General features: G+C 37.6%; 1 protein-coding gene across 1 annotated transcript; it reads left to right on the top strand.

Moving 5' to 3' along the window:
* The first annotated feature begins 12,164 nt into the window (after nucleotides 1–12,164).
* Nucleotides 12,165–49,423, top strand: LOC110798359 (protein GLUTELIN PRECURSOR ACCUMULATION 3). Its single transcript, XM_022003543.2, has 16 exons — nucleotides 12,165–12,435; nucleotides 12,562–12,659; nucleotides 16,154–16,292; nucleotides 16,369–16,397; nucleotides 16,559–16,655; nucleotides 16,730–16,785; nucleotides 16,895–17,002; nucleotides 18,728–18,781; nucleotides 19,970–20,061; nucleotides 28,685–28,769; nucleotides 33,402–33,554; nucleotides 34,613–34,713; nucleotides 40,350–40,529; nucleotides 40,694–40,806; nucleotides 42,728–42,827; nucleotides 49,061–49,423. Exons 1-16 carry the CDS (start codon nucleotides 12,374–12,376, stop codon nucleotides 49,118–49,120), a joined length of 1,527 nt encoding a protein of 508 aa, XP_021859235.1. The 5' UTR covers nucleotides 12,165–12,373; the 3' UTR covers nucleotides 49,121–49,423.
* The last annotated feature ends 22,666 nt before the right edge of the window (nucleotides 49,424–72,089 follow it).

Genomic DNA, 72,089 nt, shown 5'->3' on the forward strand with positions numbered 1-72,089 from the left:
AGCTGGATTCAGTATCTACTGAAATTGAATGAGCTAAAGTTACATGAATAGAATTCAATTGGGAATTATTCTACAAAAGAATTTATCATGTATGATATAATATGAGGATCGCCAAAAAAAAAACGTATCGTATGACTTTAGCCATGACGAACATATACCAATCTCTATTGATCTAAGTAAAGATCAACTAGATTGAGATCAAGAATACTTATGGTACTTGAAAAGGTACATAGGAATAGTTCTTGATTCAAGGAAATAAAGATATGCTAAATATTGATGCTACACGCATAAACACTGGCAAAGGATCAAGCAAGACCCTTTGGAGTTAACCATTGATAAGGACGAGCTATAGAGCGTCGTGTTTTGAAATGGCAACATGGGTTGGAGACCATGAGTTGTTGCGTGGGAAATTAAAAATAATGATTTCTATGTTCTAAGATATAGTTGAGAGTATTCCACATATCTGTGAACTGCTTGGATAAGTAATTCCAAACAAAGCATCACTAGCAACCTATACAGTTGAAGTAAAAGTAATTATTGCCTAAGAAGCAATAAAACAGGGTTGTTTAAAGTTCTTCACTGAACTTGGGTAGATCACCTATCTGCTGGCTTGATGATTCTTCATTGAAAAATGCGTAGAACCACTCTTGAAGCAAGAAAAACGTCTGCTAACTTGATGGTTCTTCATTGCAAAATGAATAAAACCACCATCGAAGTAAGAAAGACTAGATCACATAATAAACAAACTCGAAAAGATCTTATCATCATATCTCGAAGAACATTCGATGAAAAGGATATTAAGATTGGCAAAGCATGATAACTAAACCTATGCAACAAGTGAGAAGCAACACTCACATTGTAGCACTGAAAATCAAGCATAGCTTTGAATTCCATGAACTGTTTTAAAGATGGGTTTGAGGCCCATGGTTGTAAAACAATTGGGTTAAACATTTATCATATATGAAATGTATTTTCATATTCCATTTAATCTTGGTTTAGTATTAAATGATGAGTCCCTTCAAATTTGACGATATATTCAAGATGGACTGTCAGGACCAGTCCTGTGACTAAGAAATGTCTATCAAGTGAACTTGAATGTCAAAGGTTGAAAATGGTCCCTAATCGGAGTTTTCTATAAAATTGGACGCATAGAAAACGTTAGACGATTAGAATGCAAGATGACTAGTAGTTCTGTTTCTTGAACTATGTGGACATGGCAATGTCATAATCATTTGCATAGATACTTACTTTGGGAAGACTAGTATCGGACAAGACCTATGAAACTTTACTGTAAGAGATGAAAGTCTGTCATAAGTAAATTTCATTAAATTATTAGACACTAAATCCTCAATACCTGAGTGATTTGAGATTACTTGTTTGAGAACTGGTTGCTTTGACGTTGACCAACCGTCGCACCGTAAAAGGAGGCTATAAAGGCAACGCTCAGGTAATCACCTATCAAACGAAGTCTAATCTCAAGATCGCAAGATTGGGATTGTCCTCCCATAAATCGGGATGAGATGCTTAAAAGTTGTACAAGGCCACTCGGAGAGCTAGAAACTGTGAAATGCATGGCCGTGCTCGGATGAATCATAGGCTATGATTATCTGTTTATTTGATCAGTTGAACTCTGAAACCGAGGAACACCTCTGGACATAATAAGGATGACAACTCTTACCTTATGTTCAAGAGCAAGCATCGAGCGACAAAGGAATTAGGAAATGCACACTTGTCCCTAAGGACAAGTGGGAGACTGAAGGAAATAATGCCCTTGGTCCAAGTATGCATTCTATGTTAAGTCTAATAAATGCGGTTCAGTATTAATTAACAAGTTAATAATTCAGTGAGATCAAGTGAGCTGAATGCCTAGCTAGAGGCCGCTTCAGTTCAAGTGGAATTAATGATATTAATCCACAGCTTACTCTTGACTGAACCCGTAGGGTCACACAAATAGTACGTAAACGGATCAAGTATTTAATGGCATTAAATACTCCATCTATGAATATTCGGAAACGACGGATCTTGGTTTCAGTGGGAGCTAAGATCGTCACAGGCAAGAAATGAATACTCCGGAAACGATGATATTGCCGGAAACGGAAATATGGATCGTATCGGAAATATGAATATTATCCAAGTCGTAGATGTTGCCGGAAACGGAAACATGGTACGTATCGGAAAATATTATTGGAAATGGAAATATTACCAGAATTGGAAATATTGCCGGAAACGGAAATATTGTCAGAATCGGAAATATTACCGGAATCGGAAAATAATTCCGGAAACGGAAATATTAAATATTTGTTCGAAACGGAAATTAATTCCGGAATCGGAAATATTAAATATTGTTCGTATCGGAAATAGATTCCGGAAATGGAAATTTAATCGGAAGCGTATCGTACGAATTAGCATCGGACGAGGCCTGCCGGACGAAGGCCCAGCACGAAGCCAGGCCATCGCCCAGCAAGCACGCACGCCACAGCCCAGCGCGCACAAGGCCGCGCATGCGTGGGCCGTGCTGCGCGGGCTGCTGCTCGCACGCGCATGGGCAGCCCTTGTGGCTGCCGTGTGTGTGTGAGTTTCAGCTCATGCGAGATTCCTGAATCTGCAAGAGTCAGTGTATGATTAAATGTCTATTCCTATTGGATAAATTGATTAAGTAGAATTCATGTAGAATTCTAATTCCAATTAATTCGCATCCTACTAGGATTACGATTCCTTTTCCATAACTCTATAAATAAAGGCCTAGGGCTCATAATTTATACACAAGTTTTCAAGTATTCAAAAGTGAGTTTTTGAGAGAAAATCAAACACACATCTTGCTCAAAAGTGCCGAATTTTCTGAGTACCTTAAGGGCGATTCTAGTTGGTCAATCTTAAGGCGGATCCGGACGTGCTGTGGACTTTCTACGGAGGGACGACACTTGGAGTCCTAAAAGACTTGTTCTTGTTCGGTTCGGGCGCAGCTAGGGAAGGCACGCAACAAAGAGTATGCATCTAATTATGCTATATGATTATGTGTAAATAATATGTTTCCTGGGTTAATGGTTGTTTCCGCATGATTTATGTAAATGTCATATGTATCATAACCTAACATTATGCAGACTTGAAACGTAGGGATGAAGAGTTCAACATAGGTGATAAAGTGTTGCTCAAAGTGTCACCAATGAAAGGTGTCATGAGATTTGGGAAGAAAGTGAAGTTAAGCCCTAAGTACATAGGCCCATATGAGATCTTAGAAAGAATCGGAAAGGTAGCTTATAGACTAGCCTTGCATATGGACTTGCATAGAGTGCATAATGTGTTCCACATATCTCAATTAAGGAAATATATCCCGGATAAATCGCATGTGTTGCAACCGGAGACCATAGAATTAGATCAAAGTCTAACCTTTGAGGAAAGACCTGTTAAAATCCTTGATAGCAAAGTGCGTAGTACGCGTACTAAAGATGTAAAAATTGTCAAAGTGTTGTGGTCTAATCAAGAATCTGAGGAAACCACTTGGGAAGCGGAGGACGAAATGAGAAAGAAATATCCCGAGCTTTTTCCCGAGGTTAGTTGAGTTACGGGGTCGTAACTCGTGTCTTTTAAGGGGGGTAGAGTGCGGTATAATTTCGCGCTTTTTACCTTGTTTTCCCCTATTTTATACTTAATTTAATGCTTTCTATTGAATTTGCACTTATTATTGTCCTGTTTAATCATGTAAAGAGTACAACAACTTAAAACTTTTGTAAAGGAACGTATTGAAAAGTCTCAGAAAGTCTCAAGTTGAGTTGAATTTTGGATTTCCGAACCCAAGTTTCGGGACGAAACTTCTTTTAAGGAGGGTAGACTGTAATACCTCGTATTTTTATAATATTTATAAATATATTTTATTATATTTGTAAAGCATTTTACGATTTATTAGCATTTAAATAATATTTAAATGTATTTAATGTATTTTAATTAATTAGAATATTTATTATTTTAATTAATTACGAAACGAATTTAATTCTTGAGTCGGGAAATTAAATGAGTTGCAAATGATTTTTAAAAGCTTCGGGTTTTTAAATAAAAAGTCCAGTTCGTTTTATTAATCAAGCTCAATCCAAAGAGTTTAAATTAAATCCTAAGCTAGGCCAATCATTGTTTCCTAAGCCCAACTCAAATCTCCTAAGCCTAGCCCATCAAGGGATTAGGGAGCCTATAAATAGGACCCCCCCATCATTAAATGAGCCCCTAAAATTTATAAGCCCTCTTTTGTTTTCTTGCCCCTCACTCCATCTCTCCTCTCCTCTCTTTTCTCGGCACCGCACGCCTCACAGCAGTGCTCGTGCCCTCGCGTGCTCGGCCTCACGCCCGCACACTGCCTTGTGCCTTCGAGTGTGTCGCGCCCCGCGTTGCACTCCCTCTCGCCCTCGCTCGCTCCCTCTTCGCGCGCGCCTAGCGCCCACACCCCCTTCCTCTCCTTGCTGCGTTGTTGTTGTGTTGTGTGCTGCCCTCACTCGCCCAGCCTCACACCCACACTCGCTCGCCCTCTCTCTTCGTCCGCGCGCCTAGCGCCCTGCTGCCTTGTCCCGCGCGCACCAGGCGTGCCCTACTGCCTTGTCCCGCGCGCCAGCCGTGCTCGTCGCCCCTCTCTCCCGCGCGCACACACGGACGTGTGTGTGTGTGTGTGTTCGTATTCAATTTCTTTTTCGCCCAACCACATTAATTCGTGGTTGTTCCGTGCTATAGGCCGGATTGGTATAATTCTCTTCTTCCTTACCTATTCTATTTAAATTCCGTATTTTAAATTATTATATTAATATTGTTTTGAGTAATTAAAATGCTGGGAACCGGTTATGAATACCGTGGTTTGAGGATTTGTGTGTTGTGATTCATTAGGTTTGTTTTAATTATTAAAGAATGAATTTTCAGATTGGTTTATTTAATAAAGCATGGATTTTTATGACATTAAACTAGTGTTATTGGGATTTTCAAGTTAGGGTTTTAACCTAGATCTAATGAGTCAATTGATTAGCATAATTAGGTGATGATTTTAATTATGATAATCAATTATATTATCAGATTCGAATAAAGGTTTAAAGTGTTGATTTTTAGTGATTTTAAAGGCGGAAAAAGTATGTTTTTGTACTAGGGATTGATTTTGCAAATTGAGACGACTTTATTAATGAAAAACGATTGAATTCTAAAGTCTAAAGGAAGTTTTAAATTTTATAAAGTTGCTGGAAATTTAATGAACATGGAAATAATTTAAGTTTCATTATTTTGATGATAGGAGGTGATTTCTAGTTGAGTGCTCGTTATTGCAAAGTGGCCCCTACGCTTAGGTATTCAAGGTACGTACAAGTCTAGGGCGACCACACCTTTTTGTCAATGACATTACATGATTGTTGATGATGTGAATTACATTATGTGAAATCATGTTTCTTTTGGTGAACGAGCATTGTTGTGTGATGTTGGATTTATTGAATTAATTGTTGAACAAGCATGTTGAAATTATTATGAGTATGGATTTCATTGTCAATCACGTTGTTCAATGTTTATGCATGTATGGTTCAATTCACATGCAAGGGATGGATTAATTATTTGTATGCTATTGTACGGGATGTCTAGCATACTTTGAGCCATTTATTCGTACCTCGTTGTACTATTTATTTTACCACATGTGAAGGGTTAGCTCACGTAAGCCACCGCACATGTAGGGTTCAGTTGGGAATATTATGTATGAAATGAATTAGGATTTGTCGTGTAAGGGCACAACCCTCATGTTAATATGCATGTTGTGGAGTCTCACTTTGGTGAGGAGGAACATGGTAGTAATATCACAAAGGTAATGGCTGACCAAGCCAATGATGCTTAGCTGGTCTTTTCGGATGATCAGCCACAACGGGACTGAGACACGGCCCGGACTCCCACGGGGGGCAGCAGTGGGGTTGGTTGATCACAAGTCCTAAGGCATTAAAATAAGATTGTTTTGGTTGTCGTTTATTAATTGTATGTGTGCATGTTGTCGAGTCTTGAGTTCGCCTTTATTAAAATATTAATAAACGTAAAGTGCAACCGGAGCAAGCTTCAAAACTCCTGGAACGTATATACCTTGAGTATGAACAATGGGGGGAGTCTTGCCGGAAAGCTCGTACTCCTACTAATGATACAAGACGTTGTTTCATTTATATTATGCGCAGGAATTCCGTCGGTATGGCCCGACACTCGGTATGGCCCGATTTTATTATTATTATACTTGGTGTTTGGTTGGCTCCCATCACCTTTTCCCTTTGTGGATTATTCTTTTGGCCCGTTCGAAGCTTATTCTAATTAAATTGTGAGTCAAGAGTTGAGTCAAGAGTCGAGTCTTGTATCTCATGATTGTTTGATTTGTTATTATATGGCTTTTGCATGTTGATTAGTATTTAGAGAGTGATGCATGCTTTAGTTTCATTACTCTATGCTTGTAAGTACTCAGCTTTTGCTGACTACGTGCTTTGTGTGTTTCCGGTCATGGCCTTTGCCTTAATGACCCTATGATGATCCATCATTTGCACTTGCATTGTTGGGGAGTAGAATAATATAGTAGGTTGGTAGATCAAGTACGATCGAAATCATGTGGCTTGGGATGATTGAGAGAGTTGCATGTTTTCGTTCTTTGAAACTATTTTATTTAACTTTATTTTAATTATGTTTGAAATATTTGAATTGTTTATATTTTGGGTTTTGGGCCATTATGGTTCTAAATTGTAGGAGGCCTCGATATTTTATTAATTATGGTTTTTAAAAGTTAGTTGACATTTAATTCCGCTGCGTAATTCTGGTAATAGCCTTAACCGTTATCACGGTGGCGGTAATACTTTAGTAATTCCTTTATTTTAAGTTGGAAAATGGTTTTATAAAAGCAAGGAATTATTAGGGTGTTACACAAACAACATTCTTAAACAAAGGGTTTTCATTCCATTCTCCTTGATTCCCATTCTCATTCTCTTTCCCTTTCCCCTTCTCCAACCAAACGGCCCCTTACTCCTTATCTCTTGCATAATGCTGTAAAACAATCATTAGCAATATTTTACAAAATCAAGTTCATGTTTTTTGCATATATTCATTATTCAATACTAATACAACATTATATAGTACTGATACATAACATTTCAGTACCAAAACATAAGAAAATCAATCATTAACAACATTTTACAAAATCAAGTCCATGTTTTTCGCATATATTAATACCAATACAACATTATTTAGTACTAATACATAACATTTCAGTACCAACACATAAGAAAAACAACCATTAGTAACATTTTAAAAAATCAAGTCCACGTTTTTCGCATATACTCAATACCAATACAACATTATATAGTACTGATACATAACATTTCAATACCAATAATAAGCAAAGCAACCAAGCAACATTTTACAAAATTAAGTCCATGTTTTTCGCATTTATTGTAATACCTCGTATTTTTATAATATTTATAAGTATATTTTATTATATTTATAAAGCATTTTACGATTTATTATCATTTAAATAATATTTAAATGTATTTTATTTAATGTATTTTAATTAATTAGAATATTTATTATTTTAATTAATTACGAAACGAATTTAATTCTTGAGTCGGGAAATTAAATGGGTTGCAAATGATTTTTAAAGGCTTCGGGTTTTAAATGAAAAGTCCAATTCGTTTTATTAAACGAGCCCAATCAAAAGAATTTAACTCAAGTCCTAAGCTAGCCCAATCATTTAATCCCCTAAGCCCAATTCTAATTTCCTAAGCCTAGCCCATTAACAATAAGGAGCCTATAAATAGGACTCCTCATCATTAAATGACCCCCTATTTTGTCATAAACCCTTTTTTCTCTTTCTTGCCCAACACTCCTCTTTCTCTCTCCCTTTGTTCGACCGGCTCACTCGGCCCGCAAGCACGAGCCTCGTGCTGTTGCGTCGCTGCTGCTCTCCCTTGTGCCCTCGCGCGCCAACGCCCACACTCCCTCTCTCGCCCCTCGCGCGCCAGCGCCCGCACTCCCTCTCGTCGCTCGCCCGCAGCCCGCAACGTGCCCTCGTGCCTGCGCTGCTGTTGTGCCTTGTTGTTGCTCGTGTGCTCAGCGCACACCCCCGCTCTCTTGCCCCTCCTCTCGCGCGCGCGCCCCAACGTGCCGTGTGCCCTGTCCCGCGCACAAGCGCTGCTGCGTCCCTTCGCCCCTGCGCGCACACACGCGTGCGTGTGTGTGTTGTTTGTGTTCGTAATTCGATTTCTTTTTCGCCCAATCACTCTAATTCGTGGTTGTTCCGTGCTATAGGCCGGATTGGGATAATTCTCTTCTTCCTTGCCTATTCTATTTAAATTCCGTATTTTAAATTATAATATTAATATTGTTTTGAGTAATTAAAATGCTGGGAACCGGTTATGAATACCGTGGTTTGAGGATTTGCGTGTTGTGATTCATTAGGGTTGTTTTAATTATTAAAGGATGAATTTTCAGATTTGTTTATTGAATAAAGCATTGATTTTTATGATAATAAACTAGTTTTATTGGGATTTTCAAGTTAGGGTTTTAACCTAGACCTAATGAGTCAATTGATTAGCGTAATTAGGTGATGATTTTAATTATGATAATCAATTATATTTTCAGATAGTGTTGATTTTTATTGATTTTAAAGGCGGAAAAAGTATATTTTTGTACTAGGGATTGATTTTGCAAATCGAGACGATTATATTATTGAAAAACGATTGAATTCTAAAGTTTAAAGGAGGTTTTAAATTTTATAAAGTTGCTGGAAATTTAATGAACATGGAAATAATTTAAGCTTCATTATTTTGATGATAGGAGGTGATTTCTAGTTGAGTGCTCGTTATTGCAAAGTGGCCCCTATGCTTAGGTATTCAAGGTACGTACAAGTCTAGGGCGACCACACCTTTTGTCAATGACATTACATGATTGTTGATGATGTGAATTATGTTATGTGGAATCATGTTTATTTTGGTGAACGAGCATGTGATTTGTGATGTTGGATTTATTGGATTAATTGTTGAACAAGCATGTTGAAATTATTATGAGTATGGATTTCATTGTCAATCATGTTGTTCAATATTTATGCATGTATGGTTTGTTTCACATGCAAGGGATGGATTATTTATTTGTATGCTATTGTACGGGATGTCTAGCATACTTTGAGCCAATTATTCGTACCTCGTTATACTACTTATTTTACCACATGTGAAGGGTTAGCGCACGTAAGCCACCGCACATGTAGGGTTCAGTTGGGAATATTATGTATGAAATGAATTAGGATTTGTCGTGCAAGGGAACAACCCTCATGTTAATGTGCATGATGTGGAGTCTCACTTTGGTGAGGAGGAACATGGTAGTAATTTCACAAGTGTCTTGCCTTGTTGATCACAAGTCCTAAAGCATTTAAAATAAGATTGTTTTGGTTGTTGTTTATTAATTGAATGAATGTACGTTGTTGAGTCTTGAGTTCACCTCTAATAAAATATTAATAAACGTAAAGTGCAACCAGAACAAGCTTCAAAACTCTTGGAACGTATATACCTTGAGTATGAACAATGGGGGGAGTCTTGCTGGAAAGCTCGTACTCCTACTAATGATACAAGACGTTGTTTCATTTATAATATGCGCAGGAATTCCGTCGGTATGGCCCGACACTCGGTATGGCCCGAATTTATTATTTATTATTTGGTGTATGGTTGGCTCCCATCACCTTTTTCCTTTATGGAATATTCTTTTGGCCCGTTCGAAGCTTATTCTAATTAAATTGTGAGTAAAGAGTCGAGTCAAGAGTCGATTCTTGTATTCATGGTTGATTGTTTACTATTATATGGATTTTGCATGTTGATTAATACTTAGTGAATGATGCATGTTTTAGTTTCAGTTCACTCTATTCTTGTAAGTAATCAGCTTTTGCTGACTACGTGCTTTGTGTGTTTTGGTCATGGCCTTTGCCCTAATGACCCTATGATGATCTATCATTTTCACTTGCATTGATGGGGAGTAGAATAATATAGCAGGTTGGTAGATCGGAATCATGTGGCTTGGGATGATCGAGAGAGTTGCATGTTTTCGTATTTTGAACTATTTAACTTTAATTATGTTTGAAATGTTTGAATTATTTATACTTTGGGTTTTGGGCCATTATGGTTCCAAATTGTAGGAGGCCTCGATATTTCATTAATTATGTTTTTAAAAGTTAGTTGACATTAAATTCCGCTGGGTAATTCTGGTAATAGCCTTAACCGTTATCACGGTGGCGGTAATGCTTTAGTAATTCCTTTATTTTAAGTTAGAAAATGATTTTATAAAAGCAAGGAATTATTAGGGTGTTACATTTATTCAATACCAATACAACATTATATAGTACTGATACATAATATTTACGTACCAATACATAAGCATAACAACCATTAGCAATATTTTACAAAATCAAGTTCATGTTTTTCGTATTTATTCAATACCAAATACAACATTATATCATATTGATACATAACATTTAAGTACCATTACATAAGCGAAGCAACCAATAACAATATTTTGCAAAATCAAGTCCATGTTTTTCCCATTTATTCAATACCTATACAACATTATATATTATCGATATAGTACCAATACATAAGCAAAGCAGAGCAAAGCCGAGTTTGACAACTATCTATGATATGTTGGATTCTCTTCCTGATTTCTTTTCTCTAATAAATGGAAAGTAACATATCCAATCTACAAAAATCTAAACCATACATTTCAAAAAAAAAATCCAGTTACCACCATTTTCAACAACTTATTTGCAAAACAATGAAATTAACGCTACATAGTTGTTAAAAATATCATTCGAATTTCAACAATTAATAAGCATAAATACGCAAATGGTCATGTGTAAGCATAAATTATGATTCTAATTTCAATAATCAATAACAATAAATTACGAATGTTCACAATTCTCATCCCAATTTCAACAATTATAATTCCAATTTTTGTTTGCCCTAAATGTTAACACCTAACTAAATTTGTAAAAACAACAAAAAAATTAATAGGGATGAAACCTTACCTTGAAGAATTTGCTTTTCTGCAGAAATGGTGAGGAGATAAGAAGTTCGGAACTGTTGAGATGAGGAGGCATTTTTCTATCTTGTTCTTCAGAAATATTGAGGAAGGAGATGTTTCTCTCTCTTCAATTTGTTATTCCCCCTTTTCTTTCCCCCATTTCCCCTAACGGACTCCGTTACTAGCCATTTACTTTTCCTTTTTTTATTATTCATTTTATATTATTTTAATTCCATTTGTGTCCATATGGACACAAGTCATTGCAGGGGACCTAAAACTAACTCGGAATTTGTTTAAGCGAAGTAAATTTCCATAAAAAAAAACAATTGAAAAGCATTTAATTTTACTTTCCTGATAAAAATTGCCTAATGACTTGAGGATTTTGATTTGATGGTGGAGCCGTTCCGAGTTAATCTCGTTGATTGGGAAATTTTTCCAATCAAATGACATTTTTGTAAATAATTGATGATTTTATTAAGAAAATGCCATTAAATGTGGGTGACATGTCATCAAATATGGGCTATATGCCTACATGTACCGTCATAATTGTATTTTTATAATACATCAACAAATATATAATATACCGTCAACAACTCGCAATATACAATAAACTTTTACTAATAATCAATCCACAACTATAAATATACAGTCAACCTCTAACCAATAAACAATATTGCATTTTAGTAATTCATAAACAGTTATAAAATATACGGTCAACGATAAGTGGTATACAAGAAACACCGAGTACTATGTAGTCAATAACTACAAACATACCGTTAACACTTAGGCTTTATTTGGTTGGGAGGAATTGAAAGGAAAAGAAAAGAAAGAAAAGGTAAAATAAGGTTTCTTGTATTTGGTACAAATAATTATATAGGAAGTGGAAGGAAAGGAAGGGAATCGAAAGGAAAGCATCTTTATAAAATTTTCACTTTTCTTTCCTCTCAAAATTGGAGGAATTTGGAAGGAAAGAGAAAATTAAAAGCTCTCATTTATGTTTCCTTTCTCTTCCCTTCATTTCTTTCCCTTAAACCAAACACAGGAAAATAAAATCTATTTCCCTTCCCTTCTTTTCCTTTCTTTTCCCTTCCTTTTTTTTCTCTTCCTTTCATTTACTACTAATGAACCAAATAGGGCCTTAACATTATACCACCTACAGTTTTAAGCAAAGTATTTACGAAAATGTCATTTGATTGGAAAAATTTTCTAATCACTAAGATTAACTCGGAATTTCTCTTGATGGTGGAACAACAAATTGTGATTTACTTGTATTGAAATTTAGATCTTCTTGGGTATTGAAAGTAGCACCACGTTTGAAGCAAAGGAACACTGAAGAGAGAGAGAAATGCATTACTGGATTCGAGCTGCTTCTTCTGATTTTGCAGGCACTCTCCCGCATGCTCGAAGGTATTCAACTCATTACCCCAGTTCGATTTATAATTTGAGTTCGTTTTATAATTTGAGTTCCATTTTATTTTGGATTCTAATCATTTTTCTGATTTTAAAAATTTGGGTTGTTTGAATTTTGATCAGTGGGCATACCGCTGTGAATATTGGACAATCGAAAGTCGTGATTTTTGGAGGTTTGGTGGATAAACGCTTCCTCAATGACATCACCGTCTATGATGCCGGTACTCTCTCTTTCTCTTTTGTATGAGGCATGTGTTTATTAGAACTCTTCATTTCATCTCAAGTAGCCGTCTCGGATTATCGACCCTCTTTCATGGTATAGACACTTCGGCACTTCATTTTGGATCACTAGTTTAGTTTGGGCAATAAATAAAATAAAAGAAAGTCAAGAGTGACCCAGAGGATTGGTGTTGTTTTAAAACACAGTGAATTTGGGTTGTAGTTTTTGGTCAATTTAAGATAAATATGAGAATTTGAAGATTGAACCAGGGGGAGCATGTTCTTTTGTTGTTTGAAGAATGATGGTATCAAGTAGCCATCTAATGGTATTAAAAAGGCGAAGAACTGATTCTGAAAATGTATCATTATCGAAAAATTAATGGTGTTGGGCTGAGGATACTGAAAAAAAGTAGTGACCCAAAGCATTTGACCTTGTGATTTTGGGGATGTCTCGAAAAGGTAGTGAAAAAGTTCAAAGAGTTGGAGTTTAGAAGTATTATTTCTCAAGTTAGTGACATTTCTGATCTTTTGGTCGGCAGTAAGAATGGAAGCCAAATGTTGAAATGAGTTTCTTGCATAATACTTGTTGAAATAAGGTGATTTCATTTGGAGGGGAAGCTACATTTTTTGGTGCTGTTCACTACGTGGATTGCCTCAGTGTTTGCAACTTTTCTTATTTACTTGCTCCTCAATGTCTTATGTCACTATTCTGTTGTTGAGGATGAGCCATGGTAGTCCCTTCTCACTAATCAAATTTAAACGTTCCAATAAGGTTTTTAAATCCACATTCGTATAACTCCCGGTGTGAATGCACATATTCCCTCTAGTTTTGCACTTTGAGTCATAGATAAAAATGCGGTATTGGTCACGGTCGCGGGATCGGTCGCGGAGTCTCGGTAACGGAAATGATGCGTTAGTCGCGGACCGTGTCGCGGTTGTCGCGTAGGAATTTGAAATTTGAAAAGAAGCCCCATGTCAGCCCCACTGACTACCTACCCTAGTCCCCCTCCCTTAAACCGTACACGTGACATAATTAAATGATTACTTTTGTCTACCTTCTCTCTTCTCTCTTGTTTTAGCTCTGAAAATGGAGTTCTCTACTCTATTTCAGTGGAGTTTCTCCATTTCTTTCCTATTTCCTTTTCTTTTTGCCGAAAACATGGGGAATTCGGTTGAAAACCGAGTAGATGTGAGGGTAATAACGTTTAATGCGGACAAAATTCGTTCGGATCGGTTGAACCGGCCGAGATATCGCCGTTTTTAAAAACACCTTGACAACTTGGGATATCTCGTATCACCAGCCTCCAAAACCTAGTTAACTCGGGCGATACGAGTTAACTCGGGCCAGTTTTTACACCATGTGCAAAAAATGCTTCCTTTGCCTATCAAGAAAATGAACTAAAATGCTGACATACTTTGACCAGCACATGGTTTTATTTGACGTACTCCCATGTTGCAAAGCTTTAATCTTGCGTTACAAATCTTGTCCTACTATCCTAGGAACAATTGTTTTTTCATCTTTGTTTTCAAATCAGTCTAAAACCATGTTATCTTCCATTTCTCTTTTAAACTCTCATACCGTAAAGAAGCATGTCTTATGGGCTTAGGAGTTGAATTCTTGAAGTGCCTTTGATTGTCCAGATCTTTACAGTCAAAGATACGCTCAATCTTTTGCTCCCACTCTAAGCAAATTTTCGGATCCATGCCTCCTTCAAATTCAGTAAGATCGTGTAGTTTGGCCTCTTCATCATCCCTTTTCCAGATTTGTTTCCTTAGAGGAGGTGGTCGATGATGTCTAGAAACACAACCGTCGGCACCATTTTTTTGATGTCCCTTAAAGAATGCACCGACCAATTGGTTCATATGACTTGCATAGTTGCATGGGATTGAGTTGTTCAGCAACTATACTCAATTCAATACTAGTGCATCTCTGTTGGCTCTTGTCCTCTCCATTGTCTGACAATGTCCACAAACGAAGTATGGATTTAGGCCAGCAACAGGCTCCCTGCAAATTAACACACCAAGAACTAATTTGGAGCCAGAACTCGCAACATGATGCAATCAAATCCACACAGCCCCACATCATAACGGTGTAACCTAAAATTCAAAGTTTTGCTCACTCAGAACTTTGGTTGTGTTTTAGGTCAATAAATTGTGTATGATCCAACAAGAACCATGAAACGATTTCTTTAATTGTAGTCCAAGAAGCTTGATGAAGCTTGTTTGCCTCTACTTGCAACCACACCAATTCTGTTGCCTAAAAAGTAGAAGACAAATGAGTATCATTTTGCTACCTAATTCTATTAAAGGCTCATTTCTCCTCAAGACAAAGCTAAAATTGCCCTGAACATTTATCAGTTTCTGTTTGAATGTTTTTTCCCTTACCTCAAGGAGGTGGGAGGATCTTTTTCTCTTATATGATCTTTGTAAGTCACAGATCACTTGAACCCAGTGTATTTAAAATTGCACCTGCAATGCTTAGGTATAAGAGGTCATTGCTTATAAGACTGCATGTGCTTCAGGTATAAGCGAAACACCTAGTTTAGTTTCTGTCTTATTTCTATAAAATAAATCATGAACCATATTGTTCATGTAACACATGTCTATGTTACTTGGACTCTTCATTTTACCTCAAGTACCAGTGATTGGATCAGACATGGGTATGCAAATCGGACACTCCATTTTGGACTGATAGCCGAGTCAGACTCCTGGTCATATACCACCCGTGTCTGACATGGTTAGCCGAGTCCGAGTAACATAGGCACATGGTATGGTCAATATGGTGTTATATGGCATTGTTATTGTATTCTTTATGCACAATGATCACATAACAACTACTCCCGTCAGGAAATAATAGTTTCTTTTACTATTTTGGGATGTTTTAAAAAAGCCATCTCATTGTCGAAAAATCTAAAAAACTAATTGTTTATAGTTGGACTTTTCAATTTTCCCTTGCTTAAATTGAATGATGGAAAGAGTGTGGAAACGGTTCAGCTATTAAATGTTCTTTTTGTAAAATCATGTACTCCCTCCGTCCCACATTATTCTTTACACTTACCTTTGCACAAAGTTTTAGGTGATATGTGGCTGTTTGGTTATCAATTATTATTTTATTGAAAAAGTAGATGTCATAGGAGTTAGTGGGGTATTTTTTTAATTGTATGAGAGAGGGTGTGGGGACTAAGTTTTTTTTAGTGGGATAAGAGAGACAATGTAATTGTGGGACCATTCCTAATTTGGAAGTGTAACAATTAATGTGGGACGGATGAAAAAGAAAAGTGTAACGAGTAACGTGGAACGGAGGGAGTAATATTAATTACATGGTGTTGGGACAATGTGCAACAATTCCCAAATATAGGAACTGTATATATAAGTAAGGAATGTGTCTCTTGTACTTGTTTTTACCTGGACACGTGTCTTCTTCTCTCAGATTTAAAGGTATTGTGGAGGTCTGCTGTCCTTGTGTTATTTTGACATTGGCTTTTCACTGATGCAGAGAATAAGCTGTGGTTTCAGCCTGAGTGCACTGGCAGTGGTTCAGATGAACAGGTTGGTCCAAGTCCCAGAGCATTTCATGTAGCTGTTGCTATTGACTGCCATATGTTTGTATTTGGTGGGCGTTCAGGTGCCAAAAGGTTTGTGCACTTTGTTTACGTGTTTCCAGCCTGAGTCTTGACTTATTCCTCTAACTGTTGAACATTAATATTTCAGGCTTGGTGACTTTTGGGTATTGGACACCGGTAAGTCTTCATTTTCATTATAGAATTCTTTGTTTGTGTTAGTTAACAATCTCAACATTCACTAGTTATGATTTAGGCTCTAAAAGCTACCACAGATTTTGTATTTCCTTTAATTCTTGTATTGTTAAACCATTCACTAATAAAGTACTTCATTCAATCAGATATATGGCAGTGGTCAGAGTTATCAGGTTTCGGGGACTTGCCACCGGCCCGAGATTTTGCGGCTGCTGCACCTATTGGAAATCAAAAGATTGTCATGTGCGTTTTAATATTAAGTTGATGCACATTTGCCTCTTAGTGATGCATTTTATCATCCCTTCAAATCATTGTAGGTGTGGTGGCTGGGATGGTAAGAAGTGGCTGTCAGATGTGTATATTTTGGACACAAGTAACTCACTTTCCTTTGCAATAGTTTTTTCTACCTCCATCTTGGCTCGAGCTATATTGAACACAATTTTGTTGTCGCCTGACATTATTGTGCTGTGTTGCATGAATAGTATCACTAGAGTGGACAGAGATGTCAATTTCGGGGACGGTGCCTCCTGCTAGATGTGGTCACACGGCTACTATGGTTGAGAAACGACTGTTAGTTTATGGGGGAAGAGGTGACTTCCTTTATTTTCTTCATTTTCTTATGATGTATAATCTCTTCTTAGCACTCCCTTTCTTTGCACAATGGGAAAAGTAAAATAAAATTGCACACCTGAGAGGACTAATCTTTGAAATTCACTTGAGAAGCTTTTATAAAAATGTTGGAATGGGTATCAATGAAATTTCAGAATCAATTGCGACGCTAGGGACTTAGGAAAATTTTCGGTGCTTAAAAAGTGATGTGATTTTGGTGCTTCCCTTGACTTGTTTCATCAATAATTATCCATCTGATTTTCTTGAAGGTTCTAATACATCTCTAGAACCTCCTATCAGGGATGCTTTTTGGAATACTAATCTTATACGGACGCGTTGCGTGCGAGAGTATATAAAAAATAAAAATTGTATTATTACATCTAATTACCACAAACAACATGCAAGCAAAATTGTTCAAATTACATGTAATTACCACAAACAATATTATCATTATCATTATCATTACCCCATTGCCTCAAAGAGGCTCCCGCAAGAAGCGGGGTGAGGGGGGGTCGGACGTATGCAACCTTACCCCTGCAATTGCAGAGAGGTTGTTTCCAATTGATCCAAAAGCAATAACGGGACGACAACGGGATGACCTTCTTCTACTTCATAGAAAGGAAGCGAAGAGGTTTTAAGAGCCATTTTGATTTAGTCCATTACATCCCACAGCCAAAAGAACAAATGAATCTTTGCAAGAAAAATTGTTCAAAAAGTTCATCTAAAGAAAATTAACACAATTTGGTCTTGATTTTTGTTTTTGATTTTAATGCAATAATTGTATGGTAGTTCGTATGTAAATATGTGATTAATCCAATCTGATTTCTATTTTTTATTTTAATGCAATTATGCATTTTTTTTACAGTTGTATTTGGTGAATATCTTGATTGATCGTAGTTGATTGATAATAGCCAATATCCTTTTGTACAAATATTTTAAATACATGATGCCACGTGTCACCTCTTTAATTTTTATTTTTTATTTTTGTAAAACCAACATCCTTTCCTCTTTACCTCTTCTCCTCCTTAAACATTTCTATTCTAGGTCTTTTCTCATACAACTAGCGTCTTTTTTTTTTTGTTTCACATTCAAATTTCAATTTCAACTAACTGCAAATGCATCATCTTCTATTGTTTCGAAATATTTATATCATTATTAGATAATATAACCAAAATAGCAAATTAAAAACCCGTGGATCCGAGATATTATTTTACTTGATATTTTCTTAAAGAATTAGCTATCCAATTTACTTGATATTTCCTCAATGAATTTGCTACTAATTTTAATCGATTCTTCATTCCGTGAATAATTTTCGTGAAAGCATCCTTGATTATTGTCTTTTGTACATTTTTCTATTATCACTTTTCTTAATTTGCTATAGTTGCCTCATTAAAGGTCTGGATCATTAATTCTATATATTTCTATGCATTAAAGTTTCCGTTTTCCCCTTATTTTCAGTCAAATAAATAATGTAATTTGATTAGGTTATTTTTGTCTTTTTACGTGGATATACCAAGTTCTCCCCTATTCTTTTATAGAATACAGATATTAAAATAAACCAATAAAGAAGTTTAGGAAAAAAGTAAACAAAACAACCCCAGTACAATATTTGTTTTAATTACACTCTCTTCTTCTTTCTGTTAAATTCACTTGTTTTCTGTTTCGTTGGAATTACTTGAGAATGCCTATTTCTGAACTTTTTGCAGGAAGCAGTGGAATAGTGGGGGATTTTTGGGCTCTAAAAGGGATCATTGAGGAAGGTATCTTGTTAATTAATCCTTTACCTCCCTGAACTGCCAGTGTCGTATCCATATTGTGTTGCTAAGCAGCCTCACAAAAGGGCATCTCATGTGGCTGTAGAAGATAGTCATATTTAAGTTTGTGGAATGGATTAGAACGTCCTCTACCTCTAAAGATGCAACGCATTTCATTCGTGATCCCCTAGCTTATCCAATTAACAAAAAGGGAAGAATTGGTGTTCTGTAAGCATGCCCGACTATTACATGGTCTTCTCGGACCTACAAAACAGGGCCCAAAATTGAAAATTTCCCGGGCAAGCATTAAAAAAAAGAACTTTCTTATTCCCTCCTGGTAAGCAGTGCCCGCCCATCTATTTAGTTCACCATTAGTCCATTAAGCATCAAATACTAAACTTTCTATTCTCTCTCCTATTTCCCAAAAATACTTCTCCGAAATTACTAATTAATTCTCTCATTTATCACTTTCCTAGAACCCCATTAGTCAATATAATCCTTATTTGATTGAATTCTTCCCTTATTTTCGGCAAGAATGAAGAACAATTCAATTTCATCTCAAACAAACCATTTATTTAATTTTCTCAAACAAACCATCAATAAAAATGGCCTATTTTTGTTCGTTTAGCACAGGGTCTCCAAATAGTCAGAGACTGCCCTGTCTTACGGCTTTCTAGGATTACTTTTAGAATTGGAAATTCATGTTTCTGTTGTTTTGTGCCAGTCTAAAGATATATATGGGAACAGTTAGTTTTAGTCTCCAGCATGACTGAAATATATGTTTCGTTTTATGTTCAATTTTTTGGTAGATAAGGTAATAGTAGGCTCTTTCTGGTGCCTCACAGGTTGCTATGTGAGTTTAGTGGGTTTTAGGCGTACCAAAGAGAGAAAGAGGTAGGGGTGTAGGAGAAGCTCCACCGTGCTGTTGGGCGGAATTGAACTTTGTCAGTGAAAGAAACAAAACCGAGTCCTTCCCCTAGACTAAGTGCCCAAGCTAAGCTTAATATTTAAGTGTACTACGTGCATCTAGATTAAGGTGAAATGCTCATTCCTTCTTCTGATTGGTATTTTCCCCTTGTATTTTGAAAGTGAACTCTCATTTGATATAACCACCCTGTCAGCTTCCTAAGCATGTGTTTTTAGATGACTGCATCACTCACTTATTCTGGCTCTTTTCTTTCTTGTGCAAGGAAGAAAATGAAACACCTGGTTGGACCCAACTAAAGCTTCCTGGTCAGGCTCCTTCCTCCCGATGTGGTCATACTGTGACATCTAGAGGGCACTATGTAAGTTCTGAGATGGATGAATCTTTTGGATTCAACTCTACTTCAGATTTTGACGAGTATCTTTAATTCTTTGATGTTGCATCCTTCTGCATAAAGAAACTAGTTTAAGAATAAAACGCACCAAATGTAGAAAGGTTGTTTGATAGATATTGAAGATAGAGTTTAAGCTTACAAACAGAGTAACCAAGAGACATTGGAGAGGTCTCAACTTTCCCAGATTAACCAAATACTCTCAAGATGATTTCTCTCATCTTCCCCCCTTCCCTTTTATCTACAAACTTGGAATAAAAGACAAAAGCAATTAAGATGGATATAACTAAGATAAAAGCAGCTTGTATAAGACAAAGGGTCTTAATGAATATGTTCGTTGCCTCCATCAAAGGTAGTGGCTCCTCCCTCTGCCAGTGTAGGTGTAGGTGTAGTTGCAGCTGTTGCTTCCGCTTCCACACCTTGCTGTTTCTTCTGTCTCCTTGCATATATACGGATAGCAGGCGTGCTGGGTGAGTGTGTTGCAATCCTCTCTCCCATAAGATTCACCTTGTCCTCATGGTGGAAGCCTGGAAACCCGAATGTGATGATTATGGCTTCTTCCCAAGTTCCTTCAAACTCGGACAACTCCTTCCGTTTCAGCAGAACTTCTATAACTTCTTCCCCATTTGTACGTGTTGACCTTACTTTCTTCACCTCCTCGGACACCACAATAATTTCCAAGTCCGGAGTGAGCGGTGTGCAGGGATGTTTACAGTTTACTGGACTGAGATTAGTGCCAATGGCTGGTTTCAGTTGAGAGATATGGAGATATGGAAAACTGGGTGTAGCTTCAGTCATTTGGTAATTGAAGCTTATAAGAGATCTTTCCGACCTTCTCAAGCATCTGAAATCACCCATAAAACCTTGCTGCCAATTTCTCGAACGGTCTCTTGGCCATTGCTTTCTGTCGGTATGGTTGTAGCTTCAAGTATACCATCTCTCCCTTCTCCAAATTGACTTCTCTTCTCTTGTGATCCTCAATTTATACGCTGCTGTGATATCAACAGATTTATCCTCAATTCGTCCAACATGAGAGCGCTCTACTGCATTACTTCTTCGAGGTTGCCTACTATTGTTGCCCCATGATTGAACTTGATTGTCAGTGGTGGTTCTCTTCCGTATACTACCTTAAAAGGACTAACCTTGGTGGAACTGTGAGGTGCCGTGTTGTAATAAAATTCAGCCCACGACAACCACTTGGCCATTCCTTTGGTTGACCCGATGCAAAACACCCTTAGGTAAGACTCTAACCACTTGTTAACCACTTCCGATTGGCCATCCGTATAACACCCCGACAATTCTCTCTTTTCTAAAATAACCTTTTAATATAAACACAGAGAATTATCAAGGCATTATCGCCCGTGTGAAAACATAACGACTTATTCAGAATTTTGCAGCGGAAAACATAATAACTAACTGTAAGTTTATAAATGGTCAACTACGGAACTAGCTCCAAAACCAAAACGCGAAAAGCAAAGTCTACGTTATTAATTCAACAAGTTTTAAAGTCCACTTAAACAAACCAAATCCAACTTAAAAATCAAATTAAACTACAAGCTCTCCAATCCCGATGCCAATGATGCATCATCTTCAAACCTTTAGATGGACAATGCTTATTGATCCTTAGAGACTGCTCACCAAAATGGGTCATCACATGATCAATAAGGCATAGCCATGATCAACATACACAAACAAAGCACGTAATCAGCAAAGCTAAGTACTACATACTAAATCAATAATAATTCTAACATGATTCTATTAAACGAACAATCCTAACATCATACTAATAAACGAACAATCCTAACATGATACTAATAAACATAAGTAAGGATAACCAAAACATATTAACTTGAAAACCACATTTGACTAGAATAGACTAGACTTTTATAACATTAATATTATTTTAATTGAAATAGTCAATGGACCGAGTTGTCTACTAGAAGCCTTCACTAAGGAAGACGAGGTACGGGCGCCAAGGACCTACGATATCGAGAAACTTTTGAATAAAATAGAACCGGTGATCAATCCGGCCCCAGAAAAGCCATAGGCGACCCATGACCCCAACTCCTGATTGTCCGTCACTTCAGACGTGCACAGTCTAAAGCTATTGCTACTCAGTTTCACTTTACATGATTTACCAATTAATACTTTGTTAGGACTCGTCAATCACATAATTCATATAATCAACAAGTATTTACAACTGTTTTAATCTTGGAATTAGATAAGTGATCACAAAGCGGTTAATCAAGAATTCATTCCAATTAATTCAATATTTCCTTTAATAATGGTTAACCACCTTTATATAGGTGTAAAATATCAACTTACTAAACTAGGTCCTTGGCCCTCATAAAGTAGTGAAATGCTAAAAAGGGAACAATGATCAATTGATCTAAACCAATATATATAAAATAATATAAAGTTCGCAACTGACATGCTTGCACCAATCATCCATGCTAACATGTTATAATTCTCATAATAAACTCTATGTTCAACATGTTCATCCAACGGCATTAAACATGTAAATTTCAACACAACCAAGTTCATAGGCATATTCAACATGGTTTCAATAATAGCACACATCCACAAACAAACAGGTATGTACGTACCTTGTGTAAACAAATTGATAGGCCACTTTAACGATTTCAAAAGTCGCCTAAAAGAGAATTCTCCGCCATAGGGAGAGGAAGAGGGGGTGCTGGCCGGTGGCAGACAACACACGGCAGCAGACCTGGCGGTGGCAGGGCTGGGCGACGCGGCTGGTGGTCGCAATGGTGGCTGCATTTGCATGGCAGGGAGCAAGAACAACGAAGAGGAAGAACGAGAAGGGCGCGGCCTGCTGGGAAGCAGTGACGGCTCGTTGTGGCGTCGATGGTTGCGCAACTCAGTGGGTGGTGGTTGGCTAGGCGGCAGCATGGTGGCTGCGGTTGCGGACGGCGGTGCTGCAAGGCGGCGCGGCAAGGGAGCGGCGCAGCAGCAGCGAATAGTTGGTGGTGGTGGTTGGTGTTCGGCGGCAGTAAGAAGAGAGGGAGGAAGAAGAGAACACGTGAAGTGAAGAAGAGAAAGGTGTTTGAGGTTTTTGCAATTCACGTGAATTTGATGCTTGGGTTTTACGTGAATGTTGAAACAAGTAATGGGCATTATGGGTTTATTTGTTTTGGGCTTCACCAATTTGGGGTAGGATTAAGATTTAGTTTTAGTATTTGAATCCAAAACCGATTAGGATTGTTTTCCAAATTCAAACGTGTTTTCGTAATTAAAATTCTAAAATTATTTTTGATTTCATAAATCGTTAAAAAATTTAGAACGTAATTAAATAAAATAAATATACGTTAATTATATATTTATTAATAAAATTCGTAAATTCTATTTAAATATAAATAACTATACGTTAAAACATATTAATAAAATTTATAAATTTACGGGGAATTACAATCCGTTTGTGGGTGGTAAGTCGTGCTACGCTTTAACATTGTGCCATGCATACTTAACAACTCTTTCTAGAAAATACTTAGGAAAATTGGATCATTATCCGATACGATTGATGATGGAAAACCATAGTCTCACAACCTCCCTTAGGAACGTGTCGGCCGGAGTGACCACTGTAAATGGATGGCTAAGACCTATGAAGTGAGCATACTTCGATAGCCGATCCACCACCACCACCAATGTGTATCAATTCCTTTCGGTATGGGGAATCCCTCAATGAAATCTATGGATACATCTTCCCAAACCAACGCCGGAATTGGTAGTGGTTGTAAGAGCCCAGTCAGTTGTTGCTGTGATAGCTTCCCCTGACATACCTCATACTTCTTTACATACTTCGCAACTGCCTTCCGCATCCTAAGCCAATAACCAAGTCATGGTGTTCACACAACAAAGCAGGTATAAATTTTGATAGCTTATTCCTCTGACATACCTCACACTTCTTCACATACTCCGCCATTGCCTTCCGGATCCTAGGCCAATAACCTAATCCTGGTATTCATTCTTGGGCTACTCGTAAGTAAGTTTTGACATCACCTCCGTGGTCACCAATAAGCGAGTCATGGTATTCATACAAAATAGCAGCTTTAAGTTTTGATGATTTTGGAATCAGATATCTTAGCTTATATAACACCTTTCCCTCCCTTAACTCGAACCCCCTTTTTTCTCACCTGCAACTCCTATTTTATGCCCTTTGTAAAAGAGTCCTGGTTTACCTCTTCCTCTAGCTCTCCCCACTACACCCCATATGATATTTCGATTTCCCCCAACTCTAACTCACCGTAACCCTTGCTAGATAAAGCGTCCTCCACGCTGTTTGATGAGCCTGGTTTATAATGGACCTAAAAATCAAGGCCATAAGCTTCACCTTTGATAATCGGTCCTGACCTCTTCCAATGCTTGTTATGTGATATGCCTTAAACTCCGCTGATCTGTTCTAACCAAAAAATGTCGGAACAATAAATAATGTCTCCACTTCGATGTTGATAGACAAACTGCTATCAATTCTTTCTCGTTGACGGACTTAGATTATGCCCTAGGGCCCCCTACTGTAGAAGTCGATGAGTTTACCCTCTTGCATTAACACGATCCCTAGCCCGAACCCGGAAGCATCTGTCTCCACCACAAACGTTTTTCTGAAGTTAGGCATTGCGAGAACAGGAACAATGCCCATGGCTTACTTAAGGTTTTCAAAAGCCTCAATCTCACGGTAAAACCAAAGACATCCTTCCTCAATTGTTCCGTCAAAGGTTGAGCTATTTGAGCATATCGGAATATGAACTATCGATAGTATCATGTCAAACCCAAGAATCCCCGTAACTCCAAAGTTTTTTGGAATTGTCCTTTTGAGTGTCGTCTTTACCTTCACTAAATCCACAACCACTCCCTCACCGAGTACCACATGGCTTAGATAGTTAGATATGCTACACCTTCCTTCCCAAACTCATCTCTGCGAATTTTTGAGATTGGCATATACTCCCTCTGTCCCAGAATAGTCGTTACACTCTCCTGGGCACATAGTTTAATGCGATAAGTAGTAGTGTAGTTATCAAGTATTATTTTATTAAAAAGTAGATGTGATGGAAGTTAGTGGAGTAATTTAATATTAGAGGAAAGAGAATGTATGGTATTTTATATTGAAGGATATAAGAGTTGAAATTAAAATATTTGCGTGGTGGGCCAAAGTGAGAAAGGGACATCTATTAAATATAATAAAAACTTTCCTAAAATGGGTTGGAAAAAAAGTGTAATGAGTAATTTGGGACGGATGAAAAAGGGAAGTGTAACGAGTATTCTGGGACGGAGGGACTAATTCATTCTCCGCCAATTTTTCAACACCAATTTCAAATAACCCACAAGCTCTTTCTGGTGATAGTATACACCAGAATGTCGTCAAAGAAAACTAACACATTTACGAAGGTAAGGTGAAAAATACCTCGATCACGATTACTTGGAACGTTGCCGACGCGTTGGTTAATCCGAAGGGCATCACCAAGATCTCCTAGTGACCCTCGTGTGATCGGAAAGAGGTATTTGGTGTGTCCTACGGTCATATCTGAATTTGGTGAAAACTGGACTTCAAATCCAGTGCGTAGGATAAGTAATACATTGTAATTCATCGAGCAATTCATCACTGATTGGGGTGGGATACTTGTCCGGGATAGTATAGCAATTGGGGGCTCGATAATCCACGCAAAATCTCCATGATCCATCTTTTTCTTGACAAGTAACCCAGGCTGGAAAAGGGACTTGTAGAAGGTTTAATAATGCCTGCCATTAGCACTTCCTTGATCAATTTCTCAATTTCGTCTTTTTGGAATTGCGGGTATCAATAAGGCCTAACCCTCACCGGATTACTACCATCCCGAAGTATGATGTCATGTTCTCTGCTTCTCTTCGGAGGTAACCTAGAGGCATTTCAAACACCGAGTGGAACTCTTCAATAATCCCCTTCCATACTCCAGTAACCGCTTCTTCCTCCTACCTATGCTCACCTTCCCCCATATCATTTAACAATACACCTCCTCCCTTCTTCCTGATAGTTGTGTTCATAACTTTCGATGAAATACGAGTGTGGCTAGCGAAGGGTCTCCTTGCAGGGTAATGGTGCGACCATCAGATTGGAACCTTATCACTTGAGACTTTCAATTGTTACTCACTGTCACTAATTTCTCTAACCATTCAATACCAAGAATCAAATCAAAACTTCCCAAACTAAAGGGGAATTTTTTTCCTTCACTACCACCTCTTCATTCAGCGCCAATATTACATCTTCACGCACCCCTGTCCCTCTCACCATTTCACCATTCCCCAAAGACACCCGCTACTCGAGCCTGTCACTGGAACTTCAAGTTCCTTCACCGTTTTAAGGGAGATGAAATTATGAGTAGCTCCAGGATCAATCATCACCACAACCTCCTTGCCTCAAATTATACTCAACAGTTTCTTCGTTTTTGCATTAGATAAACCCACGACCGAGTTCAACACACGACCTGTGCAGTAACTCCTCTGAATGTTCGATACGTCCTCCTTATTCAGTCATCCTTCCATAACCCAACTTCGTCTTCATCAATCAAGATCACACTTAGTTCTTTCTGCCGATAGAGGTGGCCGATTTCCCACTTTCCGTCGCATTTGAAGCACAAACCTTTAGCTTTCTTCCCCTGCAATCTACTTTCAGTAGCCTTCTAAACCCACCAGATGGTGTGGAATGGGTGGAAGGATGTGTTTAATTGATAGATGGCACCGAAGAAGTTGACCTACGTTTATTATAACTTGATGAGTTCACTAGGTTGTTGGAAGAAATTTGGACCATCCCCCTTTGTTCTGATTCGGATCCGTGCATACGACCCACCTACAACACCGCACACCGCGACCGTAGATGGAAAAGATCCGGAGCAAGTTTGATTCGTGGCCATCAATCCTCCTCGCCTAACCACACCGGCCGATTTCTCCAACGTTAACGGGTTGAGCAACCTAAGCTCTACTTTAATCTCCTCCTTTAATCCATTTGTAAACTACCGTATAAGAAGACTCTCTGCTATACCATTCAAAAGGGCAGCCATTTCGATAAATAGCCTCCAATAATCAAGATAATCAAGAATGTTGGAGGTTTGTTCTAGCCATGGCTCGTGCAAAGATAAACATTCAAGGGCCGAAATTGATGCAAAATGCGAGCCTGAATGTCCATCCACGACGTCACGGAGTTCCACCGTTCTCCCATTGATACCACTTGAGGGCATCCCCTTCTGTTGCTACCACCGCCGCATCAACCTTCTCATCTTCACTAAGACGACATATGTTGAAGTATTTCTCGCTCCGGAGCACCCATCCATCAGGGGCCTTGCCTTCAAACAGGGCATCTCAATCTTCCCGTACCTCCAATTTCCTCCACCTTTTCCCCTCTCATACATTCGTCTCCCCAATACGAACTCGGTTTGTTGTACCGATGTTTTCTTAATTCTGGTCACTAACTTGCGCATCTCCGGTTGGAACTTCTCTTGGTCCCTTTTCATCACTGTCTCATTTGGGCACCGTGATCATCTCGGAAACGGTCTATCCTTCCCCCCTGTCTACTGGTTGCAATTTTCACGACGGCTCTGTTTCTCTTCGCTTCCTCGTCACTTTTGGCTTGGAATTTCTTTGCTAATTTCTTCTGGAAAGTCGCTAGACTTTCAACCACCATTTGTAGGATAGTGTTTTCCATTCATTCCAGCCTGTCCTCCAAGCCCGACACTCTCTGCCCCGACGTCCGCAAGAGTACCATCCATGGCGGTCATTCTTTGGGTGTTTGAAATCACCCTGGTTGTTTGCCTGATTCCTTGCATTGTGCGACTCTGATACCAACTCCAAGGAACTCAGTAGTCTAATTCACAAAGACAAATAACTAGAACAAAACGCACAAAGTGTAGAACAGTTGTTTGATAGGTATCGGAGATAGAATTTAAGCTTACAAAACAGAGTAACCAAGAGATATTCGAGAGGTCTAATTCTCCTGATTAACCACATATCTCAAGATGATTTCTTTCTCCTTCCCCCTTCCCTTTTATTTACAATCTTGGAATAAAAGACAAAAGCAATTAAGATGGATATAACCAAGACAAAAGACAAAAGCAGCTTGTATAAGACAAAGAGTCTTAATGAATATGTTCGTTGCCTCCATCAAAGGTAATGGCTCCACCCTGGCCAGTGTGGTAGTTGTAGTAGCAGTTGTTGCTAGTGTGGTAGTTGCAGTAGCAGTTGTTGCTTCCACAGTGCCTTGCTGTTTCTTTTGTCTCCTTGCATATGTACGGATAGCAGGTGGGTTTGGTGAGTGTGTTGCAGCTTTTTCTTAGTTATGCACTCTCCTTAGCATTGTTAAAAATTCTTATCTTAGAATAGCCAATAACCCAACACATTTCTAATCTTGCTGAATTGTTGCATGGGAGACTTTGTTAGATATGTTGATATTTTCATGAAATTTTAGCATTTTTATGTCTTTTGATGATGTGTCCCTTGAAATAGTTTCTTTATTTACATATTTACATAAAATGGTTTCATGTGTTTACTTTTCGTTTGCTTAGACATCGAAGCTGATTGGGATAATTTGTGTGTTTATGTGATGCATCAGCTATTACTATTTGGAGGGCACGGGACAGGTGGCTGGCTTAGTCGTTATGATATTTACTACAATGACTGCATCATCCTAGATAGAGGTGAGTGTGTTGTATACTAGTTAGTGTACCGTCACAATAATCGACAATTATTTATGTTGTCCAAATAACAATCCTCATCAATTGGTTGTTTATTCACTTGGTGCATTTAGGATAAAAAAGAATTTATTTTTTATATCAAACAACACTGGAATTATTTTTCTAGTTATTATGCTTTATCATTATGTCCATATAACATTTGGTTGCCACTTGATGTTTTAATGTTAAAATTCTTGATGAGTATTTAAAATGTCTACAGGATGCGTGTGTATCCATAAATATTATAAACAGTTTTTCTAAAGCCATGATGACAATGACAGATTGAATATGCAGTGATTTTGATTTAATGTTGAAGCTTTTTGTTATGTCCATTTCCGATGGAGCCAAAGATTCATTTGTTCTTTTGGCTGTGGGATGAAATGGACTAAATCAAAATGGCTCTTAATACCTCTTCGCTTCCTTTTCCATGAAGTAGAAGGTGGTTGTCCCGTTGTTGTCCAGTTATCACTTTTGGGTCAATTGAAAACAACCTCTCTGCAATTGCAGGGGTAAGGTTGCGTACGTCCGACCCTCCTTACCCCGCTTCTTGCGGGAGCCTCTTTGAGGCAAAGGGGTAATGATAATGATAATGATGAATTGAAGCTTTATGTTACTGCGGTTCTACCTTTTAGAAGATTTTTACATCAAGAAGATTCATCTATGATCAAAAGGAATATATGGGTAGTGATGGAAGACTAGGCGATGCATGGATGAGTAGCGTTTCAAAACTCTCTAGATTTTTCTCATGCGTTTTTTAGCCTCACTTGGGTATTTTTCACATTTTAGGCTTTCCGAGTTTGTTTAATTTTAGTTAAGTTAATGTTTCTGTTTAGTGTGCGTTTAAGGTTGGGGTTTGTTTCCAAAGTCTGGTAGGATTCGTTTTGGTTTTCCTTGTTCTCCAAGGACCTAGGCAGTTTAGGTTTTTGTTACTTTTCTTGTTTTAGGACTTCTATCTCATCTAGGATTCCTAAACTTTGTGAGTTTTTCAATAACTTTTGTGTGAGATCGCCTTACAAAAAGACCACCTTGATGGCAGCCTCGCTGGCGAGCGCAACGTAGCATTTTTTTTTTTTTTTTGGCATGTTTCGACTAGTCAAGAGCCTAATCTAAGTATTCTCTCTTTCTCTTAGGACGGAAATTGTGGTGGTGGGTCGGTGGTTGTGTTGGAGAAGGTGGTTGTGGTGCCAAAATGTAGTGGCCAACAGTGGCAGGGATGAGTTGGAGCTTGAAATACGGTGGTGTGAGACACAAAATTTGATGGGTGGTGGATGTCGGTCGACGGGGTGGCTTCCGATACGTGGCTAGTGGTTGGGCGGTACTAGGGTGGGCGCTGATGTACATAATAGGGGTTAGAGGATAATAGGTTAATACTCAAGTCCGAGTGGAAGGTGGGACTTGACATTCAGGGTTTATAGGGAATTCAAGATGGAAAGCGGGAAAAGGGATTCCGTAGTTTTAAAAGGCGGGCCTAGGTGCGCTTAAAGCGAGGGGCGAGTGGAGGCGTAGTGGAAAACACTTCAACCTTCAAAGGCGAGGCGACCTAAACGGAGGGCATGCTTTTTGCGCTTTTTATTGGGGCTTGAGGCGGCTGAAGCGCACGCTGAGTTGTTTTCTAACAGACAAAAGAGTGTGTGATGTTGTAAAGGAAAAAAGGTGGATGTGACTAGACAAACACACCTTTTCTCATTGCTAAAAGAAAATAACAATATCATATTTTAAAAAATTTCCTTCCTTTGTTAGTAAATAGGTGCTAGGTTCAGTCTCCTTGTCCCATATTCCTCTTTCGTTTCTGGTGTACTTGGTCTATGATTTCTCTTCTTAATACTCGACCGCCAGGTTCGTTCGAGAGCACGGTTCGGCTTGGTTTGCTAATGCATTTATTTTTTGTCTTATACAATCGTACTGTACTACAGACACCAATCTCACTTTCTTTTTTCCATTTACTTTTTTCTTATTACATGCAACAAATCATCCATTACACAGTTACATTCACGTGCCCCAATTTCTTTATTATTCTTCTCTTATCATGCGGTAACCAAGAACAACAGATGTTTTTATTATATTTTCTTTATAGTCAGCTGTTTTATTTAATTTCTGCATTAGTGTTGATATAGTAATATTAAGCATATTAGTAAAATTATTAATTTATTAATTTATTTTTATAGCTACAATACTTTTGCTACTAAGAATAAAATTTCTGAGTCGATACGCACAAGTGTGCGTCACCTATGAAAGGCGTGCGCTTTCGCCTTGCCCTTTGCTCCTACCTAGGCTCGATAGACCCTTTGCGCTTCGCTTCCCCCTGCGCTTTTAAACTCTATGTGGATTTTAAAAAATTAGTCAACCAAACATCCTCAAGGGAGTTGGAAATGTGAGTTGCCTTTCCGTTTCGTTATCCTTTCCAACCAAACAACTCCTTAGGTTTTTGTTATTTTTTTTGTTTTGTTTAAGACTTCTAACTCATCTAGGACTCCTAAACTTGCATGGTTTCTAGCGTACTAAACGCTTATTTGTCTTCAATAAAATTCAGATTGCATTTGAGAATTATTGAGCTTTGCTTATTGGTTTTCTTTACCACAAAACACGTTGTGATAAGTGTTCATCTCTCTTTTCGTATGAGAAAGAGACCACTCAACTTGGGATACTTGAGATCTATACTTCGATTTATCCATCCTCCATCAAAACACACATCCGCCCTCCACCTAGTTCTTTTTTTTAAGCCTTGAAACAATTTAAAGTGTTGATCTTTCACCCAAAAATTGTGTTTCAGATCACATAAATTAAGAAAGTTCTCTTTTCGTGATTCAATTCGCATCATTAGAATTTCTAATAACAGCAAATTTTGAAAAACAACTTTTAAATCTCAATGAACATTAGACAAAGGCAATCCAAGAAAAGGTCCGGCAGCACAATCAAAGAGATGCTAAACACATTCAAAGAAATGCTAAAAAAGCAGTCCTATATCCAATAAAGAGACTAACTTTGAGACTAATTTCAAAAATCCTATAAATTTTCGTTCAGCCACTTCCGACCGGCTAGCAAAGGAGCTTGATGCTAGAGCATCTTAAGCAGTCCTGTATCCAATAAAGAGACTAACTTTGAGAACAATTTCAAAAATCCTATAAATTCGTTCAGCCACTTCCGACAGGCTAGCAAAGGAGGTTGATGCTAGAGCATCTTATGCTTGTGTCAAGTGTGTCAAGTAAACTCGCTGAAAGGACCTAGAAGTGCTTTAAACAGTAAATAGTTGTTAAATAGACTCATTCCACTTTACAACTTCAACAAGATTCTCCAACTGATGAATAGCAAGCTTGCAAGGGAAGAATATATGGCTATTCGTTTACCCATTAGCATGATTGCTGACACATTAGGTTACAACTTACATAGGATTTTTGGGTTCATGGAACTGAGAACTGATCACGGCCCTTGGAACCCCGAACCTCGGAAGATAGACTTCTTGAATAGTGAAATGACCACCTTAGAATCATTACTAGGTGAAGCAAGGACTTCCACGGTTCCACCCGCTTGGAGACGTAATCTAGTGCAACTAGAATGTGCATGTTACCTTTATATGTCAGAAAAGGTCACATGTAGTCAATACCCCAAACATCGAAAATCTCGACCTCAAGTATGCCGGTTTGGGGCATCACATGCCTCCTCGAAATATTGCCGGTCCTCTGGCAAGCATCACAAGCCACAATGAAAACTTGTGCATCTTATACATCTTAGGCTAAACGAAACCCGACTGTGAGACCTTAGCATTTTTCTTTCTCAATACAAATGCTGCATTGTTGTAGATTAATATCTTCTAATCTAGTGCCGTTTTCTTTTCATACAATTATATAAATATTATGAATGCTAATATGGCAGACTGGTATTTGGGCTATATTGGACTAAATTACAAGTTTTACTAAAGTAGTCGCCTATGTTTTTTCTAGGTAGCCATTGCTTATTTACTTTTCCGATCAAAGGTCTAACACAAACAGCCTCTTCACATTTGCTGGATAAGGATGGTAACACCTCACAACCACCATCTTCCCCCCAACCCACTAAAGAGTACCCTGCTTCTGTCCAGACCTTGAAGAGTGCCTTATATTGTTTTTTTTAATGCTAACATCAAGTGAGAATGACAAGGAAGGATAGTACTTTGGCCTTAATGAAACACAGAAGGTTTCAGTTTGTTAATTTATTGATCTATTTCCGTTTCAGATGTTCTATTGAGCTATCTTCATCAGTTACCTATGGCATGACTTCTAATTTGATTTATAGTTTCCCAGATATTTCCCTGCCTTAGAATTCTGTTTAATGGTTTTTAAGAAAAATATGTTGTATTTGTATTGTATTTTCAATGTGGAAGTCTAGCTGAGGTTCTAGAGGTCACTAGTTTCTTTCATCTATTATTTATAATTAAATGTTTCCCTTGTCTTTATTTGGTACAGCTATCAGCATATATTTACGTATTCATCTGTTGGCTTAGAATACTTTTAGATGTATTTTAAGTTATACTAGTTTAATCTTTTATATATGACAATATGCCAATTGATTTGTATGTTTCCCCAGCTGTCAATTTGTTTTTATTTATGTTTGCATGGTTAGTGTCTGTGCAGTGGAAACGGTTACCTACACGCAATGAGTCCCCACCAGCACGAGCATATCATTCCTTGACATTAATTGGGTCTCGCTATTTGTTATTTGGAGGCTTTGACGGGAAATCTACTTTTGGTGACTTTTGGTGGTTGGTTCCCGAAGGTATCTCACAAGTTTACGTCCTCGTCTAAAAAGTTAAAATGGTTTCTAGTGTCTCTCAAATTTTATAGCAACGTCAAGTGTATTTTTCCGTGCCAATGATTGTTTTAACATTCAATTAAAATTTTCAGTTTAAAAATCAGTGCTGTTTCCTTTTTCGTTTTGTTATCTTGGTTCAAATGTGTGGTTTCTTCTTGGGAACAGTGAATGTGATTGTTTGTTCTTCCAGATGATTAAAACTTTAACTTTGGAAGAGGGTCCAGTCTAAGATGTGGGCGTGTGGCAGATGTGAAAAAGAATTATTGTGCTTCTACACTCTGGAGAAATTATATCCAGTTACTTTATTATTTTATTCTTCAATCTAGATAATTAGAACACATGTTCCGTTTTGGAGCCAGACTTACTTTGGAACTGAGGGGAGTTGCTGCTACCTATGGAACATAGTGTCAAAATTTCCCCTATCTACCTTGTGTTGTATCATTATATTTTTGTTGTGGATGCTAATAAACCATATGTTGTGGGAAACTCATGCATGTCAATGGTTAAGGGTGAGAGTTCCTGTAATGGCCTAGTTGAAGCCCAGAAACTCCCTTGTAAGTGTGGATGAAAGTTGTGCTCTTGTTTTGTCACTTCATGACATATGAGTTAAAGCAAGTAACCCTCTTTGTGGATTGCCTAGCTATACAATGTGCTTCATTTCCTTGTATGCTTTCGTCAATGTAATCAACTTGGAGATTTATGTGTCGTAAATTCATAATGTTTGTAATCATGAGTTAGCTATCCATTTGGTCATTTTGGTGTTCAAACACTCTGATTCTACTGCTGTGCGTCAATTCACTAGCTAATGACCTAGAGGCACTGGTAATGCCGTATTACGTCTGGTGCTCTTACTGTGTGAAGAGGCAAGGTTTCGCTTAACATTCCTGGTCTTTATAAGTCAGACTATCACACACAGTTAGCAGTGACCTGATTGATCCAAATTGATTAGATTTAGGTTCTGACTAGGATTTTAAGTCCAAAATTTGATCTTTAAATGGCTTGTCATCTTTTCTGCTTCCTAGAGGATCCCATATCAAAGAGATCAACCCCGTCCTTGCCCAAACAGCTTCATGAGGACAGAGAAGTAGCGGCGTCTGATTCAACATTGCAGTCTGTCCTTGAGGTATATTTTTCATATCTTCTTGGTATATATTGATTGTTAAAGCTAACCATTTATGGATTTATTTAAATTTTAATTATTAGGGATTATAGTTTCCCTTCTGCCTGTACTATTGGCCTCTTTTTCCAAAATTATTTTTAATGTACGTAGTCTTACTAGTTAAGCCTACATTAGGCCCAAAGTTCGTACTTGGTTTTGTTGTTTAAAATACACAAGGCGTTTAATTTTCATGTTGACGTGTAGGAACACATTTTCTGCTTAAAAGGTGCATAGGATTTGTGGTTATATGAAAAGCTGAAAGAAATATGGACCTTGAAAGTTGTTATCTTTACCGTTAGGAAGTTTTTTTAACTTGAATTACTTTTAGGATCTGTAAGTTCTTCACACCGAAGAAATAGTAAAGAGGAAAAAGTTCCTTTGTAGTATGCTATCTGTTTCTCGGTCATTCATACTTTCATGCATTTGATAATTACATGTAGAGGTGGTTATTGGACAAGGTTGCCCAATGGAAAAAGGGTTGGGCCATATACTGAGGGGTAACATTAATTAAATTCTTCGTGGTTCTTCTTCAATCTTCATGGTTCAAACTCTTCAAAACAACATAAATTTATCATCCGCCGCACTTACACGCACAAATTGTTATCCTTTAAACATATACGGAGTTTATATTTTTTAAATCCTAAAGTTCTATTTTTTCCCCCCAATTTATCAAATTTAACTCAGATCTACAAAAATAAGTTGATGGCGTAAATTTTTTACATCTTAAAATTGTTTGAGTCTTTGTATCATTAGTATTTCATACAAATAACACATTCATATTTGAGGCGTTGTGGCCAATATGGAGAACTTTCACATCAGATCATTGACCTATTTTTTCTTCAATGAGTAGTATCCTCTTAGCATGTTAACCGCAGGTTTTACTTTTTTTCCTGAACCTTGACCCGCCTGAAACCATGTTAGTGACCCGCCCCGCCTCACCCAATAACTAGACCTATTTACATGTATTACACGACACCTTGAATATCTGATAACGTGAGATGAAACATAATATGATCTCACCTAAGGTCAAGGAGAGTTCTACATTGTGTCATGGAAAGATAACTCTGGAGGAGGGTGTTTGTTTCTGTGGATTGGCTATTTGGCTGTTTGAGGGTTTAGTAAGGGTGAGGAAAGAAGTTGTAATGGCGCAATGCTGTTATGGCGATCATGTGATGTGCGTGTGGCTGGAGCGGAATTCAAGGGTATTTTTAGAAGTGTCTTTGTCTTCTCAATAATTGTGGGACTAAGTCACTTATGTAGCTTCATTATGTGGCTAATGCAGTTGGGGCTTTTGAGAATTACTCAACTGGAGAGGTTCAAAGAAATTGGGATTTTATGTAAATTTGGTTTCTGTTTAGAGGAGAACTTGTCTTCTTTGTTTTGTACTCCATATTGCAGCACATTGATATACATTTTTCATATAAAAGAAAAGATGGTAGCTTTTGATCTAGTAAACTTTCCTCAGGAGATAAGACACAAGATGACTGATGTTCTTATCAAGTTAGCTAGTGAATGACTGGTTATGATCAGAGAAGGGTAGAAGACAATATGATGTAAACGGTTTCAATATTCAATGACTCTTACCTTCTCATAATGAGTTTGGCACATATGATGTCAATTTGAGTCATAAGCTTCCTATTGGTATATACGAACATTAATTAGAACTAGGTTAGGTCTCGTGGAACGCATAGATATTACTAAATACTTTCTTTATTTTTTTGCACAATAACTTATTAAAATGAAATTTTAAGTTTTTTCATGGGTTATTGGGAAAATAAGAGAAATTTACTTTTTATTTGAAGTGATTGTTAGGAGTTTAGGATTTAGGAAAAAAATATAAGTAGGGAAAAAAAGGAAAACACTTATCACATCATTATTAGGTACTCGTTGCCTTTAGAATTGAATGATATATGCAACCCTACCCGCCAGCCAAATTTTATGAAAAGCAAGAATGACATACGAAATATGTCACCGGTCCGATATTGTTTAGAATACCCTATGTTCTAGGTCAGATATTTGATCGAATTTTGGGTTTTTAGGTAATTTTCTTAAACCCACTTTTAACACTTGCTTTACATAAAATGTAATAAAATGAAAGGAAATAAATAAATTCTTGTTTAGGTATTGACGTATAGTAAAACATAATTTATTTATTTTTACTATTCTAGTCATTTTTTATAAAGTTATTAAGTAGGCTAAACGTACTATGAAATTTTTAAATAAAAAATGTGAAAATCATAATATGCTTAATCTTGCTATTAGTAACATATTATGTAAATTAGAAAATCAGTAATAACACAAAAATTATTCTCGGCATATATTTTCAAAACAGTGTTAGTATATGTTTTAGACTCTTGCCATAATACATGGAATCAATTTTTTTTGGTCATAGATAGTGTATTACTCTGTATATAGAAGGAAAGAAAAACAAATCGTGAAATAAAGAGATTTTAAAAGTTTCTTTAGTTGCAATATTTTAAAAAAATAAAAATAAAAATAAAATGAGGACGCACTCGAAGATGACACATGTCATTCCTGGCGTGTCTTTTAATATGAACTACGAAATATATAGTTATAGTATATAGATTGATTTAGTATATAATTGTGGTTATAGTTATAGATATAGTTATACAGAGTGGTACTATATATGGTTATAGTACAAAATACATAGATTGATTTTATTCTTTCCTATATAGGATGCAATGTATAGTTGTTGATTATTCTTTAAGATATGCGTCATTTTTATTGTTCAAATGTAATAAATCTTTAACAATATGATTATTACGTTAACAATGTGTTAGATTCAATTTTTTTTTTTTTTGATGCTAATGAGGATAATAAAGCCAAAGAGAATATTAAGGCTAATTATTTGATTTTTCTATTATTGAAAATATCTGATGGAAATATGTAATATTTAGTAAATTTATTTGATTCTTCCATTATTAAGGCTTATTATTGTTAAGTTTTGAGCATGTATAATCTATGTAATCTTTTTACTATTGTAGCTAATTTTTATTTTATTTTTTATTCTTTCTATATTTTTAATTAATTTTTTTTTTGGGAAATGACACGTGTCATTCGGCCTGGCGTGTCTTTTAGTATATAGTAATAGATAAATGGTATCTATTGCGACATTAAACATGCAGTGTTTTGATGAGATAGTTACATTAATGTTGAAGTTATAAGCCTTTGTCTGTGTTAAAATGTTTATAACACTGCATATATTGAGCAATTTTCTTTAATATATCTTCATAGAAAACTAATCTCATTTTGTATTGGTTCTAAAAAATTAATTGAGTACGGTACACGTAGGATTGAATAGAAGGGGTGCAAATTTTTGGCACAGTATACAACTACTGATGCCGTTAGCAAGTTTACCCCCACAAAATTGCCAATGCTATTAAAGTTCCTTGGGGCGTTTTTCTATGTAGAAAATATAATGTATTGATCTCTGAATTAAAGCAAAGCAATAGTGGTGGCTGGTAATTTCTTTAAATACTTGAGAATAAAGTTAATTGCTGCTTGGAGCAGCCAGCAATGGATTATTGATTTGGATAAGATTTTAAAAAACCTCAACTGTCAGGCTCACAGCAACTGGAAAAATATGCTCTATAAATAAATAAAAAGAAAGAGAGACAAGGGATTTATGATTTGAGAGGTAGTTGTGGGGTTGGGTTGTGGTTTGACGCGGAGTGCCGCTAGAGGAAGGCTGTGGTGAAACGAGGTTGTAGAATGTCTTTGAAGATAAGATATACCGGTTTTAGTATTCTTCTTTTGGGCTTCACGGTTCAAGCACAAGGTGTTATTGTATTTGGTTGTATATATTTTCTTGGTCAAAAATGAAAATGTTTATGCTACAAAAGGGGAAACCGCTAACAACAGTAGCGATTCTAAGTTTAGAACTGTGAATGTCATTAGCATTTTCTGTGGATAGTGCTCAAGGAATTATTAACATTGATGGGAAATGTTCCTTTTAGCAATATGTAGAGAAAATGTTCGTAAATATTCCTTGTTTTCTCAGGATAACAGTTTCATCTTACGACGGCTTGGTACGATAATGTATGTCCGTCTTGTAGTAAATTGCAGAACCAAAAGTTTATCTTGTTGAGGTTTTAGTAGTGAGAAAAAAATTCTGTGTCATTTGAATATTTTCGTGATCTCTCTGAAATTGATTTTGTGGAATAATATATTTTGAAATTATATTGTGCACCATTAACAAAAAATCTGTAGTATCAGCATTGTTTTGACTTTCAATTGCCATTTATCTGGATATTTTTGTAGCAGAGATATCCTGTGAACAAATTGATGGTGATAAATGGTCCCTGGGAAGTTCACTGGCATATGCTCCAAGTTAGGGGCCAACGATTCTACATGACTTATTTTCTTCTCTTTCTTATGTTCTTTTTCTTCTCTTTCTTCTCTTTCTTTACTTCTTTTTTCTATTTTCCTTTGCAACTTCTCCTCCCCCACCCCCCCAGTTAACATTTGTGTTTCTTCTTTAAACCGGCCTTGTTTTCTTGTTCCCTATTTTTCGTGTCTCATTACCCTCACCTTCACTTTCTCAATTTTCTTTGTTTACTGTCTTACTGCACGTTTTGCAGACGGTTTCTTATACGGTTCATGTTGGCCACCCCAAATCATTTTGGGATTAAGGCTTTGTTGTTAATGTTGTGTTCTCCAGGTAAGGGGCCTATGATGCAGAAATGTTTAGTTATAATTCTAAAGAATGTCTCATAGTATTTTTGGGGTTTCCTTGCCAAAGTTAGAATTTAAGTGCAGCTCTTTTCAAATGAGTAAAGCTACATATTGAAAAATTACAGAGAAAAGGGTAGCTTATAGTTAATTGTTTGTACTCTAAACTAGGATTCTGTTTCCTTTCATATTGTTCCTCTTTAGTTCCATTACAATATTATTTCTTATCTTGGCTTCTTCCTTATTTTTCTCAGTTTTTGCTTTGTTTTGTATTGTTTTTATCTTACGTTTTTTTCCCTTTTCTGTATTTCTTTTTTACTGTTGAGTTACTAGAGTTTTGTCTTTTGACACATTGTTTTTTTTCGTTATTTTCTTTTTGATTGAATTTTGGGCTTTAGCTTAACTTTCTTTCTAATGATCTATCATTAAGACATGAGTAATTTAATTTTACGTGGCTTGATAATCTTAGAGCATGTGCTACATAATACGGTTGTCGCTGATTGTAACTTTGGACCCTTGCATTCTTCCTTAAAACACACGCTAAATCATATTTTCTTTGTATAGTTTCGTAGTTTCACCTTTTGGATATCATATAAAACAGTCGATTTGTAAAATACTCGGTTGATGATCCTAAAAATGACAAAATCATGTATCACATAAAAGCATAATTATATTAATTTTAGTTCCTTAGGTTGGTTGTCTACTTGCTGGAGTGGGAAAAAACCTAGCATTTGGTTTTTCTTACGGTACTTCTCAGTATATCGCCCTCTAATTAATTGAACATTTTGACGAATAGGAGGAAAATCCAGATACCGACATCTATCTATATTGTGATACTTCTTGATTGTGTTGATGTCTATTATTCCCTCCTTCAAACTTAGCAGGCTCCTCTGCTTTTGTTTGTGCAGGAAAACCAACATCAAGAGTCTGCAATCTCGGCACTTCAAAAAAGATTCAAATCTTTTCCCTCGTTTTCTAGATCTGAACATCAGATTTTGGATGAAGCAAATGACAAGGAGCTACATGAGTTGGCTTTAAATTTCATGGAAGGAAGATTATCTAGTCATGATGAAGTGTCTCTCATTCTGGTAAACTTGATATATTTAGTTGTCAACCAAAAGAAAACAAAATGTGAAAAGAGTCGTACATTGTTGCTTACTTTTTATCTGAAGTTAACTTGATTTTCCCCTCAAAAAAAAAATGAACTTGATTTCTGTTGTATCTTACCTTTTCTCATTTTCGTTAAGAATAGGCAGTTCAGATGCTTCGTGATTATTGGAGTAACGTTGAGGCCAACTTCATTGAGTTAAGGCAGCTTGGGCCCTTGCTTCGTGACTATCAACGCTTGATTAAGCATCATCATCTGTAAGACCAATATATTGCTTGTTTTTTGCTGGCTTGTGATCTAGTTTCCTCAAGTTTGTTTCTTGATCTTCTACTTGTGCAAATATTTAGTAAAGTACGTAGTATATATCAACTAGGTAGTATTTCCGTTCCTGTTTGTGTTGGGCACCTGAACTTTTTGATACAAGGTGTAAAGAAATATAGATAGTCTAGGGAAAGAAGGATACACAGAAGAAATGAACTTTCGAGGGTTTGATTGAAGATGTAGAGTGGGGAGGCAACATTTCCTCCGTCTCATTTACTTTATCTACTTTGACATTATTTCCATATAAAACAATTGCATCAAATTTCAAAATGCTGATTTCCTAAGTAAGCTGTGCATTCTTTTTTGTGATTTTGTAGCTATTTATTGAAATGTGACATTTTTGTTGATGCAACTTTTAAAATTGGTGACACAATCTTATTTTTAGAAACTGAACATATTGGTGAAATTTGGTCAGACATATTTAATATATTTACTACTCCCTCTGCTTTATTTTATTACTCTCATGTAGAATCTGTCACAGTTTCTAATGCAACATTTAAATGTAAATATCTTCAAATACGTGTGATAAAAATAATAAGTTAAAATTATATATCGAGACAAATAAAACAAGATCCTACATGAATATGTTTTGAAGGATATATATTAATCGACGAAATAATAAATTCCATCTAATTATAATCTTCAAAGAAATGGAACTAATAAAAAAACTCGAGCGATTACTTTTTGGGCATGTTTTACTGCTTTGTTACTATCTTCAAAGTCATTAGAATAATTTGACTTTCAGCTGATTATCATTCTATCAATCAAGGGTACAATAGTGATTTTGGTGATGGTTCTTATGATGGTGATTCTAGAAACAAATGATGATTAATTGAGAGCTCATTCAGTTACTTTTTTAGCTTATACAAATTGATTTACACTTAAAAGAGATGTAAAAGAAAATTTTAATGTGTCTTGATATTGCAGATGGGGGAAATGAAATTTATGCCTCAATCCTCCTTGTGTATATGCGTAACTATGTCCAGTCTACCTAATGCTTCTTTTTGCAACCATTTGACTTTTACGCTTTCTAACTCACAACTTAGACCATAAATATCTTTCATTATTCATAAGCAAAAATTATAAATAGTTGATATTGTAAAAGTATACATTGAGTTCGAGAGGATTTAAAAGATCCTTTATAAAAATTCTTTAGCTTACCTATAGATCACCAAAGATAATCAAAAGGGAGTATGTGAACAATGCAAAAGTTCACTTGGTTGCAACTAATAAAAAAACGGAGGAAGTATATTTCTTTATTACCGAGAAAAAAAGTTGTTATATAAGGTAATGAATTAATAAAATTTAAAAGGTAGCTAAGTTGCACAAAGTGCTTTATTAAGGAAGTTGATAAATATTTTATCCATTAGTTTGGGTTACAACAAATAAAAAGCTAGATACAACAATTAAAGTGACTTATTTTCCCTCACTATCACCACCATGCATCTCCTCCCTCTGGTCACCCCCTCACCACCTTTCTTCTCCTTAATTTATGAAAGCAACAACTTATTATTCTTTTACCATAAAGATAGGGAGAGGGCAGGTGGCAGAGAGGAGGACAGACCACTACTTTTTTTTTTTATGGTGAATATATACTCCGTATTTCATTTACTAGAAGATTGATTGGTGGTAAGGGTGTAAGAGGTGTGGTTTTGGTCGGATTGGGAGGAGGGTTGGTGGCGGAGGAGAGAGAAAGAGGATTGCTGAGGAGGATAAATAGGAGTGGGGTTGGTGCCTCAGTGGTGGATAAAGAGGGGGGTTGGAAGGGTAGGCTAGTGTTTGATTTTCTTTTCTTTTCTTGACGCTTTTCATGCCAGTTTTTAAACCTTATCTTTATGTATTTTTCTGTGCCTTCAGGGACAGAATTATTTCTGAATACAATTCAGCATCTCCAGGATTTGTCTCTTTTGGATGTTCTGCTGCATATCGGTTCTATCATATCAATGATGCTTCTCAGGTATGAGGATCAGAGTCTCTATCTATTCTTTATTTCAGAATGTGGTCATGCTTCCATTTTGTTACAAAATCGTACTAAATTTAATTCCTATGTGATCGGCCATCAATTTCTTTTTGGGAAGTTTAACATGCTCATCTTGTATTTCGGGGTTTTCTATTTGGTGGAATTTTTTATTTTTTTTTTACTTTCAAAACTGGCACTCTATTCGTTAAACAACTTTAGTCACCTTATTTCTCAAAAACATTGATAAAAAAATACATATGTAATTAAAAAATAAAGCAAAAAACTTCCTTTTCTCTCCGACATTTCGTTTGTCAAGAACTACAACCAAACACTACCATTCTGCCATGCCATTTATGCCACACCCCAATGGAATATGTTTTGAAAAAATAATAAACATAAAAATAGAAAACGAGAGAAGTTTGCAAAGGCAAATAGAAAAATAAAATAAAATAAAAGTAATGTTGAGTGGTCGGTGTACACACTTCGCCCTCGCTAACGCCATATTTTCCTTAATCCCCAATAAACTCATATCACTCTCAATCACCTTTGCTTTGGTCTTCCTCTACGCCTCATAATTGCATCAGTTTGCCACTCTTCAACCCTTCTAACTGGTGCATCATTTGGCCTCTGTTTTAACTATTGGTACTCAATCTAAATAGAATTTTGTCTTTTCCCATGTAAGAATGTCTCCAAAACTTATTTCGTAGATACTTGAACGTTTTCTGTTACCTAGTAAGGGGCCTTTGTTTCGAGAGTAGGGAAAACAGATGGAGTGAAGAAAGTGAAGGAAAGATATCAAAACCCTTTAATTGCCTATTTTTCAATGGATAAAGGGTTCTCAATGCCTTTCCAAATGTTATATGTACGAACTTAGTAGAAGACTCGGTGGTATTCACATTTGAATGAAAGTGAGTTTCATGTCGTTTATGGAGTTTGTGGGAGGTGATAATGGTTCCTTTGTATTGTGGTTGTCTATGATGTTATGGTGGATCTTAAAACTTGGGATATGTTGCACAAAAATGGTATGCATATGGATTAGAAATGCACCAGAAAAAAGCTACCAGCTCCAAGATACATGACATTGGTACATCAAACATAAATCAATAAGTAAATTAATACGGAGTATATCTCTACCCTTTAAAAATTGGGAGCGAAGTTACTGTTCATTTATGAACAGTAACTTCCCATAAATTCTCTACCCTTTAAAAATTGGGAGCTAAGTTACTGTTCATAAGGAACAGTAACTTCCCATAAATTAATTAATTTTTTTTTTTTTTAACTAATTATCCTAATTTCTCTTTAACTAATTTGTCAACTACTTTTATCAAGGGCAATAGTCTTATTGAGACTTAATCTAAACACTTCACTGCACATTTCTTTGGTACTCACTCAACTCATACTCCTTAATCTAATAAACTCGCTCTTAAGTACAAAGTTATTTAGAGCTGGGTACATGTACCAAGTGTCTTTTTTGTACTAACTTTATCGATTTTGTTTATTTACAATTTAGTACAACCGATCAATAAGATAAAAACCGATTTTGAGTACACCTAATTATAAACATAGTCGGGAATAAGGTAAAAGTTCTCATATACGTTTGCATTTCCTTTTTTATTCAAATGAAATGTAGAACATGTACTGTTTATAGTATCGAGTTTCGAGTATCCAGCTTTAATTTTCAACTCTTTTTGTTGAAAAGGATTCTTATATACGTTTGCATTTCCTTTTTTATTCAAGTGAAATGTAGAACATGTACTGTGTATAGTATCGAGTTTCGTGTATTCAATTTTTCAACTCTTTTTGTTGAAAAAGAAAAATTCATTGAAATTAGGATACAATTCTGTCATTTATTATATTCTAATTTTTCTAAGGTAATAAAACGTGAACATATACTACATAAGGGGCGTTTAATTTTCGGATACAGGATCTGATCCGATCGATATGAATTTTTTGGATCGGATTCCCAAAAATCCAAAATCGATCCGTATTCAAAAAAAAAAACTTCCTCCGTTCTTTTTTAAATGACACAATTATTTAGGCACGTTTGTCAATGCACGATTTCAAACATTAATATCTCTAATTGTGGATCGGAAAAAATTATAAAAAGTTGATATTAAAATAATATTTACTAATACGAATCTAATAAGACCTCACACGACTACGTTTTTTCTTATGTATAAACCACAAAAGGAAGTCAAAGGTGTTTGTGTGAATAGTGTCTAAAACCTCATTGTGTCATGTAAATAAGAACAGAGGAACTAAGAAACTAGGGTGCTAAAACACCATCGGAGCCAGATTTAAATATCCAGCCACACTGCGCGCAACGCTCGCGATCATCCACTAGTGTTTTATAAAAGTATATAAATATACTCATCCTACCCTCCTTTCCCACATTATTTCCTTTTCCACTCTCTCTTACTTGATCTACCTTTTTTTTACACCCACCAATATTTTTACTTCACTTCCTTTACTTTATCCACCTTTTTTCTTTCTCCCAATCACTAGAGCCGTCTTAGTGCCAATTATATAACTAGGCCTTACAAATAAAAATACAAAAGGTCTTGCGCGCACAAGGTGTACAATAAATTTATTGTACACCAAGATAACTTTTACCACTTTTTTCGTAACTTTAACCTGGTTTTGATTAACTTTTATATTAGTAAAAAAAAAGTTGATAGAAATGATTAAATGATTAATTTTATACATTATTAGTGATTTTGAATAAATAAGTTTTACTAAAATGAAAAAATTAATCACTTAAAAATAGATAACTTTTACATATATAAGCTTAACTTTTAAGCATTTTAAGTTAACTTTTACTTCGGTGTACAATATTTATTGTACACCCATTATAAATAAGAATTTGTGATAACAATACGCAAAATGTATATACAAAATTACAGTTACTATTACTTTTAAAAAATTTATAATAATGTAGTATGTAAAAATAATATAAATATCTTTACATACTACACACATCATGAAACACTGAATTTTTACTGCCCGTAATAAATTTATATTGCTTATTACATCTCATAAAGAATAGCGGATCAATAAATTAGGGATGAGGACATAACTAATAGGCTATATGACCAAATACACTCATAAAAAATAGTATTCCATTTCCATACTATAATAACACACATTTTGGATAATCTCGTGGGTGATCAAATTTTCAAGTTTAACCGCTTTATTTCTAATCTAATTTACCGAAATAAGGTTAGACATGTATAGATTTACCGAAAATGATAAAGGTCGCAACATGCGACCTTTAAGCCGTGTCACAATAATGACGTGACATGCTTATGTGTCATGATTTAAATTGGAAATTAAAATATTTAACTTATATTTTTTATTATACATGTTATAAAAAAAGGTAGGAAAATCTTAATATTCTAATTTTTTTCCTTTTTTATATCGGCTACCTTATTTACATATTTTCGTAGTAGAAATGTTGAATTAATAGTAAAGATATTATGATGACGCGTAGCCTACGTGGCGCTTATATGTACCAATTAAACTGCGACACGTAATATTGCGACAACTAAATGTTGTCGCAACTTGCAACCTTTATCATCGTCCTAGATTTACTACGTCTGTATCATAATAATATTCACATATTTGCACAATTTATACTATGGCGTGTTCGGCGGTAGCTTTTGAGGTAGCGGGTAGCGTTTTGACCGAGTCAAGACGCTACTTGTAAAATTTGTAAGTGTTTGGCGAGATAGCGATTTAGGTAGCGGTTAGCGGTAGAGGTAGCGGTTGAGTAGCTTTTATCAAACGTTAAAATTAGTAGCGTTTAAGGTAGCGGGTAGCGTTTGACAAATTTATAATAAAGTTTTAAATAATATTTCACCTTTTATTTTATTTTATAATATCAACCGCTACTTTTACCGAACACTCATATCAGTTACCCGCTACCTTTGACAGTAACCGTTACCCGCTACTATTGACCGCTACCCGCTACTCCAACCGTTACCCGCTACTGAACCGCTACCCGCTACCGCTACTTTTGCCGAACAGGGCCATATTTATGGAAAGGCGTCTATAAGAAAGTATACATGACATGTGGCGCTCTGCTTATTGGTCGTTCGTTCTACGTAATTTTCATATATAAAAAAAATGGTCAAACATGGTTTGCGTAAGGTTTGAACCCCTGACTTTGAGTTTAAACAATAAAACCTTTACCACTAAGTTATAGCATGTTTCATGTTAGTATTGCAAAAAAAAAAAGTAAATGTGAATGTTATTAATGTAGTAACCAGGGGCATCGCTCGGGCCTAAAAACTTGTTATTAAGATGAAAGTGGTAGATTGTGTAAAAAGGTGGGTTAATATAACAAAATATGGATAAAGTTAAAGTGTGTGTTTAAAAAAGTGGGTGGGTGTAAGAAAAAATGAATAAAGTAAGAGAAAGAGTATGAAAATTTGTAAATTTTATGGGATAAAATGGTTAATATAGTAAATTTTCATGTCTAAGAATAGTACTTCTTCCGTATTTTTGTAGGAGTCGTATGTTTACCGGCACAAGTATTAAGGAAGTATAGTTGAATACGGAGTATGATATAATAATGATGCAAGGGGTAGTTGACAATAAAGAAATATAAAAAAATAAGTGGGGTGTAAAAGTTACCCAAAATGGAGTTATTTATGATTTAAGTGAGCTAATTGGAAAGTAAAAAATAATAAACAATTGAGGAGTTGGTGTAAAAGTTACCAAAAATGGAATTGTTAATCTTAAAAAAATACGTCCGGAAGTAGTAATTGCCACTCCTGAAAAATACGGAGGGAGCGTAAAACATAATGTAAAGAACATTGTGAAACTGACTAAAACGGAAAGTGTAAATATCATTTTGAAACGGATGTAGTATTACTTTTAGTAAAAAAATATAAACAAAAAATGATATGTATAGAGTATAAGATTTATAACTTTTGAGAAGATTTATAACTTTTGAGATATAAGTCATATGGAGTTGAATTTATGTAGATTAAAATGAGTGAAGGGATAAAAATATCAAAAGACAACGTAAAATGCTTCTACTGGGAATATAACCCCGTATCTAAAGTCAATAAAAGGAGTCTTAGTCATGCGTTTACTATCAAATGTTGCACATTTTATTTTTAAGCTTAATATTTCCACTGGCAGACTTTTAAAGGGCGGCTTTGTGCTATTGGTCTGTTTTTGCACACTCCTGTCAATCACCTTTTTCTAAACCCTCCTAGAAACAAGATACAAGTGATTCCTTTCTCAAGGAATACAACAACCAACAATGGTAACCCTTTATGTTGAAAAATGCTATATGTACACCTAGTGTACAAGATTTTCTTGTACACAACAAAAGGTCTTGCGCGCACAAGGTGTACAATAAATTTATCGTACACCAAAGTAACTTTTACCTATTTTTTTGTAACTTTTACTATATTTTGGTTAACTTTTATATTATGGAAAAAATTGATAAATTAACTTTTTAAAAGATTAAATGATTAATTTTTATACATTATTAATGATTTTGAAGAAATTTTATTATTAAAATAAAAAAGTTTAAAAATATAAAGTAGATAACTTTTACATATATAAGGGTAACTTTTATGTATTTTGAGTCAACTTTTACTTCGGTGTACAATATTTATTGTACGTTGTAAATAAGAATTTGTGTTCCCAGATTTATGCCAAACATGCACTTGCAAGAATGCCAATTTTTGTCATATTAGTTAATTCTATAACAATTATTGGTAAGAGTTAATTTTTGTAAAATCTTAAAACAAGGCCTTTCTCCAAATACTTGTTCCGCCTTGAGTTATTTTCCTTGATAGGAAGTTTTTTAGTTATATAGTCGTTTATAAATTCTTATAAGTTGCTGAATTTGTCCTCGTAAAAATCATGAGTCCTATATACTCCCTTTGTAAGTTCGACTCACGTGGCTTTTGCATGGTCTCTAATGTGCATCTTTTATCATTAATATTTACGTATACGTGAAAATTAAAAAAAAAAAAAAAAAAAGAAAAGAAAAAAGGTAGAATTGTAAAATTTTACATTGAACAAATCTAACAAGATCCTACACACTATGTTTACAATTCGCAAACACGGTTAAAGCTATTTATTTTTACTACACGAAGAGTAAGTGAGTCGAACTTTCAGAGGGAGTATATTACTATATTATATGTTGTTAATTCAGAAATACTTAAGGCTTGAACATATAAATATGTTTTTGCTTCATTTTTATCCAGTTACGTATGGAGGATATTCCAAAATTGCTGGGAGAATATAAAGAGCTTTTGGGTGATTGATGCTGGGCTGATATTTAAATTGAAATCAATGAATGAATTTAGAATAGGGTTTGTTATCTTGTGTCATTACCTTTGAAAATCCATCAAAGCTAGTAGTTCTCCTAGAGATCAGGAGATGAGAATCGATCTCCAACATCAGTATTCAGTTTGGGTGGTGGAAAGATCAATTCTCCCACATGTGTTTTTAACTTTACTCTTTTTATGCAATGAATCCCTCGATTTCACTCAGTGAGCTTGGTAAAAGGATTGTATTGTAATTTACTCTTCTTATATCATAATATATGTGCTTTGGTGACTTGGGCAGGGGAAATGTTATACTACTATATGTTTTGTTAATTCTTGATGTTGAATTGTTGATGAGATGCCTACATTTGACCCTCGTTTCGATTTGTAAAGTTCAATGATGAAATCATAACCCATTTGCCAATATTGAACGACCCTCGACTGACTGAAGAGATCATCCTGAGCAAAATCTGCTTAGAAATAGTAACTACTAAAAATAGAAAACTACCTAACACAAATTGGAACACGTATATAGTCAGAATCGCACTAAGATATGTCTCTAATATGTAGTTAATCTGTTTGAAAGATTCATTTTCGTTTAGAAAGGTTGACTTTTTAATGACTTTAATAGTCTGTACACACCACAATCTTCTAGTGTGGGCCTCCTAGCTTATTATCTAATAATACGTCCTTATAGAGTCAAAGTTGTTTTATAAATTATGATTTGGATCCTGCACATTATATGATCGTGTAGGCCTTAGAGTGAGCTTTTTATGGATTTCATAAGCCCAAATCAGATTTAAATAAAGAAGTTATAAAGTTTTTATGGACTTTGCCAAAACGGTTACACTCTTTGTAACATAACTCAAAACCTACAAAGCCCACTGATGGAAAAAATATATTATGTTGTTTTCCAACAAGATGTCATTTGCTAGAATCCGAGTTGGTATTAAAAAGTTATAAGCTGTCTGAACGCACTGGCATGCGCAGGAATTTTCAAGCGCAGCCAACGCTAGGCTAGAAATAAAGTAGTGCAGCTTAGACGCGCTAAAATTTCTAGCGCAAATAGTTGACTTTTCCGCGTTTGTTTTCAATTGAAATTCTACTAATTTTTGCGTTAGAATTTTCTATCGCAGCCAAGAGAATTTCAGTTGTATTAGAATTTTATCTTCCATTTACCAGTTTACACTATAAAGACATCCTTCTGGACCTCCGAAGAATTATTCTCCTCTACTCTATGTAACTCTGATAGCCTAAAACCTGTATCGATATTGTATTCCTTATTTCTTTATGTGCCTAGCTCTTAAACAATCTCCATAACATTACTTTGGGGAAACTTAGTTCTATGGCCCATAGGAACGCGGTAAGGTTACACTAGAGGAATTGATTCAAGAATCATGATCTGTTAGCTAGGAACAAGGCTCTTCAAAGGGTAAAAGAAGATCTAGCAAATACAAGTGGTAAGATTATGATAATACAATATAATTCTAACATTATATTGAAATGTGCAATCTTTATTATTTATCTCTTTTATCACCCTTTATAAATTGTTCACGTAATTAATTTGTTCGATCACGACTAGTAAGATATTTCTTGACAAACTAATACGTTATGTTAAATCCCCTTTCCAAAAACTGTTTAGTCTATGTTATTTGTGTATTAAAATCAACTTGGTAATAATATAGATAACGCATGTCCTGAATTGAATCGTTATGTAAATTTCCGGCTTAGTAAAGATCACCGAGGATTGATATTGGGCATTGTTCGTATTAGTAACTTTACCCCCAAACCTATCACTATCTGCGGAAGTATGCTGAGGCGATCTCTATCCGAGATCACAAAGGATCCAATTGCTTTTGTGATCAAATATTTGAGCCTATGCACGTCTCCCATGTGTAGTACTTTTATAACATAAATACTGAGTTTTGTTAGTGACAAGGCTAAAACTATCTGGCGACTCCATACACTAGTTAAGGCAGGATAAATCCCTTCCTTAATCGTAAATGCTGATGTGGCCTAAAAGAACGCCACCTGGCTGTACCATTAAAGCCCAGAAAGAAGGCCCAAAGGCCTATCAGCAGGCAAATCTCAAACCCGCATGCACACGCAGGGCCAAGACCCATCAGTGGGTCATGGGACCCACTTGCTCAGGAGGAGCCCCGTTCCGCTATTTCCCAAAAAGAAAGGCTCAAACGCTTAAGAGGCCCACCAGGTCTAAATCAAGCCCCCAAAACTTAGCAGGACACGTGTCCTGATCTTGCATAGCATCCAATCATGCAGGACTAGTTCCCAAGAAACCCTAGCACTTTAAATAGTGCAGACCCCTAGGTAAAAGGGGCAATCAATTCATTCCCACCAACCTAAAACTATCTTTGCTCTGCCTTCTCTCTACAAATTATTTATCTCTCTAGCTTATACTTAAGCATCGGAGGGAATATTCCTACGGGAAAATTCTTGTTTTGCAGGTTGCCAGAAGTTCGTGCCAGGTCATACTTGATACCTCCGAGGAATGCGTGCCACGTCAGCACCGTAAAAAGATCCCACAACATTTGGCGTCGTCTGTGTGGAGGTACAGTGTCATGGCCGAACTACACTCTGACAGAGAATACACTGGTGAAGGAGAAGAGAGACGGCCCCTCGAAAGGAGACAACGGCACATAGAAGAAGCCAATCGAATCGCAAATGCAGGAAACACACCGCGACGGGTGCAGGAGGTTGAGGTGGTTGTAGAAGAAGAACCAATGACCGAGGCGTCTCCGCCAGGCGGCCATCTAAGTCCCAGCGTCCGAGACGCCGTGCTAGATGAGAATCTAGATTTTCCGGTCTCGGTAGGCTCCCTACGCGAGATCTTAGCAGGATTCCAACAGCAAATGAATCAGACCTTTTCGACAACAGATGAGCACTACATTGCAAGATGAAATTCGGAAAAATATGCTAATCTACAAAGCTGAGAGGACGGCTCCACAGAGACCCCTCAGCCTAGGCGCCAATCGGATAAGCAGAATGCCACTCAGATCCAACGTATGAGGGCTGGAGAAGGTTCTCGTCCACAAGCAAGCAGGCGAGTCAGCCCTGTGCCTGAGCACTCGGGAAACGCCCGCGACCCCCCTACTTTCTTACCTCGAAGGGACCCGGTCATACGACCGTCGTCTAGGGGAAGCCCACCAGCCGTCTTACGGCCTGCCTCAAGGCGTCAAGAACATTATGAAGCTGAATCCGAACTATCAAACACCGGGTCCACTCCTGTGATGGAAGACCCGCCATTTTACCCCACTACACGTGGACAGACCCAGATGACGCCCAACAAAGTAAGCATGCGCCCCCGCCTGCTATCCAACCGTCGTGAACCAACTTATCATATCCAGCAAGGGTTTAACAATCTGACGTTAAGGCACATGAGTACCCCTTTCTCTGATGAGATCATGAACGCCCCGAAGGAACCCAAGGTAAAAACTCCTACAATTGAAGCTTATGACGGAACCACCGATCCTGATATGCACCTTGTCGCATACCGCCATCACATGTATGTTCAAGGAACCAATGAAGCCACTTGGTGCAAATACTTCCCAGCCACGCTCAAAGGAGTAGCGTCTAAATGGTTTGAACGGCTACCCCCAGGGTCAATTGCCTCTTTCAACGAACTACAAACTTTGTTCTCTACAAGGTTCATGGCACACAAGGAAGAAAGGAAAACAAGCATGCATTTGGGACGGATCCAACAGGGGAAAGACGAGTCCCTAAGAAGCTACGTGAAGCGTTTCAACCTAGAGGCCGGACAGATCCCAGACTTGCCCGATGGCATCTCCTTTGATAATTTTATCAGGGGATTGAAGAAGGGATCCTTTAAGTTTGATCTAGTTAAGAAGAGTGTAAGGACTGTGGCCGAAGTCCTGGACGAGGCTGAAGCATTTATCCATGCAACAGAAATATGCAGCGCGTCAAAGGAATGAAGGATTGGAGAAACAACAGACTCCTCCGGAAAGATGGATAAAGTGGACCGAAAAGCCCCATGAATGAATGGCACATGGGCCCTCTCAAAAGAGCATGATACCAACTCTCCTGGGCACAAGAGAGAACATCCGCAGGAAAGGGAATATTTTGAGTATAACACAGATCTCCTCACCATACTAAAAGACGTTGGGACAAGGTTTGACCTTGACCGACCTTTCCCCATGAAATCTCCTGTTGAGAGTCGAGATCCCAAATTATATTGCCAGTTCCATGAAGACATAGGACATGAAACTAAGAATTGTAGAAGCTTGAAAAGGGCTTTAGATAGCCTAGCCTCCAAAGGACACCTCAAGAACTACTTACAGAAGAATGCTCATGGCTTTGGAAAAAACCAATACAAAAAGAACAAGTCACCTGCCTCACCTACCAAGGGACAGCACAGCGACGGAGGATTTGTAGCCGTCATATCTGGAGGACCAGCCGCTGGAGGACCCATCATGAGAGGACAGAAAGATTATGCTCGCCGCCTAAGACAAGTACTGCTGTCAGCAAAATCACCCATGGATCCATTCCCACGGATAGAGATATGTGAGTCAGATGGTGGACGGATAGCCACTCCGCATGATGATCCCCTTGTGGTCGAATTCAAGATATCTAACATGAGGGTCAAATGCATTCTAATAGACACAGGAAGCTCGTCCGACATAATGAGTCTAGAATGCCTCAATCACCTAGCGCATGACCCCAAAACCAACGAAAGAATTCACTATCCCATCATTGGCTTCGGAGGGAGCATCATTCACCCTGTGGGCGTCATCACTCTGCCGGTTCGAATTGGGGATAGGAAAAATGGACGAAAGATGGAGGTGGACTTTCTAATTGTTAAAGACTTGACTTCATACAATGTCATCTTGGGACGACCCACCTTGAACAAGATTAAGGCTGTAGTCGTCACCCATCTGATGCTTTTGAAGTTTGTGTGCAATGATGGAGTGATAGGCACCATACATGGAGATCAACAACAGGCTAGGGACTGTTATCTGATGACCCTCGGCCCGTCAGCATGGAAGCAAGATTCTGCCGAAGTCAGAGGCAAATGAAAGCATGAAGATGAACCTCAAGTCGCCAAAGAAACTAAACCCGTCCAAATAGAAACGGTCAAGATTGAAGAAAGTGGCTAAAATAGAATATCATTAGGTTAATTATTGTACTCAGAGCCTAAAAAACGGCCTAGCTATTGTACTAGAGCCCACAAAACGGCCTGTAAATGCCCGCCTAAGACGCGGTGAATTTAGCGTGCAATTTAGTAAATGAATATTTTCTTATCTGACGAATACAAGTCTCAGTTAAACCCTTTAAAAAAAATACTAAGGGGTGAAGAAACTCACAAGAAAACAATCCCTAAATAGTGGCGTCAATATCTACTAAATAAACAATACCCAGTGCTAATAAACACAAAGGGTTCAGACATCCAACATGACGCCTTCTCTTCGGAAGGCGCCCAAAAAAGAGAGAAAGAAGACTCAACAAGAGCAAACATTCAGACATAAGACCTCCTCCTTGGATGGTGTCTAAAAAGACTAATCGATTGACGGCCTGAGAAGTGGTCTAGATTAGCGCCTCAAATTAGGTTGATCACCTAAAACACTGAGGTTCCCGTCCATCAAATGGACCCAGAAAGAATTCCCAAGAAATCAGTAACGAACTGAAACGGAATTAAAATAAAATAAGTGCACGAAGGCACAAAATGTTTATACATAGCGCTCAAGGCGCAAACAAACCAAATCAAATAAATGCCAAAAGGCACCAAAGTTATTACAAACGCCCACGGCGTCATTCAAATCAACCACGTGAAAAGCTGCTCAAGGATGAGGGGCGATAGAACTCCCGTCCTGGACGTCTTGGCCTTCAGGGGAGTTCACCTCGTCCTCCTCCATGTCCTCCTCCCCGTCACTAACGAACTCAGGGGGATCTAAGCCTAGGCGTCTAGCCGTCGAAACGGCCATCTGGTAGGAGATACGGCGTTTGAACTAGGAAAAGTCTTTCCCATCCATAGACTGATCCCACGCCCTTTGGGCACTCTCCAAAATGGACTCCTCGCCCAACTTGAAAGAGCTCGCAGCCTCCTTGCGCACGGCCTCAATCTTCCCCTGCATGGCCTTGAGCTGACCCTCAAGGACGTTCACTTTGGAAGAGAAATTAGTCACCCGCTCCGAGACGGAGGAGTACTCCTTTCTCAGCACGACCAGCCTCTCCTCATGCTCCAGCAATTTCTCTTTATAATTCTGGGCGTCCTCCTCAGCCTTCCTCAGAGCTTCAGTTTCGGACTTAATCTTCTTGTCCGCGTCCAAATTGATCAATCTGGCTGTCTTCTCAGCATACTGCTCATGATTCTCAATCTGGTCCTTGTGCTTGAGCATCTCATTATGCATATCAAAGCGGTAGTTCCTACTCTCGGCATAGCGGATGAAGAGCTACCGAAGACAAAATAGAGTTAAAAAAAACGAGTATATAATAAATAAAGAGAACCAGGAGTAAGTGTCTCACATCAAGGACGAGGGACTGAATGGACCCAAAGAACCCCAAGTCAATCCCGGGGAGTGACCTCACATACTCCTCAGGAATGGCCGCATACACGTCCGAAAGGATCTTATCCTTCGCCTCTGAGCTAAAACTGTCAGAAGGGGGGATGCTCGCCACCTCGGCCCGCCGCATCCGCTTGAACATCTCAACTGAACCAAACGTCAAGTTATCAAACATCATGTAAATACCGACTTGACACAACAGATTAAAAGTATAGAAACACTAACCAATTGGCGAAGCTGCAGGAGGCATGGAGGCATTATCAGTAGAAGGAGCTTCAGCTTCCTTGCCTTTACCCTTGTCCTCCTTGGACGAGGTGGTGGCGTCAGCAGCCTCAGCCTGTTCAGCTGCTACTTCGTCAGCAGCCGCTCCGACAGCGAAATCCCCTTCGGTGTCCAACTGGGGAGGGACCTCCTTTTGCTCAGGTGGAGGAATGGACGCCTGGTTAAGAAGAACCTCTCCCCCAGCTAGGGGAGCAGACGGTTTTGGTACCGACGGCTTTGCTGCAGCAACGGCCGTACCAATCTTCTTAAAGAAGGGCCGTTTTAGCTTAGGAGCCTCCGTCGAAGATGCAGGACGCTTCTTCGTAGCTGACGAAGTGGGCTCCTAAAAAATGTAGGAAGTCAACGACCAAATCGTAATCAGAAAAGAATACAGGGGCATAGTAAAAAAAAAAAAGGAAATAAAAATTACCTTGTCGACGTCACCAGAGGCACCCTCGCCGGACTTCTTGGAGGAGTCCTTTTTCTTGGCCTCCACGGCCTTGAGAATGTCGTCAGTGTATACCTCGGACAGCCAAGCGGGTACGTCCACTACGCCCTTGTCTTCGGAGGATAGACGATCCATGGCAGAATCTACAAAACCAAGGGTTAGTAGAAGAAAAAAAAAGAGCGATGTTGAGTGAAAGTGTAACACCCCGACAATTCCCTTTTTCTAAAACAACCCTTTTATAAATATAACTATAGACAATTACCAAGGCATTATCGCCCGTGTGAAAACGTACGGCTTATTCAGAATTTTGCAGCGGAAAACATAAAACTAACTTTTAGGTTCATAAATAATCGATTACATATTAAGTCCAAAACCAATTAACGGAAATAAGGAAATATGAATAGTACGACAACTTTCAAATCTAAGTTAACAAACCAAATCACTTAATAAAACAAATATAACTACAAGCTCTCTAATCCCGATCCCAATGATGCATCATCTTCAAACCTGTAGATGGGCAACGCTTATTGATCCTTAGAGACTGCTCACCAAAGTTGGGTCATCACAGGATCAATAAGGCATAGCCATGATCAACACACACAAACAAAGCACGTAATCAGCAAAGCTGAGTACTACATACTAAAACAATAATAATCCTAACATGGTACTATTAAACGAACCATCCTAACATGATACTAATGAACATAAATAAGGGCAGACAAACATGATAATTGACGACCATACTTGACTAGACTAGGCTAGACTTATAACAATAATATTATTTTAGTTGAAATAGACAATGGACCGAGTTTTCTAGCTAGAGGCTTCACTAAGGAAGACGAGGTACGGGCGCGACTCCGTAACCTCAGTGACCTGCGATATCGAGGAACGTTTGAATAAAAATAGGACACGGTGATCAATCCGGTCCGAATTAAAGGCCATGGGCTACCACCATGAACCCCAACTCTTGTTTGTCCGTCACTTTAGACGTGCACAGTCTAAAGCTATTGCTACTCAGTTTCACTTTACATGATTTACAAATTGAAACCCTGTTATGACTCAACAATCACATAAGGCATACAAACCACATGTATTCACAACTGTTTTTATCTTGGAATTAAGTAAGTGATCACAAAGGTATCAAACAAGACTCATTCCAATTAAATCCAACCTTTCCTTTGATACTGATCAACCCCTCTATATGGGTATTGTTAGGTTATGATTCATATGACATTACATAGATCATGCGGAAACAACCATTAACCCAGGACAACATATTATTTACACATAATCATATAGCATAATTTAGATGCATACTCTTTGTTGCGTGCCCTCCCTAGCTGCGCCCGAACCGAACAAGAACAAGTCTTTTAGGACTCCAAGTGTCGTCCCTCCGTAGATAGTCCACAGCACGTCCGGATCCGCCTTAAGATTGACCAACTAGAATCGCCCTTAAGGTACTAGAAAATTTCGGCACTTTATGAGCAAGATGTGTTTTAATTTTCTCTCAAAAACTCACTTTTGAATACTTTGAAACTTGTGTATAAATTATGACCCCTAGGCCTTTATTTATAGAGTTATGGAAAAGGAATTGTAATCCTAGTAGGATACGAATTAATTGAAATTAGAATCCTACATGAATTCTATTTAATTAATTTATCCAATTAGGAATAGAAATTTAATCATACACTGACTCTTGTAGATTCAGGAATCACGCATGAGCACAAACTCACACACACACGGCAGCCACAAGGGCTGCCCATGCGCGTGCGAGCAGCAGCCCACGCAGCACGGCCCACGCATCCGTGGCCCTTGGCGCGCGCTGGGCCTGCCTTGCGGTAGGCCTGGGCGCTGCCTTGGCTGGGCTTGTGGCGCGCATGCTTGCTGGGCGATGGCCCCGGCTTCGTGCTGGGCCTTCGTCCGGCAAGCCTCGTCCGATGCTAATTCGTACGATACGCTTCCGATTAAATTTCCATTTCCGGAATCTATTTCCGATTACGAACAATATTTAATATTTCCGATTCCGGAATTAATTTCCGTTTCGAACAAATATTTAATATTTCCGTTTCCGGAATTATTTTCCGATTCCGGTAATATTTCCGATTCTGACAATATTTCCGTTTCCGGCAATATTTCCGATTCTGGTAATATTTCCATTTCCAATAATATTTTCCGATACGTACCATGTTTCCGTTTCCGGCAACATCTACGACTTGGATAATATTCATATTTCCGATACGATCCATATTTCCGTTTTCGGCAATATCATCGTTTCCGGAGTATTCATTTCTTGCCTGTGACGATCTTAGCTCCCACTGAAACCAAGATCCGTCGGTTCCGAATATTCATAGATGGAGTATTTAATGCCATTAAATACTTGATCCGTTTACGTACTATTTGTGTGACCCTACGGGTTCAGTCAAGAGTAAGCTGTGGATTAATATCATTAATTCCACTTGAACTGAAGCGGCCTCTAGCTAGGCATTCAGCTCACTTGATCTCACTGAATTATTAACTTGTTAATTAATACTGAACCGCATTTATTAGACTTAACATAGAATGCATACTTGGACCAAGGGCATTATTTCCTTCAGTCTCCCACTTGTCCTTAGGGACAAGTGTGCATTTCCTAATTCCTTTGTCGCTCGATGCTTGCTCTTGAACATAAGGTAAGAGTTGTCATCCTTATTATGTCCAGAGGTGTTCCTCGGGTTCAGAGTTCAACTGATCAAATAAACAGATAATCATAGCCTATGATTCATCCGAGCACGGCCATGCATTTCACAGTTTCTAGCTCTCCGAGTGGCCTTGTACAACTTTTAAGCATCTCTTCCCGATTTATGGGAGGACAATCCCAATCTTGCGATCTTGAGATTAGACTTCGTTTGATAGGTGATTACCTGAGCGTTGCCTTTATAGCCTCCTTTTACGGTGCGACGGTTGGTCAACGTCAAAGCAACCAGTTCTCAAACAAGTAATCTCAAATCACTCAGGTATTGAGGATTTAGTGTCTAATAATTTAATGAAATTTACTTATGACAGACTTTCATCTCTTACAGTAAAGTTTCATAGGTCTTGTCCGATACTAGTCTTCCCAAAGTAAGTATCTATGCAAATGATTATGACATTGCCATGTCCACATAGTTCAAGAAACAGAACTACTAGTCATCTTGCATTCTAATCGTCTAACGTTTTCTATGCGTCCAATTTTATAGAAAACTCCGATTAGGGACCATTTTCAACCTTTGACATTCAAGTTCACTTGATAGACATTTCTTAGTCACAGGACTGGTCCTGACAGTCTATCTTGAATATATCGTCAAGTTGAAGGGACTCATCATTTAATAAACCACAAATTAAATGGAAAAATGAATTTCTTTCATTTATTGTGAATGATTAACCAATAATGTTTTACAAAGATTTAAACTCTAAAACTTTAAAACATTAAACAGAGACATCAAAGCCATTCTCCAATATGCTTGATTCCCATAGCTGCAGTGTGCGAGTTGTGCTTCGCTTGCGGCAGAGGTTTAGTTAATGGATCTGATATGTTGTCATCAGTTCCGATTTTGCTTATCTCGACTTCTTTTCTTTCAACGAACTCTCGTAGAAGGTGAAATCTACGAAGTACATGCTTGACTCTCTGGTGGTGTCTAGGCTCTTTTGCCTGTGCAATAGCTCCGTTATTATCACAATACAGGGCTATTGGTCCTTTAATGGAGGGGACTACACCAAGTTCTCCTATGAACTTCCTTAGCCATATAGCTTCCTTTGCTGCTTCATGTGCAGCAATGTACTCCGCTTCAGTTGTAGAATCCGCAATGGTGCTTTGCTTAGCACTTTTCCAGCTTACTGCTCCTCCGTTGAGGCAGAAGACAAACCCAGACTGTGATCTGAAATCATCTTTGTCGGTTTGGAAACTTGCGTCCGTATAGCCTTTAACAATTAATTCATCATCTCCACCATAGACCAGGAAGTCATCTTTGTGCCTTTTCAGGTACTTCAGAATGTTCTTGGCAGCAGTCCAATGCGCCTCTCCTGGGTCTGACTGGTATCTGCTCGTAGCACTGAGTGCGTACGCAACATCCGGGCGTGTACATATCATAGCATACATTATTGAACCAATCAATGATGCATATGGAATCCCATTCATTCGTCTACGCTCATCAAGTGTTTTTGGGCACTGAGTCTTGCTTAGAGTCATTCCATGAGACATGGGTAGGTAGCCTCGCTTGGAGTCCGCCATCTTGAACCTATCAAGCACCTTATTGATATAAGTGCTTTGACTAAGTCCAATCATCCTTTTAGATCTATCTCTGTAAATCTTGATGCCCAATATGTACTGTGCTTCTCCTAGATCCTTCATCGAAAAACATTTCCCAAGCCAAATCTTGACAGAGTTCAACATAGGAATGTCATTTCCGATAAGTAATATGTCTTCGACATATAATACTAGGAAAGCAATTTTGCTCCCACTGACCTTCTTGTATACACAAGATTCGTCCGCGTTCTTGATGAAACCAAAGTCACTGACTGCTTCATCAAAACGTATATTCCAGCTCCTTGATGCCTGCTTCAATCCGTAGATTGACTTCTTTAGCTTGCATACCTTTTTAGCATTCTTTGGATCCTCAAAACCTTCAGGCTGTGTCATAAACACAGTTTCTGTTAAAACGCCGTTTAAGAAAGCAGTTTTGACATCCATCTGCCATATTTCGTAATCGTAATATGCAGCGATTGCTAACATTATTCGAATAGACTTTAGCATTGCAACTGGTGAAAAGGTTTCATCGTAATCCACACCGTGGACTTGCCTGTAACCTTTTGCAACCAATCTAGCTTTGAAAACTTCAAGTTTCCCATCCTTGTCCTTTTTCAGTTTGAAAACCCATTTGCTTCCAATGGCTTGGTAGCCATCTGGCAAATCGACCAAATCCCATACTTGGTTTTCAGACATGGAGTCTAATTCAGATTGCATGGCTTCTTGCCATTGCTTGGAGCTAGGGCTCGTCATAGCTTGCTTGTAAGTCGCAGGTTCATCACTTTCAAGTAATAGAACGTCATAGCTCTCGTTCGTCAAAATACCTAAGTACCTTTCCGGTTGAGATCTATATCTTTGCGATCTACGCGGGGTAACATTTCTAGATTGACCATGATTCTCACCAGATTCTTCTAAAGATCTATGAGTTTCATCCTGAATGTCATCTTGAGCATTCTCTAGAGTTTGTTGTTCGACTCGAATTTCTTCGAGGTCTACTTTTCTCCCACTTGTCATTTTGGAAATATGATTCTTCTCCAAAAAGACACCATCTCGAGCAACAAACACTTTGTTCTCAGATGTATTGTAGAAGTAATACCCCTTTGTTTCCTTTGGATAGCCCACAAGGATACATTTGTCAGATTTTGGATGAAGTTTGTCTGAAATTAATCGTTTGACGTATACTTCACATCCCCAAATCTTAAGAAAAGACACATTTGGAGGCTTTCCAAACCATAATTCGTATGGAGTCTTTTCGACAGCTTTAGACGGAGCTCTATTTATAGTGAGTGCAGCTGTATTTAGTGCATGTCCCCAAAATTCTAATGGAAGTTCGGCCTGACCCATCATTGACCTGACCATGTCTAGCAAGGTTCTGTTCCTCCGTTCTGACACACCGTTCCATTGTGGTGTTCCAGGAGGAGTCAATTCTGATAGAATTCCACATTCTTTCAGATGGTCATCAAATTCATAGCTCAGATATTCACCGCCTCTATCAGACCGCAGTGCCTTGATCTTCTTGCCTAATTGATTCTCTACTTCACTCTGAAATTCCTTGAATTTGTCAAAGGATTCAGACTTATGCTTCATTAGGTAGACATAACCATACCTACTGAAGTCATCAGTGAAAGTGATAAAGTAGCTGAAACCACCTCTAGCATTTGTACTCATTGGTCCACATACATCTGTATGGATTAAACCCAATAGTTCATTTGCTCTTTCTCCAACTTTGGAGAAAGGTTGCTTTGTCATTTTGCCAAGTAAACATGATTCGCATTTACCATAATCCTCTAAGTCAAATGGTTCTAGAATTCCTTCTCTTTGAAGTCTTTCTAAGCGTTTCAAGTTTATATGGCCTAATCGACAATGCCACAGATAGGTGAGATCTGAATCATCCTTTTTGGCCTTTTTGGTATTTATGTTATATACTTGTTTGTCGTGATCTAATAAATAAAGTCCATTGACTAATCTAGCAGATCCATAAAACATCTCTTTAAAATAAAACGAACAACTATTGTCTTTTATTATAAAGGAAAATCCCTTAGCATCTAAGCAAGAAACTGAAATGATGTTTTTAGTAAGACTTGGAACATGGAAACATTCTTCCAGTTCCAAAACTAGCCCGGAGGGCAACGACAAATAGTAAGTTCCTACAGCTAATGCAGCAATCCGTGCTCCATTTCCCACTCGTAGGTCGACTTCACCCTTGCTTAACTTTTTACTTCTTCTTAGTCCCTGTGGATTGGAACATAAGTGTGAGCCACAACCAGTATCTAATACCCAAGAAGTTGAATTAGCAAGTATACAGTCTATAACGAAAATACCTGAAGATGGAACGATTGTTCCGTTCTTCTGATCTTCCTTTAGCTTTGGACATTCTCTTTTGTAATGGCCTATTCCATCACAATAAAGACAGCTTGATGTGGACTTGTCCTGCTTTGATTTAGCATTGCCCTTGGACTTTCCACCTTTCTTGAATGGTCTCTTTCTAGCCTTGAGTAAATCTTTGGCTTCACAGTCCAGTACTATTTCAGCCTTTCTGACAAGGTGAATAAATTCTGCAACTGTTTCTTCTCTTGGTTCACTAAGGTATTGTTGCTTGAAGCGACCAAACCCACTGTGTAGTGAATTGAGCAAGACAGAGACTGTCATCCTTTCGCTTATTGGTGTTCCTAGTAGACTTAGGCGATCAAAATATGAACACATAAGATCCACATGGAACCTCAGTGGGACGCCTACCCTCTGTTTAGTGCGAAGGAGCTGAACATGTGTTTCTTGGACCTCCATCCTATAACACCTGTTGGGAGAACTAACCTTTAGCCCAGACATTGATTCAATCAACTCATGGACGTTCAGGTCCCTGTCCTCCGTACTTCCACGACAGATATCCCTCAGATTCTTGATGAGCGTAAAAGGTTCATAGGCTACAAACCTTCTAGCCCAATCATCAGGGATATTGTTCAGCATGAGACTCATAACCTTTTTGAGATCCGCATCCCAGGCGTAAAATCTCTCAGGGGTCATGTCTCTGGCATAGTAGCTTGGCATGGGATGTGATAGTACATACTCAAGTCCATTGAGTTTGACTATTTCAACTAGCTTAGCTTCCCATTCAAGAAAATTTGTCAGGTTCAGCTTGACCATAAGCTCAGAACCCATGATGATGTTTTGATTGTTGTTTGCCATATTAAAAACTACAATTGAAAAGAATAAACAAATAAATAACCATTCACAGTTTCTCTTAATAAACTTAAATTCTAGCATACATGCATAATTCAATGTTTATTAAGCATTTTATTCAAGTTATGTGTTCCGTCAGGTGTGAATAAAATGATTCCAAGATCCTAAAATCATTGAAGAACTAAGCACAGTTTGTCGACTTAATCCTAGAACATCTTAGGTAAGCAAAAGCCTTTTGCTAATAGTCTAGAAACTATTCTTGGTTGATAGGTACGTCTAAGAACTTATTAGGTAAACCTATCGAATTTGCCACGACATAAAAGGACTCCTTACTTATATCGTTGAGTTTCACCAAAACTAACATGTACTCACAATTATTTGTGTACCTTGCCCCTTTAGGACCAATAAGTAACACCTCGCTGAGCGAAAACTATTACTAGATTGATGTAAAGGATATCCAAGCAAGTGTATATTTTGGCATGGCACCTTTTAACTCAATTTTTAAGTTTGGAACTTAAGGCTCTTACTATGTTGGTTAGATTTTAAGTGAACTAAAATCCTTAATCATGCAACATAATCAAGCTTTTGATCTCATGCATTTTAAGACATATTTAAAGCAATAAATAACTTAAAACATGCATAAGATATTTGTGATCTAGTATGGCCCGACTTCATCTTGAAGCTTTGACTTCAAAGTCCGTCTTGAAAATCTCCGTGGGAGGCACCATTTTCTTCAAATAGGATAAGCTATAACTAATTACAACTATTTGATGGTTCGCAGACCATATTTGAATTGAAAAACAACTTTGGTACTTTAGACCAATTACATTCAAATTAATGGTACGCAGACCATATTTTCTATCCTATTTGGGCCATACTAGTCACTTCATAACCTGCAAAACAGTACATATACAATATATACCATTCACCCATTCATTATCATGAATGGCCCACATAGCTGGTAAGTAAAACACATTATGCATCACGTAAACATTTGCAGCAATTAATCAAGGGCACCAATAATCTACCAATTATTCAGTCCTTATTAATTCTAATCGAGTTGTTTTAACCTTAAGGATTTGTAGACCTAATCAAGAGTTTATGACTAAAAAGCGCTCCCACTTAAACCAATAAATTCATATGCTTTACTAATTTTAAACATAAAATTGTATTTCTAGTCTAACCGGAAACATACAAATTTAATTAAAATTTAAAGCTCATATAAATTTATAATTGAATCCAAAAATTTAATTTAATTTCAGTCGCATTTAAATTAATTCATGATTTTAATTTTAGTAAAATAATTAGAATAAATTCCATTTATTATAATTATAATAGTCAAAATTAAAATCCAAAAAATTAATTCAAATTATTAATTTTAAAATTAATTAAAATTACGTGAACTGAAATTTTCAAATTAAACATTCAAAACGATCTAATCGTAACGCAAACACCCTACGCGTTGCACGCCCATGGGCCGTACGCACACAGCCACTGCTGGCCATGTGCGCGCAGCCCATGCGCTCGTCGCATAGCTGCTGCTGTCCCATCGCAAGCCTCCGCACAGCGCCCCATCGCACGCGAGCTATCGCTCGCAGTGCGCGCGCGCGAGATCGCTCGCTGGGCGCGCTGGCTCGCTCGCTGTGCGCGCGAGCCATCGCTCGCTGGGGCGCGACATCGCTCGCTGGGCGGGCGACATCGCGCGCTGTGCGCGCGAGTGATGCTGGGCGCAGCGCTCGTGGCACGCGAGCTTGCGCTCGCTGCGCGCGAGGCTGCGCGCTCTTGTGCGAGGCAGCGCGCGTTGTGGCGCAGCTCGCTTGCTGCCCACACGCGACTGCCTTGGCTCGCCCTTCGCCCATGCCCATTCGTTCATTGCTCGTGGCACACGACACAAGGCAGGGCTGCTGCCTTGTGCTCGTGCACTACGCCCTTGCTCATTGCATTCGTGCCGCACGGGCGACGAGCTCCCTTGCTCGTCGTCGCATGCCCGCATTATACAACACCCCTTAAGGGTAACACGAAGCGTCCATTGCTTCGTGCGTGCAAGTTTTATGAACGAATCGCATAAAAATTTAAAATTTATATTTAAAATTAATGACAAATTAATAAATAATATTAATTTCATAATTTTAGGGCGGAAAAATCGAAAATTTATTATCCAATTGATTTCCGATTGTTATGGATTCAAGTCTAGGTCATAAAAATTTAAAATTTATCGTAAATTTACAATTTTTATGGTGGTTTTTAATCATAGGTTTCTAATTAAATTACAATTAATTATGAAAATCAAATTAATTCTAAATTATTCTAATTTTCAACAAATTAATCATAATTACAAATTAGATTGCATAATTAACAAGACTAGGCATTCAAACTTGTTAAACATATGCAGTAGGTCAATCAAAAATTCAAGATTTATCAACAAGAATCGCAAATATTTAATTTAACATCTTAAATTTACGAAATTTTGCATTCGAAAAACTAAAACCTTCGAAAAGTCATAGTTAGGCTTCGAATTTGAGAATTCTGGGTTCGGCAGAAAAATACTAATTTTGTCAAAATTTTAGAATGCCTTTTACATGCGGAATTGACACAAAAATCACTCGATTTGGATGAGTAACGAAGAAACTGCCGAAAAACTGCGTACGTATAATTAAATAAACGCAATTTGCAATTAATTAACAATTACGAAAATTAATCACCCCTTTTAATTCTTGCAAATTTGTAATATTTAACCATGTTCATGCAATTTAGATTATGAAAATAATAAGGGGCTCGTGATACCACTGTTAGGTTATGATTCATATGACATTACATAGATCATGCGGAAACAACCATTAACCCAGGACAACATATTATTTACACATAATCATATAGCATAATTTAGATGCATACTCTTTGTTGCGTGCCCTCCCTAGCTGCGCCCGAACCGAACAAGAACAAGTCTTTTAGGACTCCAAGTGTCGTCCCTCCGTAGATAGTCCACAGCACGTCCGGATCCGCCTTAAGATTGACCAACTAGAATCGCCCTTAAGGTACTAGAAAATTTCGGCACTTTATGAGCAAGATGTGTTTTAATTTTCTCTCAAAAACTCACTTTTGAATACTTTGAAACTTGTGTATAAATTATGACCCCTAGGCCTTTATTTATAGAGTTATGGAAAAGGAATTGTAATCCTAGTAGGATACGAATTAATTGAAATTAGAATCCTACATGAATTCTATTTAATTAATTTATCCAATTAGGAATAGAAATTTAATCATACACTGACTCTTGTAGATTCAGGAATCACGCATGAGCACAAACACACACACACACGGCAGCCACAAGGGCTGCCCATGCGCGTGCGAGCAGCAGCCCACGCAGCACGGCCCACGCATCTGTGGCCCTTGGCGCGCGCTGGGCCTGCCTTGCGGTAGGCCTGGGCGCTGCCTTGGCTGGGCTTGTGGCGCGCATGCTTGCTGGGCGATGGCCCCGGCTTCGTGCTGGGCCTTCGTCCGGCAAGCCTCGTCCGATGCTAATTCGTACGATACGCTTCCGATTAAATTTCCATTTCCGGAATCTATTTCCGATTACGAACAATATTTAATATTTCCGATTCCGGAATTAATTTCCGTTTCGAACAAATATTTAATATTTCCGTTTCCGGAATTATTTTCCGATTCCGGTAATATTTCCGATTCTGACAATATTTCCGTTTCCGGCAATATTTCCGATTCTGGTAATATTTCCATTTCCAATAATATTTTCCGATACGTACCATGTTTCCGTTTCCGGCAACATCTACGACTTGGATAATATTCATATTTCCGATACGATCCATATTTCCGTTTCCGGCAATATCATCGTTTCCGGAGTATTCATTTCTTGCCTGTGACGATCTTAGCTCCCACTGAAACCAAGATCCGTCGGTTCCGAATATTCATAGATGGAGTATTTAATGCCATTAAATACTTGATCCGTTTACGTACTATTTGTGTGACCCTACGGGTTCAGTCAAGAGTAAGCTGTGGATTAATATCATTAATTCCACTTGAACTGAAGCGGCCTCTAGCTAGGCATTCAGCTCACTTGATCTCACTGAATTATTAACTTGTTAATTAATACTGAACCGCATTTATTAGACTTAACATAGAATGCATACTTGGACCAAGGGCATTATTTCCTTCAGGTATAAGGTTTCAACTTACTAAACAAGGTCCTCGGCCCTCATAAAGTAGTGAAAAGCTAAAAGGGAACAACGATCAATCGATCTGAATCAATATATAAAAAATAATCTAGTGTTCCCAATCAAACATGTTTGCATCAATCATCTACTAACATGTTATAATCCTCATAACGAAATATATATGTTCAACATGTCCATCCAACAATATTAAACACGAAATTCCAACATAATCAAGCTCATCAACATATTTCAACTTGGTTTCAACAGATAACACACATTCCAAGCACACAGGTATGTACGTACCTTGTGTAAACAAACTGATAGGTCACTTTAACACTTTCCAAAGTCGCCTAAGGAGAATTCTCCGCCTAAAACAACCAACAAATAATCCCAATCAATTCCTAATCATTCACGACTATAATAAAGCATTCTAAATACATCCTAAACATATTTAGAACCTTCCCCAATATCAAAACTTGAACATTTGATTTCCTAGCATCATAATTATTGAATTAGTGATTGAAATTCGTTGAAAATTCTTTGCAAACATCGTACTTTAAATTTCAAGCATATAAATTTGTTTAAAATCTTCCTCAACACCAAATTACCATGCTTAGAATATAAAAATAATAGTTTTAATCATTCCAAATCATTCTACCATGATCCAACATCATTAAAAACTTAGAATTCCCGCTTTGACTAATTTAAATTCTCGTTTCAATCAATGTATGAAATCTGAAAATTAATAATTTAATCATACAATATTAAAATCTGAAATAAGTAAATAAATCTTAAAAATCATAATTTCAATTCACTCCAACAATATTTAAATTAATACATATGATATAAAAAAAATTAGCTTTGGGTTTTAAAAATTAACCGACGAGAGAGGACGACGGTGGCAGGCGGTGAGGCGCGGCCGGAGGCGGCAGCACTGCTCGGCGGCAGCAAGGAGAGGGTGGCGCGACTCGGTTGCTGCTGCGCAAAAACCAAAACGAGAGAGGAGAGCAAGAGCGAAAAAGATCGTGAGAAGGGTAGCGAAGCTGCAAGAAACGAACGAAAGAGTAAGGAAGAAGAACGAAGGAGAAGAAGAAGGTTACCGTGCAGCTGGCGGTCGCGGCGGCGGTATGTGGTCGGCGGCTGGGGCTGAGAGTACCAAGGTTTGAAGGTTTGCTAGTTTACGTGAGTTTGAATGAGAGATAGGTTTTGCTTCTTTTTTTCTCTTTTGCGTTTTCACGTGAAGTTCAAATGGGGTTTTGGCTTTGTTTATTTTTTATTTTTTTATTTTGTTTCACGTGAATTAGAGTTAGAGAAGGGAGTATGGGGTTTATTGTTTGGGCTTTGCAAAAATGGTCTTGAACTAGGATTTAGTTGTAGGATTCGAATCCAAAACCAACTAGGATCGTTTTCTAAATTCAATCAGTTTTCGTAACTCGATTTCTTTTCAACTTAAAATTCTAAAATTATTTTGATTTCATAAATCATTAAAAATATTCAAAATGTAATAAAATAAATATACGTTAATTATATATTTATTTCTCAAATTCGTAAATTCTTATTTAAATATATTAAATATACGTTAAAATATATAAATAACGTTTATAAATTTACGGGGGATTACAATCTACCCCTCTTAAAAGAAGTTTCGTCCCGAAACTTGACACGAAAAATCACATATCACATATTTCTCCAAACTTCTCAACTTATTCTTACTGGAGAAGTACTTTGTGCCACTCATGTGCACTCTTTTGCCAGCTTTTAGTTGTTTGTGCTACTCAAGAACACCTTTTCTTATGTGGAGAATCTATTTATTTTGCATCAACATGTATAAGTTGCTAAAAAAATGTGCATAAAATGCATAAAGTTGCCATAAAAATAGGTAAAAAGCGCAAATTTCTATCACATTCTACCCCCTTAAAGAAAACGAGTTACGGCCCCGTAACTCATCTCAGGGAATAACTTTGGATATTTCTACTTCAACGAATCATGTTCCCAGTGCTATATTTCCACTAAAATCGTAGCAAGTGGGATTTCTACACTTCTTTCCACACGATGCCTCAATAGGTGCCATCTTAAAGGTCGCATAGTAACTATTGTTGTAAGAAAATTCAATCAAATCTATGTGGTTCTCGACTACCCTTAAAGTCAATAGCACAGGCTTTCAACATATATTCCATAGTTTGGTTAGTCCTCTCATCCTGACCATCAATTGCAGGGTGGACAGAAGTACTCTTTTTCAATGTTGTTCCCAAGATTCAATTGGAACTTTTTGCCAAAATTTTAGACTTTTATGGTCAGTAAGGTGAAGGAAATAATGCCCTTGGTCCAAGTATGCATTCTATGTTAAGTCTAATAAATGCGGTTCAGTATTAATTAACAAGTTAATAATTCAGTGAGATCAAGTGAGCTGAATGCCTAGCTAGAGGCCGCTTCAGTTCAAGTGGAATTAATGATATTAATCCACAGCTTACTCTTGACTGAACCCGTAGGGTCACACAAATAGTACGTAAACGGATCAAGTATTTAATGGCATTAAATACTCCATCTATGAATATTCGGAACCGACGGATCTTGGTTTCAGTGGGAGCTAAGATCGTCACAGGCAAGAAATGAATACTCCGGAAACGATGATATTGCCGGAAACGGAAATATGGATCGTATCGGAAATATGAATATTATCCAAGTCGTAGATGTTGCCGGAAACGGAAACATGGTACGTATCGGAAAATATTATTGGAAATGGAAATATTACCAGAATCGGAAATATTGCCGGAAACGGAAATATTGTCAGAATCGGAAATATTGCCGGAATCGGAAAATAATTCCGGAAACGGAAATATTAAATATTTGTTCGAAACGGAAATTAATTCCGGAATCGGAAATATTAAATATTGTTCGTATCGGAAATAGATTCCGGAAATGGAAATTTAATCGGAAGCGTATCGTACGAATTAGCATCGGACGAGGCTTGCCGGACGAAGGCCCAGCACGAAGCCGGGGCCATCGCCCAGCAAGCATGCGCGCCACAAGCCCAGCCAAGGCAGCGCCCAGGCCTACCGCAAGGCAGGCCCAGCGCGCGCCAAGGGCCACGGCTGCGTGGGCCGTGCTGCGCGGGCTGCTGCTCGCACGCGCATGGGCAGCCCTTGTGGCTGCCGTGTGTGTGTGAGTTTGTGCTCATGCGTGATTCCTGAATCTACAAGAGTCAGTGTATGATTAAATTTCTATTCCTAATTGGATAAATTAATTAAATAGAATTCATGTAGGATTCTAATTCCAATTAATTCGCATCCTACTAGGATTACGATTCCTTTTCCATAACTCTATAAATAAAGGCCTAGGGGTCATAATTTATACATAAGTTTCAAAGTATTCAAAAGTGAGTTTTTTGAGAGAAAATTAAAACACATCTTGCTCATAAAGTGCCGAAATTTTCTAGTACCTTAAGGGCGATTCTAGTTGGTCAATCTTAAGGCGGATCCGGACGTGCTGTGGACTATCTACGGAGGGACGACACTTGGAGTCCTAAAAGACTTGTTCTTGTTCGGTTCGGGCACAGCTAGGGAGGGCACGCAACAAAGAGTATGCATCTAAATTATGCTATATGATTATGTGTAAATAATATGTTGTCCTGGGTTAATGGTTGTTTCCGCATGATCTATGTAATGTCATATGTATCATAACCTAACATAAGGATCTTATATGTTGCGCCTAAAAGGTAATTTCTCCAAATCTTCAAAGCGAATACAATACAGCTAGCTCTAGGTAATGGGTAGGGTAATTAACCTCATAAGGTTTCAATTGACGCGACGCATATGCAATCACCTCCCATTCTGCTGCAATACACATCCCATACCATTTTTTTTCAGAACATCTCTATACACCTCAAACCCCTCATTCCATCAGGCAGTGTCAAAACAGGTGTGAAGGTTAAACGCTCTTTTAAAATCTGGAAAGTTTCCTCACATTTCTCACTCCACTGGTATTGATTCCTTTTTCATCAGATTGATTATTCGTTTTGCTCTCTTCGAAAGGTCTCTCACAAACCTCTTATAATAGCCAGTTAGGCCTAGGGAACTTCAGATATCAGACACGTTACTTTGGAGTAGATCACTCA

The sequence above is a fragment of the Spinacia oleracea genome, chromosome 4 (assembly GCF_020520425.1).
Source record: "Spinacia oleracea cultivar Varoflay chromosome 4, BTI_SOV_V1, whole genome shotgun sequence".
Lineage (NCBI taxonomy): Eukaryota > Viridiplantae > Streptophyta > Magnoliopsida > Caryophyllales > Amaranthaceae > Spinacia > Spinacia oleracea.

Coding starts and splice junctions, on each gene's coding strand:
- LOC110798359 (XM_022003543.2), top strand. CDS start 12,374: ATGCATTACTGGATTCGAGCTGCTTCTTCTGATTTTGCAGGCACTCTC. Junction 12,660..16,153: donor CATCACCGTCTATGATGCCG/GTACTCTCTCTT, acceptor TCACTGATGCAG/AGAATAAGCTGTGGTTTCAG. Junction 20,062..28,684: donor TGACATCTAGAGGGCACTAT/GTAAGTTCTGAG, acceptor GTGATGCATCAG/CTATTACTATTTGGAGGGCA.